Here is a 72,089-nt window from a genome sequence, read left to right as displayed (position 1 = left end):
ACGCTGAACAACGATTTTACATGTAATATTTTGCTCGTCAAAATTTGATTTATTTTTCAATTTTTGTTCTCGTAATTTTGCATTATCTCTGTTCTTTTATCTAGAGTAACTATGTTGGTAGGTCGTGATGAGTGTACATCATGTTAATTCAAAAGCATTAAGTTATGCAAGAATAAGGGTAATGAATCAGACAGTAATTCCCTTTGAAATTCAAATAGCTTCAGAACTCGAAAATCACAAGGTGAACTTGATAGTCATACTAATTTCACCGACCTATTAAGTAGAACTCTTTTTTACTTTTAACAATAATATTTTTTGTGTGAAATATATAATTTACTATAATAAGGTTTAATATTGATATTGTTCTTGATTTGTTGATGTTGTTGTACTAGTAAAAGATTAGTCAGTGTTCATTATATTCAGAATGCTGTGAGTCTGTTTGAAACCATCCTTGGACTAAATAATCAAAAATTTCATTGAGTATTTTCATCATCAATCATAATGGTTAATGAGTTCCAGATAGCTACCAATTCACCGTTATCCTGATTATGCTGTGTCTGTTTATCCATTTGTGTGCGTGTTTTTTTTTGGTGGATACTTGTTTGCATCAATTTAGGCTATATATCAACTAATTTATTGAGAGGATGAAGACACGTGACAATATCTCAATGTAAAAAAGGGATCACAATGCTTATACACGCCCGTTAATCACGAGGTGTCATTTCGATTGTTTAATTACCTGCATGCATGTGGTTGGGTGGACTGTGAGCCAGGCGTGTACAAAGGGGGAGGGGGGGGGTTAACCCCCCTTAATATTTTTAATGTGTATGTTTTGGAAGAAAAAAAAAGTGTGCTGTTACCCCCTCCCCCCCCCCCCCCCCTCTGCTTATTCAGCGGCTGGCTGGCGAAATTTTCGGCGTGATTTTCAAATTTTAACCCCCCCGCCCCCCCTGGAAAAAATCCTGCGTAAGCGCCTGCTGTGAGCCACAATGTATGGGGTTAGAATCCCTGTCGCAGTATAATAGGAATTTTTATCAGTCATAATGGTTGATGAATTCCCAGACCTTTGTAGCTACCAACTCACCGTTATCCTGGTTATGCTGTGTTTGCTTATCTATTAGTCTGCGTTTTTTGTTTTGTTTTATATTGGAGACTTGTTTGCATCATTTGCAAGGCTTAATAAACTAATTTAGGCTATATATAAAATAATTTATGCGGACTTTTATGTGAGGGAAATAAGTGGCCCTTTTTTATTGAAAGGATGAAGACACGTGGCAATATCTTAAATGTCAAAGGGGATCACAATGCTTATGTACGTTCGTTTGGATTGTATTATTACCTGCATGTGGTTAAGTGGACGGTGAGCCACAAGGTACAGGGTTCGAATCCCTGACGAGGTACAATATGTATTTTCATCAGGCATAATGGTTATTAGCTCCCAGATCTTTATGGCTACCAACTCACCGTTATTTTGATTTTGCGATGTTTGTTTGTTTGTTTGCATAATATGATGCTTAAAAAACCAATGCATATACTATCGTCAAAATAATTTTCGTGGACTTTAATTTGGAGAAAACATGTGTCTCTTTGTTAATAAGAGGATGAAGACACGTGACAATATCTCAATGTCAAAATGATTCACAATGCTTATACGCCCGTTGCATGGACACAGGGTGTCATTTCGATTGTGTTATTACCTTCAGCTGGTTAGCGGGTAAGTCTCAGGACCACGAACCACAAGGTACGGGATTCGAATCCCCGCCGCAATACTAACATCCTGTATCTGGAATATATTGTTGTGTGCCTGGAAATTAAAAAAATCATAATAAGCAAAATCATAACAAAATGTAGGACCCTGTCCTAAATAGGTTATAACGACTTGTTCATTGTTCAGGCACATATAGTGAGCGATCAAATTGATTAAATCAATTATGCATAAATTAAAATGAAAACTGTGAAAAGTGGAATTAGTTCTTGCAGATAAATTGGTGCCAATTTATAAATACATTTATAAGTTAGAACCCTGTCCTAAATATGTTATAACGACATGTCCATTGTTCAGGCAAATATAGAAAGCGATCAAATTGATTAAATCAATTATGCATAAATAAAAATGAAAACTGTGAAAAGTGCAATTAGTTCTTGCAGATAAATTGGTGCCAATTTATAAATACATTTATAAGTTAGAACCCTGTCCTAAATATGTTATAACGACATGTCCATTGTTCAGGCAAATATAGAAAGCGATCAAATTGATTAAATCAATTATGCATAAATAAAAATGAAAACTGTGAAAAGTGCAATTAGTTCTTGCAGATAAATTGGTGCCAATTTATGAGTACATTTTTAACTTAAAACCAAGAGTTGTACATAACAAGGGCGGCGATTTCTTTTCATGACCGGGGGGGGCGAAATACGCGGGAAGAGGGAGCAGTGGCGTAATGAGCTAAAAGTCTGGGGACAGTAAAAAAAAAAATAAAAAAAAAAAAAAAAATCCGCATCACTCCCACTCTTACATGTTACATGCAGGCCCCGCGGAAAGTTGTTCAAAGTGGGGGTGGGGAGACTAAAATATTTACGATCAGGAAGAGCAAAGCAAGCAAGGCAAGTGGACCGTACATTGGCGTGGGGTCCAGGGGAAAAGCCCAGGCGGGGGTCAAGGGGCTAGGGCCCATGTAGCTCAGGGATTGTTATTTGATAACGATCAGATGAGCACATTTTGAATTTTGAACACTTATTTGTGACACTGGCATGCAGATCCCTAATTGGAGTGGGGTAAAGGGGTCGTAGCCCCTAAAACTGTAGGCATTAAGTTACGATCAGATGAGTGCCTAGAGGACTTGAGAAGATTTTTGCACTTTTATTTGTCTAAACACTGCACTCTCGGGCCCTCTAGAGCCTTAAAGTTTGTCTCTGGTCAGTAAAAAAATTGAGGAGGGGGGGGGGTGTCCCCCCGCCCTCCCGGGATCGCCGCCCCTGGTACATAATGCAGTACATCACTGGCAACCAATGCAATGTCCGGAGTACTGGAGCGAAGGTGCGCGTGTTACAAGCCTGGCAGCCGAATGTGGCATTTCCCTGATGATGATGATGATAATGATGATGATGAAGATTAAAATGATGACAATGATGATGATGATGATGATGATGATATGATGGCGGTAATGAATGTGTACCAAATGGAAAGATTGTCAGGGAAATGCCACCTAAACATTCCGCGATCTTGATAAAAATCAATGCTTAATCAGAAAAGGGGAAATTATGAAACAATTGTTACCGTGTGTGTTGTGTGTGTGTGTGTGTATTGTGTGTGTGTGTGTGTGTGCGTGCGCGTGTCTGCGTGTGTGTCTGTCTGTCTGACTGTCTCTGTTCAATGCACTGTTTTATTCCTCACCCAGTAACTTGGCGCAAGTGAGATCTGGCAGTCTTGTAAAGATTGTCTGATGTTCAGTCATGCATGCAGAGATTCAAATGAAAATGGTACCTAAATTAATGTACTGGGAGGATAACTCTATCAAGCAATATCATGAAACCCATGATTAAACATTCATAATGCAAACAATACAACTTTTAAAACATGGGACATTTTTTCTGACTCACTCTATATATATATATATATATGAACAAATAAACATCCTGATCAACACGACTACAATTATTTCAATCTATTGATATCACATTTCATACATACTGACTCGTGGGGGTGGTGGGGGTGCAACACATCCTACCCAATGGTGATCCACAGTCTCAAAATAACCTCCATGGCCCTAAGTTTATGAGGTTTCAAGAGCAATATAATTATATAATTTGATTTTTTTTTTCATAGCGATTGAAATGTGAGCTTTTTTGTAATGGTTGAGCACCTTTTGGGGCAGGGGCGATTCCCCTATTGCCCCTTGAAATGCGCTAGTGTTCATCTGTTTGATATAAAATTGTTCTATTTTGTAACTTTGTTCCACGATCAGACCTTTTTTAATTAAATCAACACAATGTTTGATTTTATTTAATAAGGTGATATTCGAATATTCAACAATGCAGCTGGAAGCTGATGCAAGTGAATTTACAGGGTAAAAATAATTACATAGACATATAAATATCATAATATAAGATTTAAACAATACATAGTACATAAATCATAAACAATGAAAACAAGAATAATATTGAGTTTGGTTTGCATACTTGGATATGAAATAATAGAAAATCAAAGGGTATAAGATCAGATATACAGATTGAGAGTCGGTGCAGGACATCTTGATAATTTTTTAAGAGAAAAATTATTATTGATCATTACAAAATTGAACCTAAATGATTAAAATGTAACATTTACATGAAGTATATATAAGAAATAAATCGATAAAATACAATTATTAAATATTGTTATGTATGATCTTTATGAATACGTGATGTAAAACCCGACTTGAAAACATAAAATGACATGTTAAGGATTTCATTTCCAATTCAAAAAAAGCAATGTGGTTCTAGAGCCATAAAATATGCAGCTTCACAAAACTCATTAATTTTGGTGAAAATTAATATGGAAACACGACACAAAAATGAGGCCGTAACACATCGAAGTCATCGAACTCCCGTATCCTACGCGTATACGAACCGCTCGGTTTAATCATAGGTCCACGGTCTAATAAACTCAATTGTGTTTATACAATTTTAAGGTAAAGTTGAGTTCTGGGCATAAAAGGTTATCGTGGAGAAAAAACTTTCTAGAAGCTTTGAGGGAATGATTACGAAGAGAATTAAAAAGATTGTGTATTGTGAGGTTGTAGAATCGTCAAGACGGTGACAGATTTACTCAACAACCTTCCTGTCATTCACGAACACAATGAAAGCAATGGAAACTCACTGCTCATGAGTACTATGGGACTATACACATTCATGTGGCATTACAATTGTCGCAAAGTTCATGAGGGCATTACTAAAGTACACTGTAGTCCTATTATGTGACTTTACTACGGTGATAATCTTCAACATTTCAATCGAATCCAATCCAGTCTTGGATTTTCTAGAGCGACAGTGTAAAGTTGCCTGATCAAAATATGTCTAACGAAATACCTTTCATGATTCAACTTGGAAAGACTGGAGTAGTGGCTAATCAGTGTAAGCCGTGTAGAATAGGTATGTCTTGAGCTGGGTCTTGAAAGTGGATAGCAGACCACAAGGATGATGGCACTGAGAAAGACTGTTCCAAAAACCTAGGTCCAGAAGCAGTGAAGAAAGAGAATAAAAAAGCTCGCAAGTGATTTCTCACCTTTATCCAAAACGCGACTTCTTCTTTAACCGCCCTGGATTGGAAATAGTGTTTTTCTCCGTATCCAGGCATGACACGGATGCATTTTAATGATGTTTTTTCCTTCATATTTGGCAAATGTCGAAGTATCACAATTATATTTCACGTTTGAAATTGGCTATATATTTTACGCATATCGAGAGTATCTGTTCAGATCTTGTGCATCATTTGGGATCGAGGGCTTTTCGACAAATTTTGTTCCTCTGATTAGGGTGTCATTTCGATAAGTGTGACGTCGTGTGATCCAAGAATGTTGGTCTTTCTTATCATGTTGCTTGTTTCTTTAACCATTCAACGCACAGGTAATTACTATTTTCAAACATAAATGCACTGTTTCATCTTTTGACATGGTTGTTTTAGGGTGTAGGAATACACCCCTGAAGATAGTACGAGTAAAGAAAGAAATCGGAAATAAAATAAAAATGCATCGTAGGGTAAATTTTGAATAAATATGATGATTTAATCATTTTTTTCTCGATAAAAATAACTGTAAAATCGTAAAAATATCAATCAAAGTGATGTTGAATTTAACGAGATTGTTACCTTCCATATGATCTTGCTGCTCACAACTATTTTTAAAATATTTTGCAACATTTATTTTTAAAGTTGAATCGTACTTTTAATCTTATCATTATTATCATTAGTAGTAGTAGTAGTATAGTAGTGGCAGAAGTATCATCCTCATCATTATTCTCATCATTATCTTCATTATTATCATCACATATATTATTATCATTGTTGTTGTTGCTCTTGCTGTTGTTATTGTTGTTTTTTTTAGTAATAATTAAAAAAAATCATCTAATTTTCTTCCTAAAGATGCAGTATGTCCCGGTGGCTGGGAGAGCATTGGTCACGGGTGCTATAAGTTCTTGGGCTATTGGCCATTCACATACTCCGAAGCGGTTTCACGATGTAACTCGATTGGTGGGACACTCTTCGTTCCCAACAGTAATGATGAGCTTTATGCTGTCACCAGTACATACCCATCCGATTACACCTGGGTTGGATGTACGTATGATGCCATGGAGGGTACCTTCCCATGTGAAGACGGGACACAGTTAGATACCAATAGTTGTAAGTGTAACGCCAACTTGTTATGTTCACTTGAAGACTTAAGAAATCAAACCAAATAGCAGCTGTTTTAACTGATTAACTGATTTGAACGATGAGACGTCAAAGAAATGTTGGTTTATTCAAAAGCCTAGAATGTGAGAAAATGAGATGGGGGTGAATTTTGTTTACGTCATTTTTTTTGCCCGGGAAAAAGAAAAGAAATCTTGACAGCCCTCTCTTAGTCCTATCAATGAAGCGTTTTTTTGTTTGTTGGGGGGGGGGGGGGGGGGGGTGGGGGTAGAAGCACAAGAGCAACAAATTCGAAATCCACGGGTCAGCCCAACTCTTTACAAAATGTAAAAATTGATCAACATGATTGTGAGTAATGACGTGTCTGTCTAAATTTTGGGCAATATCATAACCAAACTGATAATGTTTTGTCGAATCACAATCGCCTTTAACTAAATAAAAATAAGCAAATATCTAAAATATTACTTCACAATCGATAGTCGCACAGTTTTTCATGGACCTACTAGACCATGATTTTTTTTAAATACAGGGGTAACCCCTCCTCCGAAACGGAAAGTTGGGGTAGATTACCCCTACTTATGTTTTTTTTTTTTTCAACTTGGGTGTATGCATGGTTACCACTTTTGAGGGTGGGTTATGGATAAGAACAGTACGGTGCAAAATGTCAGAGGTCAGCTGAAAATGTTTACTTCTCCCTCGTATTTTGTTTGATGGCTTGCGTTCTTACAGGTTGGTGGGCAACCAACCCCGATCCCGCCAGAAGCACCTACATCTGCGTCGCCTATTTTCGCTCCGACCATGTAGGTCCATGCTCCCAGTCTGGTTTGTTACGTGTTCGATGTTATTCCGCTTGGGAGCGGACCACTATTTGCGAAGGTAAGGTCATGTTTTATTCGGTATTTTTCTCTTTATTTTTCAACTAATTATTTTTGGATGGATTAGATAATAATAAAATGTATAAGAATGAGAATGAGAATGGGAGTGGGAGTGAGAGTGAGAGTGTGAGTGAGAGTGAGAGTGAGAGTGGGAGTGGGAGTGATCGAGAGTGAGAGTGGGAATGGGAGTGGGAGTGATCGAGAGTGAGAGTGAGAGTGGGAGTGGGAGTGAGAGTGTAAGTGTGAGTGGGAGCGTTAGTGGTAGTTGGAGTGGGAATGGGATTCAAGAGTGGGAGAGGGAGTGAGAGTGGAGTGGGAGTGAGATCAGTCAGGCGCAAGATTGGAACCTCAATCTTGACAAAAATATTTGACATTGGATCATTTTAAGCCTTATCCATAATGTATGAGACACACTCCAACAATGCATTGCGATGGTTCGTACGTTAAACCTATGTAGTTAGTACTTCGATTTAAAAGTATAATTTTAAAAAAATCATAACGTCAATTGTCATGGCTATATATTTGTAAGCCTCTCCCCGATTCAAGACAAGTAATTGAAGTTTCCTCTCGATGAAAAAGAAAGAAAATTCACCCATGACATTTTGATAAATCTTCATCGGAATACGTAATTAGGCCTCACATTTTCAAATAACGAACGAAACGAGCTATTTTGGACTCGTTAAACAGGCGTCGTCGATAGCTAGCTAGTGCATACGGCTATACGGTACTATACTATATTATTTCATATACGTGGGCGCCGGGAAGGGGGGCGGGGGGGGGGGGGTGTGGGCCGTCGACTTAAGATTTTGGCGCCCCTTCTTCCCCACCGACCACCGATTCTATGTTGTTTTTAGCGCATTAATTATTGGTGGACTCTGGGGGGGGGGGGGACATGGGTCCATGCACCCCCCCCCCCACACACACACACGCACCTGTATTATTGTTGATATCAGCTTTAATATAGATGATATTCAAATGTATTAATGTGACCAAGTCCTCCTTGGTGTTGACGTGTCATCAAATTTAGAACTTTAATTTTAGGCATATAGGCCTACATTATAGGCGCTACGTACCTGAAATAAAATATAATATCATTTTATTCTTTAAATATCCTTTCCTGCCCGAGACATTACACAAGCACAAGCACAGTCCAGGGCACGGGTTTCTGCTTGTACATTCCCTAATACGAATTCACTATGTATATGCATAAATATATAGAGAGAGGCAGATGGGTCTGGCTATTATTATGCACAATAACGTAAAACGACTGCGTAGCGTCTATTTTAGGGTAAAATTCTGTCACAAAGTACCAATGTTACCCTTTTCCATCAAGTCAAAGTTATTATTTCCCTCCTACCTGATACGTATAATATGTTGTACCAATTCGCATAAAACGCCTGTAATGCGTCTATACGACACAAGTGTTGATTTCACGCCCTCATTTGGCGGTCACCTTATAACAGCCGAACGAAGATCTTTTCTGTAAGATTGCGGTTCCAATCTTGCGCCTGACTGGAGATTGAGAGTGGGAGTGGGAGTGGAAGTCGTAATGGTTGTGGGAATGGGAGTGGAAATGGGAATGGGAATGGAAGTGGGAGTGGGAGTGGGAGTGGGAGTGGGAGTAGGGATGGGAGTGGGAATGGTAGTGAGAATGGGAATGGGAGTAAGAGTGAGAGTGAGAGTGGCGTGAGAGTGAGAGTTGGAGTGGGATTAGGGATATATACATTTATATGGGGTATTTTAACCCCCGCTCTATGAGATTCTTTGAGACCACTCAAGATAGATGACACTTTGTCCCCACCCCCTGATTTAGAATGACTAAGAAAATTTGTGCTTTTCATTTTTTTTTTAAATTCTTTATTATTATTTTGTTTATTTTGTCCATGCCAATGCCTAGGATAAATATGACATATTCTTTAACATATGTCACAATTATATACATACATATAATATGTATGTATACAGTAAGTTGACAACTAAAATTGTTTATACCTTTACCAGGTTTCGTAATTTTTCAAGTATGTGACAAATTCATTTCTCCTGATTTATCTTTCTTGAAAATTAAAGCTTTCATCTAAAATTATTTCACCAAAGGCCTTACTCATTCCACCTTCCATCTTTAGTTACGAAAATTATTTTTTTAATTTTAAATCAAGGTTACAAGCGGCATGAATAATTTACTTGTTAACTGTGGTTTTATATGTATTTATATCTGTTATGTTCATTTATTTCTCTATCGTCATTTCACAATCTTCAAAATCTAGCTAAACCGAAGACGACCCCTACCAAGTCTGCAGGCTTCTTCTCCGTTGCTAAGGACAACGAGGGACGCCCTCTCATTGGCCACTGTCTAACTGATCACGTGATGAAGACAGTGCCAGCGAGAACCAAGCTGCGTTGCGCCGCAGAATGCATTCACGAAGTTGGTTGCAAGTCCATCAATTACAAAGACGGAGTATGCGAGCTGAATGAAGAAACAAGAGCGAGCGTTCTTTCTAGCTACTTCTCCCAAAATGATGGATGCAGTTACTATGAGTTGATCTGAAAAGAAATAGAGAGCTAGCACTGTGTGACGAAGTCGGAGTTCTAATCTCTTTCGTTTGATGTTTTGTTTTGCTTTTATGAGACTATTTTAAGAATAAAAACGCTTATACTACAGAAATTAGGCCTACTTTCATTTCTTGATTTTTTTTTTTAAGGTGTATTTAAAACATGAAAATGTAATGTATACTTATACTAATAGCACTGCGTAATAATTTACCCGTTTCGGTTAATAGTTATTCTTAAAATGTCACGTGATCGACATTAAATTATAAACTTTGTGTATCCTCTTTTATATTCGCGTTTTAATGAGCCCATGGTACTTTATAGAAAACGTTGAACAATAATTTTTCTCGTCTTGATTTGATAATATTTTCAAATCGACTTTTGTAATTTGTTAATGTCTTTCTTCTCTTATCTAAAGTGTGTTGGTTGGTCTTGATATGTTTAAATCATTTTAATTCAACGAATTGATGCAAGAGACAGAACAATTAATCAGACAATAATTCCGTATACAAAATTTATAGAGTCAGTTCTAAAAAATCAAGAGGTGAACTTAATAATCATACGAATTCATGTGACCTATTAAGTAAAACTCTTCTTTACTTTGAAGTTTTAACAATTTTGTGTGTGATATACAATTCATTATAATTGTTATGGTCTGATATTGATATTGCTCTGGATTTGTTGATGTTGTTGCACTAGTCACATTGTAATCAATGTTCCGTAATATTTACTAAGAGTGCTGTGAGAGTGTTTGAAAATATCCTTGGACTAAATCATCAATAATTTTGATAGGTCTTTTCATCAATCGTAATGGTTTATGAGTTCCCAGACCTTTTTTTAGCTACCAATTCAACTTTCCTGGTTATACCGTGTTTGTTTACCCATAATTTGTGTGTGGTATTTTTTAAAATACTTGTTTGCATCATTTGCAAAGCTTAATACCCCCAATTTAGTCTACATAGAAAACTATGCGGACTTTAATTGGAGGAAAATAAATGTCGCTTTGTTATTTAGAAGATGAAGACACGTGACAATATCTATTTGTCAAAAGGGATCACAATGCTTATATTATATACGCACGTTGAACACGAGATGTCATTTCGATTTCATTATTACCTGCATGTGGTTAAGTGGACTGTTAGCCACAAGGTACGGGGTTCGAATCCCAAACGCAGTACATGAGGTATCTGTATCAGTCATGATGGTCTATGAGTTGGTAGGCCTTTGTAGCTACCAACTCACCGTTATTCTGGTTATGTTGTGTTTGTTTATCTATTTGTGTGCGTTTTTGTTAATAACATACTTGTTTGCATCATTGGCAAGGCTTGCTAAACCAATTTAGGCTATATTAGTTATGCGGACTTAAAGCCATTCTGCACTAGTTTGGCATGGAGGGATTAGACCCCCTGCAAGGTCACTGGCAGGTGGTTAAATCATCAAATCAGCTCCCAATTAACATAAGAAAAAGGGCATCACGGGGCATTGTTGGCTGTATAGAGGGCGCAAGTAGTTATAAGTAATGCAGTGGGGCTATACATGTGAGGAAAATAAATGTCGCTTTGTTATTGAGGAGATAAAGACACGTGACAATATTTGAAAGTCAAAAGGGATCACAATGTTTATATACGTTCGTTTGGATTGTATTATTACCTGCATGTGGTTAAGTGGACGGTGAGCCACAAGGTACAGGGTTCGAATCCCTGACGAGGTACAATATGTATTTTCATCAGGCATAATGGTTATTAGCTCCCAGATCTTTATGGCTACCAACTCACCGTTATTTTAATTTTGCGACGTTTGTTTGTTTGTTTGCATAATATGATGCTTAATAAACCAATGCATATACTATCGTCAAAATAATTTTTGTGGACTTTAATTTGGAGAAAGCATGTGTCTCTTTGTTATTAAGAGGATGAAGACACGTGACAATATCTCAATGTCAAAATGAATCACAATGCTTATACGCCCGTTGCATGGACACAGGGTGTCATTCCGATTTTGTTATTACCTTCAGCTGGTTAGCGGGTAAGTCTCAGGACCATGAACCACAAGGTACGGGATTCGAATCCCCGCCGCAATACTAACATCCTGTATCTGGAATATATTGTTGTGTGCCTGGAAATTAAAAAAATCATAATAAGCAAAATCATAACAAAATGTAGAACCCTGTCCTAAATAGGTTATAACGACTTGTTCATTGTTCAGGCACATATAGTGAGCGATCAAATTGATTAAATCAATTATGCATAAATGAAAATGAAAACTGTGAAAAGTGCAATTAGTTCTTGCAGATAAATTGGTGCCAATTTATAAATACATTTATAAGTTAGAACCCTGTCCTAAATATGTTATAACGACATGTCCATTGTTCAGGCAAATATAGAAAGCGATCAAATTGATTAAATCAATTATGCATGAATAAAAATGAAAACTGTGAAAAGTGCAATTAGTTCTTGCAGATAAATTGGTGCCAATTTATGAGTACATTTATAATTTAAACCAAGAGTTGTACATAACAAGGGCGGCGATTTCTTTTCATGACCAGGGGGGGGGGGGGGGGGCGAAATACGCGGGAAGAGGGAACAGTGGCGTAATGAGCTAAAAGTCTGGGGGCAGTAAAAAAAAAATTAAAAATCCGCATCACCCCCCCCCCCTCTTACATTTTACATGCAGGCCTCATACATGTTACATGCAGGCCCCGCGGAAAGTTGTTCAAAGTGGGGGTGGGGAGACTAAAATATTTACGATCAGGAAGAGCAAAGCAAGCAAGGCGAGTGGACCGTACATTGGCGTGGGGTCCAGGGAAAAAGCCCAGGCGGGGGTCAAGGGGCTAGGGCCCATGTAGCTCAGGGATTGTTATTTGATAACGATCAGATGAGCACATTTTGAATTTTGAACACTTATTTGTGACACTGTAGGCATTGAATTACGATCAGATGAGTGCCTAGAGGACTTGAGAAGATTTTTGCACTTTTATTTGTCTAAACACTGCACTCTCGGGCCCTCTAGAGCCTTAAAGTTTGTCTCTGGTCAGTAAAAAAATTGAGGAGGAGGGTGTCCCCCCGCCCTCCCGGGATCGCCGCCCCTGGTACATAATGCAGTACATCACTGGCAACCAATGCAATGTCCGGAGTACTGGAGCGAAGGTGCGCGTGTTACAAGCCTGGCAGCCGAATGTGGCATTTCCCTGATGATGATGATGATGATGATGATGATGATAATGATGATGATGAAGATTAAAATGATGACAATGATGATGATGATATGATGGTGGTAATGAATGTGTACCAAATGGAAAGATTGTCAGGGAAATGCCACTTAAACATTCCGCGATCTTGATAAAAATCAATGCTTAATCAGAAAAGGGGGAATTATGAAACAATTGTTACCGTGTGTGTTGTGTGTGTGCGTGTGTATGTGCGTGTGTCTGCGTGTGTCTGCGTGTGTGTCTGTCTGTCTGACTGTCTCTGTTTAATGCACTGTTCTATTCCTCACCCAGTAACTTGGCGCAAGTGAGATCTGGCAGTCTTGTAAAGATTGTCTGATGTTCAGTCATGCATGCAGAGATTCAAATGAAAATGGTACCTAAATTAATGTACTGGGAGGATAACTCTATCAAGCAATATCATGACACCCATGATTAAACATTCATAATGCAAACAATACAACTTTTAAAACATGGGACATTTTTTCTGACTCTCTCTCTCTCTCTCTCTCTCTCTATATATATATATATATATGAACAAATAAACATCCTGATCAACACGACTACAATTATTTCAATCTATTGAAATCACATTTCATAGATACTGACTCGTGGGGGTGGTGGGGGTGCAACACATCCTACCCAATGGTGATCCACAGTCTCAATATAACCTCCATGGCCCTAAGTTTATGAGGTTTCAAGAGCAATATAATTATATAATTTGATTTTTTTTTCTTCATAGCGATTGAAATGTGAGCTTTTTTGTAATGGTTGAGCACCTTTTGGGGCGGGGGCAATTCCCCTATTGCCCCTTGAAATGCGCTAGTGTTCATCTGTTTGATATAAAGTTGTTCTATTTTGTGACTTTGTTCCACGATCAGACCTTTTTTAATTGAATCAACACAATGTTTGATTTTATTTGATAAGGTGATATTCGAATATTCAACAATGCCGCTGGAAGCTGATGCAAGTGAATTTACAGGGTAAAAATAATTACATAGGCATGTAAATATCATTACATAAGATTTAAACAATACATAGTACATAACTCATAAACAATGGGAACAAGAATAATATTGAGTTTGGTTTGCATACTTGGATATGAAATAATAGAAAATCAAAGGGTATAAGATCAGATATACAGTTTGAGAGTCGGTGCAGGACATCTTGATAATGTTTTAAGAGAAAAAATTATTATTGATCATTACAAAATTGAACCTAAATGATTAAAATGTAACATTTACATTGAGTATATATAAGAAATAAATCGATAAAATACAATTATTAAATATTGTTATGTATGATCTTTATGAATACGTGATGTAAAACCTGACTTGAAAAAATAAAATGACATGTTCAGGATTTCATTTCCAGTTCAAAAAAAGCAATGTGGTTCTAGAGCCATAAAATATGCAGCTTCACACAACTCATTAATTTTGGTGAAAATTAATATGGAAACACGACACAAAAATGAGGCCGTAACACATCGAAGTCATCGAACTCCCGTATCCTACGCGTATACGAACCGCTCGGTTTAATCATAGGTCCATGGTCTAATGACCTCAATTGTGTTTATACAATTTTAAGGTAAAGTTGAGTTCTGGGCATAAAAGGTTATCGTGGAGAAAAAACTTTCTAGAAGCTTTGAGGGAATGATTACGAAGAGAGTTAAAAAGATTGTGTATTGTGAGGTTGTAGAATCGTCAAGACGGTGACAGATTTACTCAACAACCTTCCTGTCATTCACGAACACAATGAAAGCAATGGAAACTCACTGCTCATGAGTACTATGGGACTATACACATTCATGTGGCATTACAATTGTCGCAAAGTTCATGAGGGCATTACTAAAGTACACTGTAGTCCTATTATGTGACTTTACTACGGTGATAATCTTCAACATTTTAATCGAATCCAATCCAGTCTTGGATTTTGTAGAGCGACAGTGTAGAGTTGCCTGATCAAAATATGTCTAACGAAATACCTTTCATGATTCAACTTGGAAAGACTGGAGTAGTGGCTAATCAGTGTAAGCCGTGTAGAATAGGTATGTCTTGAGCTGGGTCTTGAAAGTGGATAGCAGACCACAAGGATGGCACTGAGAAAGACTGTTCCAAAAACCTAGGTCCAGAAGCAGTGAACAAAGAGAATGAAAAAGCTCGCAAGTTATTTTCCACCTTTATCCGAAAAGCGACTTCTTCTTTAACCGCCCTGGATTGGGAATAGTGGTTTTCTCCGTATCCAGGCATGACACGGATGCATTGTTAATGATGTTTTTCATATTTGTCAAACGTCGAATAATCACATGATCAGTACATATTTGACGTTTGAATTCAGATGTATATCTGACGCATATCGAGAGTATCTGATCAGATCTTGTATCATCTGGGATCGAAGGCTTTTCGACAAATTTTGTTCCTCTGATTAGGGTGTTATTTTGATAATTGTGACGTCGTGTGATCCAAGAATGCTGGTCTTTCTAATTATTCTGCTTGGTTCTTCAACCATTCAACGCACAGGTAATTACAATTTCAACTCAATAAATGCACTATTTATCGTTTTGACATGGTTGTCTTAGGGTGTAGGAATATACCTCCCTAAAAGTAATAAAAAGAAATCAGAAGGAAATTAAAATGTATCGTAGGGTAAATTTTGATTAAATATGATGATTTTAATCATTCTTATTTTCGATCAGAATTACTCTAAAATCGTTAAATATAGGCCTATCAATCATAGAGATAACGAATTTAACGAGATTGTTACCATCCGTATGATCTTGCTGCCGACAACCACATTTTACACGTTTAATCTTCTTAAAACTATAGGTTTTCCCGGCCAATTTCGTCAAAGCAGCGATCAATTTCACTAACGTGCATTCATGTTCGAGCAAATTTTCTCCACTCGTTGCTCCCCTGTTTCATTTTTAAACTTGTTGCATTCAATTTCGTTTCGAGTCACCGAATGTTTGAAACATGCACATTCAAATTAACGTTTGGTTCAGTCAATTTGGAAACTGTGTAAGGGTCATTCAATTTCGCCAATGTTGAGTGGGAGGACAATTCTTTGGCGAATTGCGGTTTCATTTTCGTCTATGGGCAACCTCTTTCGCAATCGGGTCATTCAAGTTAAAACAAGACCTCTTCATTATTGTATGAGGCTCGATGTTTATTCGGATATTCACGTTTCATGTTCATTTATTTTTTTTTCTCTATGATCTTTTCTGACATGATTTCACATTATACAAGCTCCTTATTTGTCTGATATATTTATACTGCATTCAATATTTTCTCTTTCTTTCGATCTTTATTTTTTAATGAAACATTTCTTTAAACAGTCATGTCTTCATATTTTAAAAAATTATAAATGAAGTTATTTGTAAATGTTTTTTTTTTAATCAATCTTGATTGAGTATGTCATCTATCTTTCTTTTCATTTTTATATCTTTTTCTTTATTTATCATTGTATTTTGTTTCCATCATGTCCATGTCTAAAGCTCAACTCTACCGCTGTCCAGGATCTGTGTATGTATAGATTGTGCTTAGAAGAGAAGTCACAACTTGTGCACCTTCTCTGGGGACAATTACCTGTGTAATGGCAGATATCTGCTAACGAATGCGCATAATCATTCCTACAAGTAAACTTCGCATTAAATTATTCAAACAGAAGTATATTAAGTGACAAATTAACATCAAATAAAAAGCAATGCACAAATGTTACATATGGATGCCTAATCACGAATTTGAATGCACGAGTACATACCACCGCCTGTCCGGCACGAATTTGAATGCTCTTTGCATGCTTTTCTAAATTGAATGCTCATTTTGCACGTCTCCGTGACAAGATTATGAAATCGCATGCTACTAAATCAAATCGAACGACGCAATTAGCTTTTTGAATGTTGATCTACATAGTCATTCAATTTCGCACGAACTTGAATGAACGTAACGCTAATTCGGATGCTAAGTTTACGAAGTTGGGCGGGAAAACCTATATTATTATTATTATTATTAGTAGTAGTAGTAGTAGTAGTAGTAGTAGTAGTAGTAGTAGTAATAGTAGTAGTAGTAGTAGTAGTAGTAGTAGTAGTAGTAGTAGTAGTAGTAGTAGTAGTAGTAGTATCAATATCATCATCATTATCATCGTCGTCGTCATCATTATCATCATTAATATTATTATTGTTTTTGTTGCTGTTGGTGTTGTTATTGATGTTGTTTATTAATAATAGTTATTAAACAATTCTTTAATTTTCTTCCTAAAGATGCATTATGTCCCAGTGGATGGGAGAGCATTGGTCACGGGTGCTACAAGTACTTGGGGGATGCAAAGTTCACATATTCCGAAGCGGTTTCACGATGTAGCTCGATTGGTGGGACACTCTTCGTTCCCAATAGTAACGATGAGCTTCATGCTGTCACCAGGGCTAGGAACCCATACCCTTACTGGGTTGGATGTACGTATGAAGCTATGGAGGGTACCTTCCCATGTGAAGACGGCACACAGTTAGATGTTAATAGTAGTAAGTAGGCCTATATAATGCCAGCTGGTTACGTTCTCTTGAAGACTAAAGTAGCTGTGCGGCGAAGATATAAAAAACTAACTTTATTTTCATTATTGCAAAGGTGAAACTTTGATTGGACAATTTTATCAAAATTCAATGCTTGGAGATATACCAAGTAATGATTATTATCAATATTATTACAAAACGCTTAAATACAGCCCCGGCATAGAACCTGAAGAGCTCGCCAAACACTGCTGAGATGTGTGACATCACAGATTGGGCTTGATTTGCACAAGCAGACGATCTCCCGTATAATCTCACACATTTTTAGTGCCTGTTTTTTCATCTTTTCTTCAGTCAATTATCTTACTTTACTACCGACAGCTAAATGTTAAATCTACTGCCTCACATTAAATCCCACGGATGGTATTATTTTGATGAAAAATGCAGCGATGAAAAAATAAAGGAATCTATCGCTTGTAAACAAAATAAGACGTCATTGTATTTTCAGCTGCATACACCGCGGTATGTTCGGCGTTTCAAGAGTGAACAAATGCCGTCCATGCTATCATTCCGGAGATTTTCAATTTGAAAGTGTGGTTTCTTTGATTGTTCATTCACTTCTACCCTGTGTATTTACAAACCACTTTTGAATGGTGTTAAATGCCATCACATCGATATACACTAAACTCATTGTAATTAAAGAAATAATAACATTGCAATCATGTTCATCCTTTACGGGATGTCGTCTGCTCGTGCAAATCATGCCCAACCTGTGATGTCACATATCTCAGCGGCGTTTGGAGAGCTCTTCAGGTGATATGCCGGGGCTTTATTTAAGCATCTTTTAATCAACTGGGGGTATGCATGGCTATTACTTTTTGGAGTGGGTTAAGGTCAGTTCCGTGCAAACATAATGTCGGTGCAAGCCCCGGAAACCTGAAAATGTTCACTTCTCCCTCGTATTTTGTTTGATGTCTCACTTTCCTTACAGCTTGGTGGGCAACCTCGTGGGCACCCAACACCCGTCCCCCCAATACCACTAATAGCTGCCTCTTCTATTCCTACAACTACTCTGGCTTGGTTAAAGTTCATTGTCATTTAACTGGGGAAACACTTTGTGAAGGTAATGGCATGTTTCATCCAGTATTTTTCTCTTTATTTTTCAATTAATAGATTTTGTTTGGATTAAATAAAAAGAATAAGAATGAGAATAAGACATTGAGAATTACAATAAGTATAAGAATAAGTACAAGAATAAGAATAATAATCAATAATTGGGATGTATTAGAGCGTGATACGGTGTGTCGTCTCTAAGCGCTTTACAAGAATACGAATGAGAATTAGAATTAGAATAAGAATAAGAATAAGAATAAGAATAAGAATAAGAATAAGAAGAAGAATAAGAAGAAGAAGAAGAATAAGAATAAGAATAAGAATAAGAATAAGAATAAGAATAAGAATAAGAATAAGAATAAGAATAAGAATTAGAATTAGAATTAGAATAAGAATTAGAATAAGAATAAGAAGAAGAAGAAGAAGAAGAAGAAGAAGAAGAAGAAGAAGAATAAGAAGAAGAAGAAGAATAAGAATAAGAGTAAGAATAAGGATAAGAATAAGATTGAAAATAATAATAAGAATAAGAATAAGAATAAAAAGAAGAAGAAGAAGAAGAAGAAGAAGAAGAAGAAGAAGAAGAAGAAGAAGAAGAAGAAGAATTAGAATTAGAATTAGAACAAGAATAAGAATAAGATTAAGAATAGGAATAGGAATAGGAATAAGTACAAGAATCGAATAAGAATAAGAATAAGAATTAGAATAAAAGTAAAATTGAGAGTAAGAGTAAGAGTAAAGGAAAAATGAATATAATAATAATTGTAGTAAAAAATAATGATAAGAACAATGACAATGGTAAAGGTGAAATAATTTGGTAAGTAGTTGGAATACCTTTTGTAGGGAAGTGGAGATGTATACATATTTGTGGGGTATTATATCCCCCATTCCCCAGATTCTAAGACGGGTTTCCATTATTGCTTAGATTTGTCCAGGGACAGTCATGAATGGGTTGGATTTGAGACCAATCAAGATAACCGACACTTCACCACCACCCCTCCCACCTCCCAACAAATTAATGTAGGATAAATAAGGAAATTTGCGATTTTCCTTCATTATTTATTTTGTTTATTGTTTATTTCTTTTTATTTTGTCCATGCCTATCCTTAAGATTGATATGACATTGTCTTTATAAAAAATCCCCCCCCCCAAAAAAAAATCCATTATATACATATAAATGTATGTACATATACATATTTATACATATATAAATACTCCATAATAAGGACATTACCCCTAGACAATCACTGTATGTACATATATATATATATATATATATATATATATATAACAACTAAATTATTAATAGCCTTACCAAGTTTTTTAATTTTTTAAGTATGTGAAAATGTATTTGTTCTGATTTATCTTTATTTTTATATCAAAGGTGTCATCTAAAATTATTTCAATTCTTCCATTCTTTAGTTATGAAAAACATATTTTTAAACATCAAATTTAAATTTAGATATGTATTCATATCTGTTATTTTTTCTCTATCTTCACTTCACAATCTAGCTAAACCGAAGACGACCCCCAACAAGTCTGCCGGCTTCTTCTCCATTGCTAAGGACAACGACGGACGCCCTCTGATTGGCCACTGTCTAACTGATCACGTGATAAAGACAGTGCCAGCCAAAACCAAGCTGCGTTGCGCCGCAGAATGCATCCACGAAGCTGGTTGCAAGTCCATCAATTACAAAGACGGAGTATGCGAGCTGAATGAAGAAACAAGAGCGAGCGTTCTTTCTAGCTACTTCTCCCAATATGATGGATGCAGTTACTATGAGCTTATCTAAAAAAAGCATATATAAAGCACTGTGTGACAAAAGCCGGAGTTCTAATCTCTTTCGTTTGATGTTTTGTTTTGCTTTTATGAGACTATTTTAAGAATAAAAACGCTTATACTACAGAAATTTAGGCCTACTTTCATTTCTTGATTATTTTTTTTAAAGGTGTATTTAAAACATGAAAATGTAATGTATACTTATACTAATAGCACTGCGTAATAATTTACCCGTTTCGGTTAATATTTATTCTTAAAATGTCACGTGATCGACATTAAATTATAAACTTTGTGTATCCTCTTTTATATTCGCGTTTTAATGAGCCCATGGTACTTTATAGAAAACGTTGAACAATAATTTTTCTCGTCTTGATTTGATAATATTTTCAAATTGACTTTTGTAATTTGTTAATGTCTTTCTTCTCTTATCTAAAGTGTGTTGGTTGGTCTTGATATGTTTAAATCATTTTAATTCAACGAATTGATGCAAGAGACAGAATAATTAATCAGACAATAATTCCGTATACAAAATTTATAGAGTCAGTTCTAAAAAATCAAGAGGTGAACTTAATAATCGTACGAATTCATGTGACCTATTAAGTAAAACTCTTCTTTACTTTGAAGTTTTAACAATTTGTTTGCGTGATATACAATTCATTATAATTGTTATGGTCTGATATTGATATTGCTCTGGATTTGTTGATGTTGTTGTACTAGTCAAATTGTAATCAATGTTCCGTAATATATACTAAGAGTGCTGTGAGAGTGTTTGAAAATATCCTTGGACTAAATCATCAATAATTTTGATAGGTCTTTTCATCAATCGTAATGGTTTATGAGTTCCCAGACCTTTTTTAGCTACCAATTCAACTTTCCTGGTTATACCGTGTTTGTTTACCCATAATTTGTGTGTGGTATTTTTTTAAATACTTGTTTGCATCATTTGCAAAGCTTAATACCCCAATTTAGTCTATATATAAGAAAACTATGCGGACTTTAATTGGAGGAAAATAAATGTCGCTTTGTTATTGAGAAGATGAAGACACGTGACAATATCTATATGTCAAAAGAGATCACAATGCTTATATTATATACGCACGTTGAACACGAGATGTCATTTCGATTTCATTATTACCTGCATGTGGTTAAGTGGACTGTTAGCCACAAGGTACGGGGTTCGAATCCCAAACGCAGTACATAAGGTATTTGTATCAGTCATGATGGTCTATGAGTTGGTAGGCCTTTGTACCTACCAACTCACCGTTTTTCTGGTTATGTTGTGTTTGTTTATGTATCTTTGTGCGTTTTTGTTAATAACATACTTGTTTGCATCATTGGCAAGGCTTGATAAACCAATTTAGGCTATATTATTTATGCGGACTTAAAGCCCCTCTGCACTAGTTTGGCATGGAGGGATTAGACCCCCTGCAAGGTCACTGGCAGGTGGTTAAATCATCAAATCAGCTCCCAATTAACATAAGAAAAAGGGCATCACGGGGCATTGTTGGCTGTATAGAGGGCGCAAGTAGTTATAAGTAATGCAGTGGGGCTATACATGTGAGGAAAATAAATGTCGCTTTGTTATTGAGGAGATGAAGACACGTGACAATATCTAAATTTCAAAAGGGATCACAATGTTTATATACGTTCGTTTGGATTGTATTATTACCTGCATGTGGTTAAGTGGATGGTGAGCCACAAGGTACAGGGTTCGAATCCCTGACGAGGTACAATATGTATTTTCATCAGGCATAAAGGTTTATGAGCTCCCAGATCTTTATAGCTACCAACTCACCGTTATCCTGATTTTACGATGTTTGTTTGTTTGTTTGCATAATGATGCTTAATAAACCAATGCATATACTATCGTCAAAATAATTTGCGTGGACTTTAATTGGAGAAAGCATGTGTCTCTTTGTTATTAAGAGGATGAAGACACGTGACAATATCTCAATGTCAAAATGAATCACAATGCTTATACGCCCGTTGCATGGACACAGGGTGTCATTCCGATTGTGTTATTACCTTCAGCTGGTTAGCGGGTAAGTCTCAGGACCACGAACCACAAGGTACGGGATTCGAATCCCCGCCGCAATACTAACATCCTGTATCTGGAATATATTGTTGTATGCCTGGAAATTAAAAAAATCATAATAAGCAAAATCATAACAAAATGTAGAACCCTGTCCTAAATAGGTTATAACGACTTGTTCATTGTTCAGGCACATATAGTGAGCGATCGAATTGATTAAATCAATTATGCATAAATGAAAATGAAAACTGTGAAAAGTGCAATTAGTTCTTGCAGATAGATTGGTGCCAATTTATAAATACATTTATAAGTTAGAACCCTGTCCTAAATATGTCATAACGACATGTCCATTGTTCAGGCAAATATAGAAAGCGATCAAATTGATTAAATCAATTATGCATAAATAAAAATGAAAACTGTGAAAAGTGCAATAGGTTCTTGCAGATAAATTGGTGCCAATTTATGAGTACATTTATAACTTAAAACCAAGAGTTGTACATAACAAGGGCGGCGATTTCTTTTCATGACCGGGGGGGGGGGGCGAAATACGCGGGAAGAGGGAGCAGTGGCGTAATGAGCTAAAAGTCTGGGGGCAGTAAAAAAAAAATTAAAAATCCGCATCACCCCCCCCCCCTCTTACATGTTACATGCAGGCCCCGCGGAAAGTTGTTCAAAGTGGGGGTGGGGAGGCTAAAATATTTACGATCAGGAAGAGCAAAGCAAGCAAGGCAAGTGGACCGTACATTGGCGTGGGGTCCAGGGGAAAAGCCCAGACGGGGGTCAAGGGGCTAGGGCCCATGTAGCTCAGGGATTGTTATTTGATAACGATCAGATGAGCACATTTTGAATTTTGAACACTTATTTGTGACACTGGCATGCAGGTCACTAATTGGAGTGGGGGTAAAGGGGTAGCCCCTAAAACTGTAGGCATTAAATTACGATCAGATGAGTGCCTAGAGGACTTGAGAAGATTTTTGCACTTTTATTTGTCTAAACACTGCACTCTCGGGGCCCACTAGAGCCTTAAAGTTTGTCTCTGGTCAGTAAAAAAATTGAGGAGGGGGGTGTCCCCCCGCCCTCCCGGGAGGGCCGCCCCTGGTACATAATGCAGTACATCACTGGCAACCAATGCAATGTCCGGAGTACTGGAGCGAAGGTGCGCGTGTTACAAGCCTGGCAGCCGAATGTGGCATTTCCCTGATGATGATGATGATGATGATGATGATGATGATAATGATGATGATGAAGATTAAAATGATGACAATGATGATGATGATGATGATATGATGGTGGTAATGAATGTGTACCAAATGGAAAGATTGTCAGGGAAATGCCACTTAAACATTCCGCGATCTTGATAAAAATCAATGCTTAGTCAGAAAAGGGGAAATTATGAAACAATTGTTACCGTGTGTGTTGTGTGTGTGTGTGTGTGTGTGTGTGTGTGCGTGTGTCTGCGTGTGTGTCTGTCTGTCTGACTGTCTCTGTTCAATGCACTGTTTTATTCCTCACCCAGTAACTTGGCGCAAGTGAGATCTGGCAGTCTTGTAAAGATTGTCTGATGTTCAGTCATGCATGCAGAGATTCAAATGAAAATGGTACCTAAATTAATGTACTGGAAGGATAACTCTATCAAGCAATATCATGAAACCCATGATTAAACATTCATAATGCAAACAATACAACTTTTAAAACATGGGACATTTTTTCTGACTCACTCTATATATATATATATATGAACAAATAAACATCCTGATCAACACGACGACAATTATTTCAATCTATTGATATCACATTTCATAGATACTGACTCGTGGGGGTGGTGGGGGTGCAACACATCCTACCCAATGGTGATCCACAGTCTCAAAATAACCTCCATGGCCCTAAGTTTATGAGGTTTCAAGAGCAATATAATTATATAATTTGATTTTTTTTTTCATAGCGATTGAAATGTGAGCTTTTCTTTTAATGGTTGAGCACCTTTTGGGACGGGGGCAATTCCCCTATTGCCCCTTGAAATGCGCTAGTGTTCATCTGTTTGATATAGAATTGTTCTATTTTGTAACTTTGTTCCACGATCAGACCTTTTTTAATTGAATCAACACAATGTTTGATTTTATTTGATAAGGTGATATTCGAATATTCAACAATGCAGCTGGAAGCTGATGCAAGTGAATTTACAGGGTAAAAATAATTACATAGACATGTAAATATCATTATATAAGATTTAAACAATACATAGTACATAAATCATAAATAATGGGAACAAGAATAATATTGAGTTTGGTTTGCATACTTGGATATGAAATAATAGAAAATCAAAGGGTATAAGATCAGATATACAGTTTGAGAGTCGGTGCAGGACATCTTGATAATGTTTTAAGAGAAAAAATTATTATTGATCATTACAAAATTGAACCTAAATGATTAAAATGTAACATTTACATGAAGTATATATAAGAAATAAATCGATAAAATACAATTATTAAATATTGTTATGTATGATCTTTATGAATACGTGATGTAAAACCCGACTTGAAAACATAAAATGACATGTTCAGGATTTCATTTCCAGTTCAAAAAAAGCAATGTGGTTCTAGAGCCATAAAATATGCAGCTTCACACAACTCATTAATTTTGGTGAAAATTAATATGGAAACACGACACAAAAATGAGGCCGTAACACATCGAAGTCATCGAACTCCCGTATCCTACGCGTATACGAACCGCTCGGTTTAATCATAGGTCCATGGTCCAATGACCTCAATCGTGTTTATACAATTTTAAGGTAAAGTTGAGTTCTGGGCATAAAAGGTTATCGTGGAGAAAAAATTTCTAGAAGCTTTGAGGGAATGATTACGAAGAGAATTAAAAAGATTGTGTATTGTGAGGTTGTAGAATCGTCAAGACGGTGACAGATTTACTCAACAACCTTCCTGTCATTCACGATCACAATGAAAGCAATAGAAACTCACTGCTCATGAGTACTATGGGACTATACACATTCATGTGGCATTACAATTGTCGCAAAGTTCATGAGGGCATTACTAAAGTACACTGTAGTCCTATTATGTGACTTTCCTACGGTGATAATCTTCAACATTTCAATCGAATCCAATCCAGTCTTGGATTTTGTAGAGCGACAGTATATAGTTGCCTGATCAAAATATGTCTAACGAAATACCTTTCATGATTCAACTTGGAAAGACTGGAGTAGTGGCTAATCATTGTAAGCCGTGTAGAATAGGTATGTCTTGAGCTGGGTCTTGAAAGTGGATAGCAGACCACAAGGATGATGGCACTGAGAAAGACTGTTCCAAAAACTTTGGTCCAGAAGCAGTGAACAAAGAGAATTAAAAAAATAGCAAGTTATTTTCCACCTTTATGCGAAAAGCGACTTCTTCTTTAACCGCCCTGGATTGGAAATATTTTTTTTCTCCGTATCCAGGCATGACACGGATGCATTGTTAATGATGTTTTTCATATTTGTCAAACGTCGAATAATCACACGATCAGTACATATTTGACGTTTGAATTCAGATGTATATCTGACGCATATCGAGAGTATCTGATCAGATCTTGTATCATCTGGGATCGAAGGCTTTTCGACAAATTTTGTTCCTCTGATTAGGGTGTTATTTTGATAAGTGTGACGTCGTGTGATTCAAGAATGTTGGTCTTTCTTATCATGCTACTTGGTTCTTCAACCATTCAACGCACAGGTAATTACAATTTCAACACAATAAATGCACTATTTATCGTTTTGACATGGTTGTTTTAGGGTGTAGGAATACACCCCTGAAGATAGTACGAGTAAAGAAAGAAATCGGAAATAAAATAAAAATGCATCGTAGGGTAAATTTTGAATAAATATGATGATTTAATCATTTTTTTCTCGATAAAAATAACTGTAAAATCGTAAAAATATCAATCAAAGTGATGTTGAATTCAACGAGATTGTTACCTTCCATATGATCTTGCTGCTCACAACTTTTTTAAAAGATTTTGCAACATTTATTTTTAAAGTTGAATCGTACTTTTAATCTTATCATTATTATCATAAGTAGTAGTAGTAGTATAGTAGTGGCAGAAGTATCATCCTCATCATTATTCTCATCATTATCTTTATTATTATCATCACATATATTATTATCATTGTTGTTGTTGCTCTTGCTGTTGTTATTGTTGTTTTTTTAGTAATAATTTAAAAAAAATCATCTAATTTTCTTCCTAAAGATGCAGTATGTCCCAGTGGGTGGGAAAGCATTGGTCACGGGTGCTATAAGTTCTTGGGCTATTTGCCATCCACATATTCCGAAGCGGTTTCACGATGTAACTCGATTGGTGGGACACTCTTCGTTCCCAACAGTAATGATGAGCTTTATGCTGTCACCAGTACATACCCATCCGATTACACCTGGGTTGGATGTACGTATGATGCCATGGAGGGTACCTTCCCATGTGAAGACGGGACACAGTTAGATACCAATAGTTGTAAGTGTAACGCCAACTTGTTATGTTCACTTGAAGACTTAAGAAATCAAACCAAATAGCAGCTGTTGTAACTGATTAACTGATTTGAACGATGAGACGTCAAAGAAATGTTGGTTTATTCAAAAGCCTAGAATGTGAGAAAATGAGATGGGGGTGAATTTTGTTTACGTCATTTTTTTTGCCCGGGAAAAAGAAAAGAAATCTTGACAGCCCTCTCTTAGTCCTATCAATGAAGCGTTTTTTGTTTGTTGGGGGGGGGGGGGGGTAGAAGCACAAGAGCAACAAATTCGAAATCCACGGGTCAGCCCAACTCTTTACAAAATGTAAAAATTGATCAACATGATTGTGAGTAATGACGTGTCTGTCTAACTTTTGGGCAATATCATAACCAAACTGATAATGTTTTGTCGAATCACAATCGCCTTTAACTAAATAAAAATAAGCAAATATCTAAAATATTACTTCACAATCGATAGTCGCACAGTTTTTCATGGACCTACTAGACCATGATTTTTTTTAAATACAGGGGTAACCCCTCCTCCGAAACGGAAAGTTGGGGTAGATTACCCCTACTTATGTTTTTTTTTTTTTCAACTGGGGTGTATGCATGGTTACCACTTTTGAGGGTGGGTTATGGATAAGAACAGTACGGTGCAAAATGTCAGAGGTCAGCTGAAAATGTTTACTTCTCCCTCGTATTTTGTTTGATGGCTTGCGTTCTTACAGGTTGGTGGGCAACCAACCCCGATCCCGCCAGAAGCACCTACATCTGCGTCGCCTATTTTCGCTCCGACCATGTAGGTCCATGCTCCCAGTCTGGTTTGTTACGTGTTCGATGTTATTCCGCTTGGGAGCGGACCACTATTTGCGAAGGTAATGTCATGTTTTATTCGGTATTTTTCTCTTTATTTTTCAACTAATTATTTTTGAATGGATTAGATAATAATAAAATGTATAAGAATGAGAATGAGAATGGGAGTGGGAGTGAGAGTGAGAGTGTGAGTGAGAGTGAGAGTGAGAGTGGGAATGGGAGTGGGAGTGATCGAGAGTGAGAGTGAGAGTGGGAGTGGGAGTGAGAGTGTAAGTGTGAGTGGGAGTGGGAGTGGGAGTGGGAGTGTAAGTGTGAGTGGGAGCGTTAGTGGTAGTTGGAATGGGAATGGGATTCAAGAGTGGGAGAGGGAGTGAGAGTGGAGTGGGAGTGAGATTGAGAGTGGGAGTGGGAGTGGAAGTCGTAATGGTTGTGGGAATGGGAGTGGAAATGGGAATGGGAATGGAAGTGGGAGTGGGAGTGGGAGTGGGAGTGGGGATGGGAGTGGGAATGGGAGTGAGAATGGGAATGGGAGTAAGAGTGAGAGTGAGAGTGGCGTGAGAGTGAGAGTTGGAGTGGGATTAGGGATATATACATTTATGTGGGGTATTTTAACCCCCGCTCTATGAGATTCTTTGAGACCACTCAAGATAGATGACACTTTGTCCCCACCCCCTGATTTAGAATGACTAAGAAAATTTGTGCTTTTCATTTTTTTTTTAAATTCTTTATTATTATTTTGTTTATTTTGTCCATGCCAATGCCTAGGATAAATATGACATATTCTTTAACATATGTCACAATTATATACATACATATAATATGTATGTATACAGTAAGTTGACAACTAAATTTTTTTATACCTTTACCAGGTTTCGTAATTTTTCAAGTATGTGACAAATTCATTTCTCCTGATTTATCTTTCTTGAAAATTAAAGCTTTCATCTAAAATTATTTCACCAAAGGCCTTACTCATTCCACCTTCCATCTTTAGTTACGAAAATTATTTTTTTAATTCTAAATCAAGGTTACAAGCGGCATGAATAATTTACTTGTTAACTGTGGTTTTATATGTATTTATATCTGTTATGTTCATTTATTTCTCTATCGTCATTTCACAATCTTCAAAATCTAGCTAAACCGAAGACGACCCCTACCAAGTCTGCAGGATTCTTCTCCGTTGCTAAGGACAACGAGGGACGCCCTCTCATTGGCCACTGTCTAACTGATCACGTGATGAAGACAGTGCCAGCGAGAACCAAGCTGCGTTGCGCCGCAGAATGCATTCACGAAGTTGGTTGCAAGTCCATCAATTACAAAGACGGAGTATGCGAGCTGAATGAAGAAACAAGAGCAAGCGTTCTTTCTAGTTACTTCTCACAATATGATGGATGCAGTTACTATGAGCTTATCTGAAAAAGCATATATAAAGCACTGTGTGACAAAAGCCGGAGTTCTAATCTCTTTCGTTTGATGTTTTGTTTTGCTTTTATGAGACTATTTTAAGAATAAAAACGCTTATACTACAGAAATTTAGGCCTACTTTCATTTCTTGATTATTTTTTTTAAAGGTGTATTTAAAACATGAAAATGTAATGTATACTTATACTAATAGCACTGCGTAATAATTCACCCGTTTCGGTTAATAGTTATTCTTAAAATGTCACGTGATCGACATTAAATTATAAACTTTGTGTATCCTCTTTTATATTCGCGTTTTAATGAGCCCATGGTACCATGTAGAAAACGTTGAACAATGATTTTTCTCGTCTTGATTTGATAATATTTTCAAATTGACTTTTGTCAATGTCTTTCTTCTCTTATCTAAAGTGTGTTGGTTGGTCTTGATATGTTTAAATCATTTTAATTCAACGAATTGATGCAAGAGACAGAATAATTAATCAGACAATAATTCCGTATACAAAATTTATAGAGTCAGTTCTAAAAAATCAAGAGGTGAACTTAATAATCATACTAATTCATGTGACCTATTAAGTAAAACTCTTCTTTACTTTGAAGTTTTAACAATTTGTTTGCGTGATAAACAATTCATTATAATTGTTATGGTCTGATATTGATATTGCTCTGGATTTGTTGATGTTGTTGTACTAGTCAAATTGTAATCAATGTTCCGTAATATATACTAAGAGTACTGTGAGAGTGTTTGAAAATATCCTTGGACTAAATCATCAATAATTTTGATAGGTCTTTTCATCAATCGTAATGGTTTATGAGTTCCCAGACCTTTTTTAGCTACCAATTCAACTTTCCTGGTTATACCGTGTTTGTTAACCCATAATTTGTGTGTGGTATTTTTTAAAATACTTGTTTGCATCACTTGCAAAGCTTAATACTCCAATTTAGTCTATATATAAGAAAACTATGCGGACTTTAATTGGAGGAAAATAAATGTCGCTTTGTTATTGAGAAGTTGAAGACACGTGACAATATCTATATGTCAAAAGGGATCACAATGCTTATATTATATACGCACGTTGAACACGAGATGTCATTTCGATTTCATTATTACCTGCATGTGGTTAAGTGGACTGTTAGCCACAAGGTACAGGGTTCGAATCCCAAACGCAGTACATAAGGTATTTGTATCAGTCATGATGGTCTATGAGTTGGTAGGCCTTTGGAGCTACCAACTCACGGTTATTCTGGTTATGCTGTGTTTGTTTATCTATTTGTGTGCGTTTTTGTTAATAACATACTTGTTTGCATCATTGGCAAGGCTTGATAAACCAATTTGGGCTATATTATTTATGCGGACTTAAAGCCCCTCTGCACTAGTTTGGCATGGAGGGATTAGACCCCCTGCAAGGTCACTGGCAGGTGGTTAAATCATCAAATCAGCTCCCAATTAACATAAGAAAAAGGGCATCACGGGGCATTGTTGGCTGTATAGAGGGCGCAAGTAGTTATAAGTAATGCAGTGGGGCTATACATGTGAGGAAAATAAATGTCGCTTTGTTATTGAGGAGATGAAGACACGTGACAATATCTAAATTTCAAAAGGGATCACAATGTGGTTAAGTGGACGGTGAGCCACAAGGTACAGGGTTCGAATCCCTGACGAGGTACAATATGTATTTTCATCAGGCATAATGGTTATTAGCTCCCAGATCTTTATGGCTCCCAACTCACCGTTATTTTGATTTTGCGATGTTTGTTTGTTTGTTTGCATAATATGATGCTTAATAAACCAATGCATATACTATCGTCAAAATAATTTTTGTGGACTTTAATTTGGAGAAAGCATGTGTCTCTTTGTTATTAAGAGGATGAAGACACGTGACAATATCTCAATGTCAAAATGAATCACAATGCTTATACGCCCGTTGCATGGACACAGGGTGTCATTCCGATTGTGTTATTACCTTCAGCTGGTTAGCGGGTAAGTCTCAGGACCACGAACCACAAGGTACGGGATTCGAATCCCCGCCGCAATACTAACATCCTGTATCTGGAATATATTGTTGTGTGCCTGGAAATTAAAAAAATCATAATAAGCAAAATCATAACAAAATGTAGAACCCTGTCCTAAATAGGTTATAACGACTTGTTCATTGTTCAGGCACATATAGTAAGCGATCAAATTGATTAAATCAATTATGCATCAATGAAAATGAAAACTGTGAAAAGTGCAATTAGTTCTTGCAGATAAATTGGTGCCAATTTATAAATACATTTATAAGTTAGAACCCTGTCGTAAATATGTTATAACGACATGTCCATTGTTCAGGCAAATATAGAAAGCGATCAAATTGATTAAATCAATTATGCATAAATAAAAATGAAAACTGTGAAAAGTGCAATTAGTTCTTGCAGATAAATTGGTGCCAATTTATAAATACATTTATAAGTTAGAACCCTGTCGTAAATATGTTATAACGACATGTCCATTGTTCAGGCAAATATAGAAAGCGATCAAATTGATTAAATCAATTATGTATAAATAAAAATGAAAACTGTGAAAAGTGCAATTAGTTCTTGCAGATAAATTGGTGCCAATTTATGAGTACATTTATAACTTAAAACCAAGAGTTTGTACATAACAGGGGCGGCGATTTCTTTTCATGACCGGGGGGGGGGGCGAAATACGCGGGAAGAGGGAGCAGTGGCGTAATGAGCTAAAAGTCTGGGGCAGTCAGAAAAAAAAAATCCGCATCACTCCCACTCTTACATGTTACATGCAGGCCCCGCGGAAAGATGTTCAAAGTGGGGGTGGGGAGACTAAAATATTTACGATCAGGAAGAGCAAAGCAAGCAAGGCAAGTGGACCGTACATTGGCGTGGGGTCCAGGGGAAAAGCCCAGGCAGGGGTCAAGGGGCTAGGACCCATGTAGCTCAGGGATTGTTATTTGATAACGATCAGATGAGCACATTTTGAATTTTGAACACTTATTTGTGACACTGGCATGCAGATCACTAATTGGAGTGGGGTAAAGGGGTCGTAGCCCCTAAAACTGTAGGCATTAAATTACGATCAGATGAGTGCCTAGAGGACTTGAGAAGATTTTTGCACTTTTATTTGTCTAAACACTGCACTCTCGGGCCCTCTAGAGCCTTAAAGTATGTCTCTGGTCAGTAAAAAAATTGAGGAGGGGGGTGTCCCCCGCCCTCCCGGGATCGCCGCCCCTGGTACATAATGCAGTACATCACTGGCAACCAATGCAATGTCCGGAGTACTGGAGCGAAGGTGCGCGTGTTACAAGCCTGGCAGCCGAATGTGGCATTTCCCTGATGATGATGATGATAATGATGATGATGAAGATTAAAATGATGACAATTATGATGATGATATGATGGTGGTAATGAATGTGTACCAAATGGAAAGATTGTCAGGGAAATGCCACTTAAACATTCCGCGATCTTGATAAAAATCAATGCTTAATCAGAAAAGGGGAAATTATGAAACAATTGTTACCGTGTGTGTGTGTGTGTGTGTGTGTGTGTGTGTGTGGGTGTGTGCGTGTGTGTGTGTGTGTGTGTGTGTGTGTGTGTGTGTGTGTGTCTGCGTGTGTGTCTGTCTGTCTGACTGTCTCTGTTCAATGCACTTTTATTCCTCACCCAGTAACTTGGCGCAAGTGAGATCTGGCAGTCTTGTAAAGATTGTCTGATGTTCAGTCATGCATGCAGAGATTCAAATGAAAATGGTACCTAAATTAATGTAATTGGAGGATAACTCTATCAAGCAATATCATGAAACCCATGATTAAACATTCATAATGCAAACAATACAACTTTTAAAACATGGGACATTTTTTCTGACTCACTCTATATATATATATATATATATGAACAAATAAACATCCTGATCAACACGACTACAATTATTTCAATCTATTGATATCACATTTCATAGATACTGACTCGTGGGGGTGGTGGGGGTGCAACACATCCTACCCAATGGTGATCCACAGTCTCAAAATAACCTCCATGGCCCTAAGTTTATGAGGTTTCAAGAGCAATATAATTATATAATTTGATTTTTTTTTTCTTCATAGCGATTGAAATGTGAGCTTTTTTGTAATGGTTGAGAACCTTTTGGGGCGAGGGCAATTCCCCTATTGCCCCTTGAAATGCGCTAGTGTTCATCTGTTTGATATAAAGTTGTTCTATTTTGTAACTTTGTTCCACGATCAGACCTTTTTTAATTGAATCAACACAATGTTTGATTTTATTTAATAAGGTGATATTCGAATATTCAACAATGCAGCTGGAAGCTGATGCAAGTGAATTTACAGGGTAAAAATAATTACATAGACATGTAAATATCATTATATAAGATTTAAACAATACATAGTACATAAATCATAAACAATGAAAACAAGAATAATATTGAGTTTGGTTTGCATACTTGGATATGAAATAATAGAAAATCAAAGAGTATAAGATCAGATATACAGTTTGAGAGTCGGTGCAGGACATCTTGATAATGTTTTAAGAGAAAAATTATTATTGATCATTACAAAATTGAACCTAAATGATTAAAATGTAACATTTACATGAAGTATATATATAAGAAATAAATCGATAAAATATAATTATTAAATATTGTTATGTATGATCTTTATGAATACGTGATGTAAAACCCGACTTGAAAACATAAAATGACATGTTCAGGATTTCATTTCCAATTCAAAAATAGCAATGTGGTTCTAGAGCCATAAAATATGCAGCTTCACACAACTCATTAATTTTGGTGAAAATTAATATGGAAACACGACACAAAAATGAGGCCGTAACACATCGAAGTCATCGAACTCCCGTATCCTACGCGTATACGAACCGCTCGGTTTAATCATAGGTCCATGGTCTAATGACCTCAATCGTATACCCTTTTAAGGTAAAGTTGAGTTCTGGGCATAAAAGTTTATCGTGGAGAAAAAGAAGCTTTGAGGGAATGATTACGAAGAGAATTAAAAATATTGTGTATTGTGAGGTTGTAGAATCGTCAAGACGGTGACAGATTTACTCAACAACCTTCCTGTCATTCACGAACACAATGAAAGCAATGGAAACTCACTGCTCGTGAGTACTATGGGACTATACACATTCATGTGGCATTATAATTGTCGCAAAGTTCATGAGGGCATTACTAAAGTAAATTGTAGTCCTATTATGTGACTTTACTAGAGCGACAATATATAGTTGCCTAATCAAATGACTCAAAATGTCTTTCATGATTCATCTAGGAAAGACTGGAAAAGTGGCTAATTGTAAGCAATTTGGAATAGGTATGTCTTTAGCTGGGCCTTGAAAGTGGATAGCAGTCAACAAAGGATGAATGTACTGAGGTAGACTGTTCCACAACCTAGCGGCTCTGAAGCAGTGAACAAAGAGAATGCTAAACCTCTCTTTATCCAAAACGCGACTTCTTCTTTAACTGCCCTGAAATGGAAAAAGTGTTTTTCTCCGTACCCAGGCATGACACGGATGCATTTTTAATGATGTTTTTCATATTTGTCAAACGTCGAATAATCACATGATCAGTACATATTTGACGTTTGAATTCAGATGTATATCTGACACATATCGAGAGTATCTGATCAGATCTTGTATCATCTGGGATCGAAGGCTTTTCGACAAATTTTGTTCCTCTGATTAGGGTGTTATTTTGATAAGCGTGACGTCGTGTGATCCAAGAATGCTGGTCTTTCTAATTATTCTGCTTGGTTCTTCAACCATTCAACGCACAGGTAATTGCAATTCCAACACAATAAATGCACTATTTATCGTTTTGACATGGTTGTCTTAGGGTGTAGGAATATACCTCCCTAAAAGTAATAAAAAGAAATCAGAAGTAAATTAGAATGTATCGTAGGGTAAATTTTGCCAATTGGTATTGAATTGGGATTCAATGGGGGCATTCAATGGGGATTCAATTGGTAAATGTGATGATTTTAATCATTCTTATTTTCGATCAGAATTACTCTAAAATCGTTAAATATAGGCCTATCAATCATGGGTGTCGATCCGTAACTGATACCTATTCATCAGGGGGGATGATCTATTCATTCATCCCCCCTGATGAATAGGTATTACGTAAGGATCGACACCCATGCTATCAATCATAGAGATAACGAATTTAACGAGATTGTTACCATCCGTATGATCTTGCTGCCGACAACCACATTTTACATGTTTAATCTTCTTAAAACTATTATTATTATTAGTAGTAGTAGTAGTAGTAGTAGTAGTAATAGTAGTAGTAGTAGTAGTAGTAGTAGTAGTAGTAGTAGTAGTAGTAGTAGTAGTAGAAGAAGTAGTAGTAGTAGTAGTAGTAGTAGTAGTATCAATATCATCATCATTATCATCATCGTCGTCATCATTATCATCATTAATATTATTATTGTTTTTGTTGCTGTTGGTGTTGTTATTGATGTTGTTTATTAATAATAGTTATTAAACAATTCTTTAATTTTCTTCCTAAAGATGCATTATGTCCCAGTGGATGGGAGAGCATTGGTCACGGGTGCTACAAGTACTTGGGGGATGCAAAGTTCACATATTCCGAAGCGGTTTCACGATGTAGCTCGATTGGTGGGACACTCTTCGTTCCCAATAGTAACGATGAGCTTCATGCTGTCACCAGGGCTAGGAACCCATACCCTTACTGGGTTGGATGTACGTATGAAGCTATGGAGGGTACCTTCCCATGTGAAGACGGCACACAGTTAGATGTTAATAGTAGTAAGTATATAATGCCAGCTGGTTACGTTCTCTTGAAGACTAAAGTAGCTGTGCGGCGAAGATATAAAAAACTAACTTTATTTTCATTATTGCAAAGGTGAAACTTTGATTGGACAATTTTATCAAAATTCAATGCTTGGAGATATACCAAGTAATGATTATTATCAATATTATTACAAAACGCTTAAATACAGCCCCGGCATAGCACCTGAAGAGCTCGCCAAACACTGCTGAGATGTGTGACATCACAGGTTGGGCTTGATTTGCACAAGCAGACGATCTCCCGTATAATCTCACACATTTTTAGTGCCAGTTGTTTCATCTTTTCTTCAGTCAATTATCTTACTTTACTACCGACAGCTAAATGTTAAATCTACTGCCTCACATTAAATCCCACGGATGGTATTATTTTGATGAAAAATGCAGCGATGAAAAAATAAAGGAATCTATCGCTTGTAAACAAAATAAGACGCCATTGTATTTTCAGCTGCATACACCGCGGTATGTTCGGCGTTTCAAGAGTGAACAAATGCCGTCCATGCTATCATTCCGGAGATTTTCAATTTGAAAGTGTGGTTTCTTTGATTGTTCATTCACTTCTACCCTGTGTATTTACAAACCACTTTTGAATGGTGTTAAATGCCATCACATCGATATACACTAAACTCATTGTAATTAAAGAAATAATAACATTGCAATCATGTTCATCCTTTACGGGATGTCGTCTGCTCGTGCAAATCATGCCCAACCTGTGATGTCACACATCTCAGCGGCGTTTGGAGAGCTCTTCAGGTGATATGCCGGGGCTTTATTTAAGCATCTTTTAATCAACTGGGGGTATGCATGGCTATTACTTTTTGGAGTGGGTTAAGGTCAGTTCCGTGCAAACATAATGTCGGTGCAAGCCCCGGAAACCTGAAAATGTTCACTTCTCCCTCGTATTTTGTTTGATGTCTCACTTTCCTTACAGCTTGGTGGGCAACCTCGTGGGCACCCATCACCCGTCCCCCCAATACCACTAATAGCTGCCTCTTCTATTCCTACAACTACTCTGGCTTGGTTAAAGTTCATTGTCATTTAACTGGGGAAACACTTTGTGAAGGTAATGGCATGTTTCATCCAGTATTTTTCTCTTTATTTTTCAATTAATAGATTTTGTTTGGATTAAATAAAAAGAATAAGAATGAGAATAAGACATTGAGAATTACAATAAGTATAAGAATAAGTACAAGAATAAGAATAATAATCAATAATTGGGATGTATTAGAGCGTGATACGGTGTGTCGTCTCTAAGCGCTTTACAAGAATACGAATGAGAATTAGAATTAGAATAAGAATAAGAATAAGAATAAGAATAAGAATAAGAATAAGAAGAAGAAGAAGAAGAAGAAGAAGAAGAAGAAGAAGAAGAAGAAGAAGAATAAGAATAAGAATAAGAATAAGAATAAGAATAAGAATTCGAATTAGAATAAGAATTAGAATAAGAATAAGAAGAAGAAGAAGAAGAAGAAGAAGAAGAAGAAGAAGAAGAAGAAGAAGAATAAGAATAAGAATAAGAGTAAGAATAAGGATAAGAATAAGATTGAAAATAATAATAAGAATAAGAATAAGAATAAAAAGAAGAAAAAGAAGAAGAAGAAGAAGAAGAAGAAGAAGAAGAAGAAGAAGAAGAAGAAGAAGAAGAAGAAGAATTAGAATTAGAATTAGAACAAGAATAAGAATAAGATTAAGAATAGGAATAGGAATAGGAATAAGTACAAGAATCGAATAAGAATAAGAATAAGAATTAGAATAAAAGTAAAATTGAGAGTAAGAGTAAGAGTAAAGGAAAAATGAATATAATAATAATTGTAGTAAAAAATAATGATAAGAACAATGACAATGGTAAAGGTGAAATAATTTGGTAAGTAGTTGGAATACCTTTTGTAGGGAAGTGGAGATGTATACATATTTGTGGGGTATTATATCCCCCATTCCCCAGATTCTAAGACGGGTTTCCATTATTGCTTAGATTTGTCCAGGGACAGTCATGAATGGGTTGGATTTGAGACCAATCAAGATAACCGACACTTCACCACCACCCCTCCCACCTCCCAACAAATTAATGTAGGATAAATAAGAAAATTTGCGATTTTCCTTCATTATTTATTTTGTTTATTGTTTATTTCTTTTTATTTTGTCCATGCCTATCCTTAAGATTGATATGACATTGTCTTTATAAAAAATCCCCCCCCCAAAAAAAAATCCATTATATACATATAAATGTATGTACATATACATATTTATACATATATAAATACTCCATAATAAGGACATTACCCCTAGACAATCACTGTATGTACATATATATATATACGTATATATATATATATATATATATATATATATAACAACTAAATTATTAATACCCTTACCAAGTTTTTTAATTTTTTAAGTATGTGAAAATGTATTTGTTCTGATTTATCTTTATTTTTATATCAAAGGTTTCATCTAAAATTATTTCAATTCTTCCATTCTTCAGTTATGAAAAACATATTTTTAAACATCAAATTTAAATTTAGATATGTATTCATATCTGTTATTTTTTCTCTATCTTCACTTCACAATCTAGCTAAACCGAAGACGACCCCCAACAAGTCTGCCGGCTTCTTCTCCATTGCTAAGGACAACGACGGACGCCCTCTGATTGGCCACTGTCTAACTGATCACGTGATAAAGACAGTGCCAGCCAAAACCAAGCTGCGTTGCGCCGCAGAATGCATCCACGAAGCTGGTTGCAAGTCCATCAATTACAAAGACGGAGTATGCGAGCTGAATGAAGAAACAAGAGCGAGCGTTCTTTCTAGCTACTTCTCCCAATATGATGGATGCAGTTACTATGAGCTTATCTAAAAAAAGCATATATAAAGCACTGTGTGAGAAAAGCCGGAGTTCTAATCTCTTTCGTTTGATGTTTTGTTTTGCTTTTATGAGACTATTTTAAGAATAAAAACGCTTATACTACAGAAATTTAGGCCTACTTTCATTTCTTGATTATTTTTTTTTAAAGGTGTATTTAAAACATGAAAATGTAATGTATACTTATACTAATAGCACTGCGTAATAATTTACCCGTTTCGGTTAATAGTTATTCTTAAAATGTCACGTGATCGACATTAAATTATAAACTTTGTGTATCCTCTTTTATATTCGCGTTTTAATGAGCCCATGGTACTTTATAGAAAACGTTGAACAATAATTTTTCTCGTCTTGATTTGATAATATTTTCAAATTGACTTTTGTAATTTGTTAATGTCAAATTCAAATTCAAATTCACATTTATAAGGCAAAAGATAAAAACATCAAAATGAAATCATTACAAATGAAATCATTATAAATAAATTATAAATGTCTTTCTTCTCTTATCTAAAGTGTGTTGGTTGGTCTTGATATGTTTAAATCATTTTAATTCAACGAATTGATGCAAGAGACAGAATAATTAATCAGACAATAATTCCGTATACAAAATTTATAGAGTCAGTTCTAAAAAATCAAGAGGTGAACTTTATAATCATACGAATTCATGTGACCTATTAAGTAAAACTCTTCTTTAACAATTTTGTGTGTGATATACAATTCATTATAATTTTTATGGTCTGATATTGATATTGCTCTGGATTTGTTAATGTTGTTGTACTAGTCAAATTGTAATCAATGTTCCGTAATATATACTAAGAGTGCTGTGAGAGTGTTTGAAAATATCCTTGGACTAAATCATCAATAATTTTGATAGGGCTTTTCATCAATCGTAATGGTTTATGAGTTCCCAGACCTTTTTAGCTACCAATTCAACTTTCCTGGTTATACCGTGTTTGTTTACCCATAATTTGTGTGTGGTATTTGTTTAAATACTTGTTTGCATCATTTGCAAAGCTTAATACCCCAATTTAGTCTGTATATAAGAAAACTATGCGGACATTAATTGGAGGAAACTAAATGTCGCTTTGTTATTGAGAAGATGAAGACACGTGACAATATCTATATGTCAAAAGGGATCACAATGCTTATATTATATACGCACGTTGAACACGAGATGTCATTTCGATTTCATTATTACCTGCATGTGGTTAAGTGGACTGTTAGCCACAAGGTACGGGGTTCGAATCCCAAACGCAGTACATAAGGTATTTGTATCAGTCATGATGGTCTATGAGTTGGTAGGCCTTTGTAGCTACCAACTCACCGTTATTCTGGTTATGTTGTGTTTGTTTATCTATTTGTGTGCGTTTTTGTTAATAACGTACTTGTTTGCATCATTGGCAAGGCTTGATAAACCAATTTAGGCTATATTATTTATGCGGACTTAAAGCCCCTCTGCACTAGTTTGGCATGGAGGGATTAGACCCCCTGCAAGGTCACTGGCAGGTGGTTAAATCATCAAATCAGCTCCCAATTAACATAAGAAAAAGGGCATCACGAGGCATTGTTGGCTGTAAAGAGGGCGCAAGTAGTTATAAGTAATGCAGTGGGGCTATATATATGTGAGGAAAATAAATGTCGCTTTGTTATTGAGGAGATGAAGACACGTGACAATATCTAAATTTCAAAAGGGATCACAATGTTTATATACGTTCGTTTGGATTGTATTATTACCTGCATGTGGTTAAGTGGATGGTGAGCCACAAGGTACAGGGTTCGAATCCCTGACGAGGTACAATATGTATTTTCATCAGGCATAAAGGTTTATGAGCTCCCAGATCTTTATAGCTACCAACTCACCGTTATCCTGATTTTACGATGTTTGTTTGTTTGTTTGCATAATGATGCTTAATAAACCAATGCATATACTATCGTCAAAATAATTTGCGTGGACTTTAATTGGAGGAAAATAGGTGTCTCTTTGTTATTAAGAGGATGAAGACACGTCACAATATCTTAATGTCAAAATGAATCACAATGTTTATATGTCAGTTGCACAGACACGATTTGTCATTTCGATTGTGTTATTACCTTTAACAGTAAGTTTCAGGACTCTGAACCCCATGGTTCGGGATTCGAATCCATGCCGCAACACTAACGTCCTGTCAGGCCAGGCGCGGATCCAGGCGAGAGAGAGAGAGAGAGAGAGAGAGAGAGAAGGAAGAAAAGGGGAAAGAAAGAAGCGGAAGAAGAAAAAAAGGGGAAAGGAGGTTGGGGCCGAAAGGGCCTTGCCTCCCCCTCATAAAAAAAAATAAGAGAGAAGGAAGGAAAGGGAAAGAAAATAGGAAAAGAGGTTAGCTGGTTAGCGGGTAAGTCTCAGGACCATGAACCACAAGGTACGGGATTCGAATCCCCGCCGCAATACTAACATCCTGTATCTGGAATATATTGTTGTGTGCCTGGAAATTAAAAAAATCATAATAAGCAAAATCATAAAAAAATGTAGAACTCTGTCCTAAATAGGTTAGTACGACTTGTCCATTGTTCAGGCACATATAGTGAGCGATCAAATTGATTAAATCAATTATGCGTAAATGAAAATGAAACCTGAAAAAAGTGCAAATAGTTCTTGCAGATAAATTGGTGCCAATTCGTAAATACATTTATAAGTTAGAACCCTGTCCTAAATATGTTATAACGACATGTCCATTGTTCAGGCAAACATAGAAAGCGATCAAATTGATTAAATCAACTATGCATAAAATGTAAATGAAAACTGAAAAAGTGCAATTAGTTCTTGCAGATAAATTGGTGCCCATTCATAAATACATTTATAAGTTAAGTTATTTGCTAAGTACCGAAGTGGTGTTTTCACAAGGACGTGCGTGTGTTATAAGCCTGGCAGCAGAAATCTTGCCCTTCTCTCATAATTAACATATAGAACCCCAAAGATACCCCAAAAAGCTAGAAGCCCGCCCCCCCCCCCACTCCGGGGTCGGAGGGACCGCATGCGTGTTCCCAAAATATCCGGTAAAGGGGTACTTTTCACGCACCAAAGTCCGGCTCGTAGTACACAAAAATCCGGCCCGGGGGGGGGGGGGTGTTTCATAAAGCTGTTCGTAAAGTTACGCATGACTTTACGAACGACTTGTAAAAAGCCAAATGGGATGCTCAATCATTATTTACTGAATCAATTAAAGTTTAACTGTGCAGATGTAGATTAACATTCTTATCTTAACAAACATTTTTAATACAAAGTATATTTTTTGCCATAATTTAATTGAGGTTATATGAAATATCAGAAAAAACTTTGGGCATCCTATCTGGCACTTCATTATACAAGTCGTTCGTAAAGTCATGCGTAACTTTACGAACAACTTTATGAAACATCTCCCCGTATTGTCTTTACACACCGGGCTTAGGAGGTGTTTTCAAAAGGAGGGAACATGCATACGCGTACCCTTAATAACACTGAGTGGGGGGAGGGGGCTAGTAGAGGACTTACATTTAGATAGGGAGGGGGTCTTGCCCCCCCCCCCCCCCACCAAAAAAAACAAGAGAGAGAGAGAGAGAAAGAGAAGGAAAACAGGTAAAGGGAAAGAGGAGAGAAAGGAAAGAAAGAATAGGAAGAAGAAGAGAAAGGGGGAGATGAAAGAGATCGGGGACGAAAAGGCCTTGCCTCCCCTCTCCAAAAAGAGAGAAGGAAGGAAAGGGAAATAAAAAGGGAAAAGAGGAGATAAAGGGAAGAAGAAAAAAAGGAAGACGAAAAGTAAAGAAGGGGGATATCAATTGCGATTTTCCCGTCAACAATTCGCTGATAGGGGGTAAAAGGCTCTTGCCACCCCTCCCCCACCCCCGCCAAAAATGAAGAGAGAATGAAGGGAACGGGGAAAAAGAGAGCTAAAAATGGAACAAAAAAGAGGAAGAAGAAAAGAAACGGGTGACATTAAGGAGAGATCAGTTGCAATTAATCCAGCCAACAACGTGTGGATCGGGGGGAAGGCCCGTGCCTCCCCCAGCAAACTTAAAAGAGAGAGAAGGAAGGGAGGGAAAGGGAAAGAGGGGAGAAAAGAAAAGAGGAGAGAAAGGGAAAGAAAAAAAGTGGAAAAAGATGCTTTTGCGCCCCTCTCGCCCCCCCCCCAAATAAAAAAAACGAGACCAAGCGCCAGATACGCCACTGGACACCACTGTGGTACTGATGGGGGGGGGGGGGCAAAACCGTGGTTTATTTCTAATTCGATTTCAGTGATTTACAAATGTTGTGAAATGACCTCACATTTTAGTAAATCATACTTTCGTATGCGTTTGTTGGAAAATGACAAATTCCAAAATTTAAGTCAAGCAAGAAATATGCTTATTTAGAGGCTTACATGTCAGGGCCTGTGGAACGGCGGGACTCGGGGGCTCGAGCCCCCCCCCCCCCCCCCCCCACCCTCCCACAAAACAATGACCTGCCAGTCTCACAAAATAATGAGTTATCAAAATATGCTCCTCTGACGGTTATTGTGTGCCTCAAATCCCTGAGTTTCTTGGGGATCTGGCCCCTGGACCCCACGCCATTATTATTAGTGACTTCCCAGTGTCATTAATAAGGTATCAAAATATGCTCGTCTGACCGTAATGCCCATACCCCCTGAGCTTCGGGGGCTCCGCCTCTTGACCCCCGCCGGGGCCTTGCCCCTAGACCCCACACCAATTTATGCTATGTTCTACCTGATCATAAATACTTTAGCCCCCACCCCCCTCCCCCGAACCAATTTGAAAAACGTTCAGCCGGGCCTGCATGCATGTAAGAGTGGTGGTGATGCGGATTTTTCTCCCCCCCCCCCCCTCAAACGTGTTTGCTCATTACGCCACTGCTGGTAACCACTACGTACTAATATTTGGCATGCATGATTTTAAATTTGGGGCCCCCCTAAGAAATCCTGGATCCGCGCCTGGGACATATACGCAGCGTGTGTCCTGGGCCCCATTTCACAAAACTTGTCATTAGTGACAAATTACAGTTTTTGTTATAAGCTACTGAAATTCTCGCAGCTGATTGGTTATCAGCAGATTCGTCACTGATTATTGTCAATTGTCATCGAAAAGGGCTTTGTGAAACACTCCCCAAGTTGAGGGCCTTCGATCTGTCTTACTCGTTGAAATTAATAAGGTCATTATGATTACGATTTATTATGAGACACGTGTCCATTGGCCTCTTTGTCACTACGCCACTGGTATTGAAACACTGCGGACACCTTTTAACGGTCTGAAGATTTCAGTTGGGAACATGGTATTTTGATTTAATCAGAAAAAACAGTCACGGTCCTAAACCTGTTGGCTGACTCAAACGCCTCACCGGGCCGGTCAAGAAAGACTAACAATGGCGCACACCAGACCCAAATTAAAATCGATTTCTGATCTCTTTTGGTCCCATTTGCCTACGTGCACCATACTGCCCTTCTTATACTAAACAATATCGATTTGGTGTGGTCTCCGTTGTGTTATGTCGCACGGGGAAGGCCAAAGAAATGTCAAGACAGTCATATACATGTACACAGAGATGCGTATCGACTTAGTATTGAACTAATGAGTTTAATTGATGCATCATCATCACTATCATCTTTTTTCTCAAGATAATCAAGATAAATATGCTACCATGGATTAAGTCATGGTATTTTTACTGCTGACCTCGGGACGAGTGAATCTTGATGGTATTATTTCGGGGTAGATGCCGGGAGTACTGGAATCCGCGAAACAGTGATCGAAAGTATTGTAGTTTTGTTGTTGAAGCAACCGCTTGACGTTTTCGTGCATGGAATTTGATCGAATAATATGGATGTCCCCAAAGTGATTTGAAGCGACGAAGAAGTTATATATTATCTTCTGATTTGGAGAGCTAAAGGCAAGACATTTTGTCGTAAAAGGAAATTCAAAGGGTCCCTTTTTCGCGTAGGACAGTAAGGCGCTCAGCTGATCTAAAGCAAGTGGTAAGAATGAATAATTCATTGTCTATCATGAGAAATTATTTGTAAATATATAAATATATGCAGGAGGCTAATTTGTCATTATTCTTCATGCGTATTTTGATCAAATCGTCCTATGATAAAACAAAAACATGTCTCAGTTGAGGACTGTCACTTATAACGCTGAGCATTATAAATAGATGTTTTGACAAGGAAAGCGTAAAGGCGTTAATTGGTGTGGAGAAATTGTCTTGTTACAAAATGTGTCATGCTAATTTGGATTGCAATGTTCATAGACAATCATATTGTCAGGAAAAAGGTGTATGCGTTGACCAACTCGGACAGCGGGATATGGATGAGACTTTTACAAAATTGAAATCGGAATCGAAATATTGCTGATTTTTTTTTCTTCTTCGTGGAAACGCCCCCCCCTCTCCAATTGAAAAGGAAGATCATGAGTGCAATCTCTAGATTGTAGGATTAATTTTCATAGCCCCATTATCTTTACCCCCCCTCCCTTTCCGGCTGCTATCGACTCGAGCATCCTTGCTTAATATGATAGTTGGCCTCTGCATTTATCTTGATTATTTTTACTTACCTCCATACTTTCAAGCTTTCAATAATGCATTTTTATTGGTGTGTATTTAAGTTGTCACTCTTTATGTAAATCAATTATATTATATACTATTATTGTTATTTTAATGTTATATATTTGTTTCATCAATAAATGCAGAAACATCTGCTAAAAAAAATAAAATAAATTATACGGCATAGGATGTTTGTTTTATGAACCCTCCAAGTCTAAGTGAATATAATCCTGAGAGTTTATAAAAATGTTGACTTTCGTATTTGGTTTGTTAACCGGTTACTTTATAACTACAATCTCTTATTTCTTAATTATTGGTTACAGACTTCCTCGATGGCGTGAATACCAAACCACGCCCTGAAAAAAACGTAGACATTCGATGCGACGATGTCGTCATTTGCATCGATCAAGGAGTTGCCAGCCGAGTCGGTCCAACTCCCGGCCGAATACGTGGTCGATGGCGATAAATGGTTGAAGTTCAATGTCGGTGGCACCATGCTGGAGACGACGAGGGCCAGCATCGAGAAACTTCGTTCGTTATTCTTTGCCCAGCTTCTCGACCGGGGAATCGACGACGTTCACGCCCCCGTCGCCGGGATATACCGTATTGACCGAGACCCACAAGCTCTCCAGGTAATATTGTATTACTAATTTAGCCCCGTAGCCATACCTGTTGCCTAGGGTTTATTAATTCTTTAAGAAATTTCGTCTTCGTCTTCGCTGGATGATAAGAAACAAAACGTACATTCCCTTTATAGAAGCATCGAACAATCATGTCCTTCTTCCGCAAATAATTGTATAAAGTTTTTCTAGGGTCCAGGGGCAGAGCCCCATGACGCTCAGGGGTTTTAGGCATTTAATTACGGTCAGATGAGCATCCCGGGGTCTGCCTTAAGGCCCCTGGTAATATAGTGATAATGTCATGTATATTAATTTTGCTTATATAAATTGTAAGAAAGAACCTTATGGTGTTTTATGTTTGTTATCCTACCAAAAAATTCGTATATTTATATGGAATGCAAAAAAAATCAAATCAAGTCAAATTTTCTATTCTGAATGTGAAAATATCAAACAATATTATCATGAATGTGGACATTGCTTTTTGATAATTATGTAGTTCTATTCTCTGTACGTTTAATTGACATTCTACAAGCATGCACAACACGACTGCACATCTTCCGAGAAATTTAATAATAATAATTACAGTGCTTATATAGCGCCTAACACTTACTTTGTCAGAAGTCTCTAAGCGCCATGTTGGGCATCTTGAAATTACCTTAGGTCGATTTTTGTTCAAGTCTAGTATGAGGTCGTTTGGCACGAAGTTATAGGTGGCATTTTCTGTTATGCTCGTTTCTTCTCAGAATGATTCATTAATCTAATGTATTGGCATGAATCCTTGTTTCGCATACATGATAGGTCTTTTTCAACTACGGGCGGTACGGGAAATTTGTGGCTGTTCCCGAGCACATCGGCGAGAGCTTTCTTCTTCATGAACACAAATTCTACGGAATGCAAAACACGAGCGCCGACGCCATCAGATCGTACTTCGTCGAGCGGAGTAAAGGTCCGACGTCGATCCAACTGGAAAAAGTGACGATCACGGAATTGGCCATGGATAAGAAATACCTTCACCACAACGTCTACGGTATCATTAGGGGAACGCAGCTGTGTTGCTTCACCAATGTTCTAGGGAAGGGAGTCTGCTACAAGGATGTCGGAAGATTCTTCATTTATGAGAAACCTCATGAAAAACGTAAGATGAGATTAGTGTTCGTGAGTATATTAAAGATCCTAATGATTTACTTACATTTTACATTTTTCAGAAAGAGAAATCATCAAGTTTCCAATCACTAATAGTGGCTTAGACTAGAGGGGATACACACATTGACATGGAATGGGGGGGGGGGGGGAGCACACCAGTCTTATTCGATAAATGAAATTCGAATTAACAAGTCCATCGATAAGGCATGTATAAGGAGGAAGGGTGCATAAGAGTTTCAACTGTCTTCTTTCCTGTCTCCCCCTTACCCTTTCAATTTCTCTAGAGTCTCTTCTTCTTCTTTTTTCTTTCTCTCTCTCTCTCTCTCTCTCTCTCTTCCTCTCTCCTTTAAGTGTACTTGGAGCACATGCTTCTGTACTCCCTTCCCGTTGATACGCCATCGGTCTTCATCATTAGGCATCCTGGCCTACTGATATTATTTTCTTACTGTCCAACAAAAGTCCTCTTCAACTTATGAAGAATTATGACTTTAGCGCTTAGAGACTTCGGTGGTAAGCGCTTTATAAGTAACGTTTTTATTATCATTATTATTATTATCATTATTATTATGAGTGTAGGTTTTCTTATTGAAGCTGATATAAATTATGGCGCCTTCTTAATTTCGAATACAGATACTGCCCTTTTCAGGACGAGCTGTTGGCGATGCAAGCACACCATCTGTCTGGCCGACGACGCCCTCATCGGTCTCGAAGGCTGGTGCCACAAGTGCTCACTGTGTCTTCGGTGTCAGGACATCCTCTGCGAATCCTCAAGCAAGAAGAGCAACGAAGACCACAACGATTCAGACAGTGATTCGAATGCATACACAGTCGTGCGAAAGACAGCTTCTGCCGTTTTCGTTTCTAACGTTGTTGCACCTACTGCGTTAACGCCAGAGCGCCCAGCACCGTCAAATGACGCCGAGGCGGTGAGTGATGAGGATGATCAGGAGGAGATCGACCTTCGAGCCATGATCAAGGACCCATTGGCGGAGGTGGCGTTGAGAAACAAACAAAAAGGGTTTTCCGGGATGTCCTCTAAGAAATTTTCGCTGATACCGCCCGAAGATGACGGAAACAAGTTGATTGAGTCACCCGGTAATAGGTTGAGATTACCTAAGATCCATGTACCGAAAGCCGAAGGGGCGTCTGAAAGTTCTATAGCTAAAGGGATGAGGCATTTGAGACGAAAGACGGAACCAGCCGCTTTGAATCTTGATCAGTTTGCAAACTTTTTAGATCGTGGGGAATGGTGACGGTTGTGTGCAGGGCCCTGTTTCATGAAACTTGATATCAATAACAAGTTAAAAGCTACTGTTACAGGCTACTGAAATCATGGCATCTGATTGGCTGAGAGCAAATTTGTCATAGAAATTTAGCAGTTCTAATAGATAACAAGTTTTATGAAACGGGCCCCAGGTTTTCTGATGGTGCGGTAGTTATTTGTTATGAGTGAAATTTGTGATGTGATGTAACCACTTTTTACCATCAGTTTGTCATATTAAATTGTTATTTCTTTTGCCTTCTCAACAAATGTTATTTAAAGGTAATTATTCACAATTCAAATTCATGGCACAAATTCAGAGCAAAATATAATTTGAATTTCGAAGACGGCCGGAGACGAAAACCATCAGAACATTTTTGTTAAACTAATACATTGAGATATTTGCCACAAGCTATGCCTTACCGACGTGAGGGCACATGAGCACAGAAATAAAGATACGTATTTTTAATTTTGGTGCGCCGGGGCACAGCATAGGCGTACAAGCATAATTTCACCCGGGGAGGGGTTAATTTTTGCCCAAATGTAGGCCTACCAATTATAATAATTTTCACATAGGCGGTAGGCCTACAACCAGCGAGGTATTAAAAGCGACAAAGGAATAAAATAATTCTTCATTATATAGTGGCAATATTATTTTTTTTTTGTCTTAAGAATATACCAGGTAGGATATAAATAACAAATATAGGCCTATCCCCAAACCCGATAATGAGGTGATGGTATACTTGCCCGAATGCGATGATGTCAAAATGCAAAATTTGCTGCACCAAAAGTTGTTGATATTAATAATAGGTCTATATGTAAGCAAACGTCACAGCTCTCCTCATCGAATTATATACATAAGTATAGGGTCCTATAGCATTTGGATGAACAATAACAGTTTCAGCATAATACATTTTCAACATGTTGACAGTTTTAAACCCCTTTTTTTTCTTCTAGAAAATAAACATTGCTTGAGTGACCGTCTGACAAAGGTGGCGTTGTTGTGTGAAACAGTAATGAGAGAGGCTGATCATGCAGATTATGTGGGCATGGACATATTATTTTGCTGTTTGTTATGCCCCACTAAGCAACAAACTCTATTCTTTTACCGACTGACACAATGAACTTGGTGTCCAGTAGCTGGCTGTAATAGGCAACATAAAACGGCTTTGTGGCGATGCAACTCAAAAGAGCCCTCCATCTGCCCCCTCTCTTTCTCCGATTTAAACCCCCCCCCCCCCCCCAAAAAAAAAAAAATAAATAAATAAATAAATAAATAAATAAATAAATATATAAAATAAATAAATAAATAAATAAATAAATAAAAAATTAAAAAAATAAAGAAAGAAGCTTTTTCAAGTCTATCCTTCTTTCTCCTTTCTCATCTCCTTTGCATTCAATTTTTCGTTAATATTCTTCACTTCCTTATTTATTCCCTGAAAATTCCTCTCCCTCTTTCTTTCACCCTCAATCTCTTACCCATTGCCTCTCTCTTTCAGTATCTAACATTATTTGTTTTCTAAATGAATGTATATACATAATATGTGTGTATGTATGTACGCTAATTGAAAGCTTACTCCATTTTGTCTGCTTGCTCATGTCATAGATATAAGTGAGATGAAAAATGTAAATATATGTGCAACATAGTTTGGATTTGTTTTAAAGAAATATCTTCTGAAATAAATAGGTAGGATATTGTTGTGTGGTGGGTGAGTTTTACACAATTTACTGAAATAATTATTTATGATGTAAAAATAATGAAAATAGTACATGCTCCTTTCCATGTTTATCGATTCTATAAAATGAAGTGAAAAGTTTACTATGTTTCTCAATACTGTGCAATTATAGTGGTGTGACATCGGTAAAATGGTGTAATAGTACAGAACTCTTTCTATTGCAGTGCAAATACATGTATTTGCTGTCCTTTCCGGCTCTTTTATACAAAGAAATTTTACAATTCGAAAGGTGGTGGAGTCTTATAGATTAAATGTATTAATAATCAATACTTTGTTTGCTTTGTGTTTGGTTTATCCTTTTCATGCATGAATATGTCATTTCCATGATACACAATTCAAAGTGGACACATGTAAAGAAAAAAAAATAGTACACAAAATAAATTTAAATTTATGATTAAACCCCATCCTCTCACTTTTTAAATATAAAATGGAATAACAGTATCATAAATTCAATATTTGCTGCAAATTCAAATGACTGTCTCAGATTCTTACTATCAATACCACCCTAGGATAGGAATCTCGGAATTGACTATGAAATCTGGGAATATCATTAACAGAAGTCAAGAATTTCAAGGAAATATGATGTCAATAAAGAATTTTGGAACAGGGAGGAATTTCAAAGTATTAATTTGAAACCAATATTGATCTAAAACTAATTAAATTGAGTTTTAAAATCTAAAATAATTCAAATCTAAGAACTCAAATCATTATTTATAGGTAATTTTTTATTGTACTGTAATTGACATTATGGCATTTTACATGTAATGTCTTCCAAATTAGACAGTGTTCATGTACATCATACACATAAATCTGAGGAACTTTAAATGGCAAGCAATGATTCACAATAGAGGTGTACTTGTCTATGTTCAAAACAATAGAATTATGCTTCCGTACTGGTTGTTGGAAAGTATTATGTCACTTACATAATTGTATTCATGCATAATTCATGAGTTACATGTATTTGATACACTTGTAGGAAATGACAAAGGACAGAACTTTGTATCTACATGTATACAGAAATACATTACACAAATGAATTTCATGTGCATACATGCAAGTAAGTGAAAAGCAGAACCATTTACATGTACATGTATACGCAACTGTTTTCCAACTGTTGCGCAATCATACAACAATATCTACAATGGCATGAGGAATGCCAGAGCTTATACACATATTATGTACATGGAATGCAATCATTATAACTACATGAGGTTGTACATGTACAAGCACCATTACTTTGTGCATTCATTCAATGCAAAACATTTGAAGCATTGATCTAGTTTACAGATTTTACATTTATTTTGCATGTGCAACAATAGTTTGAATCCATAAAACTGGTTTATCAATTTTCAATACTGAGATCTGAGAATTGCATTGAAAAAAGGGCCGGAAAGAAAAAAAGCGATGCTTATGAATTCTTATTAATGATTTACAATATATCAAGCAACACTGCCATAATATAGTACTTTTTTTAATGATTCAATGATCAATGGAAAAATTGAATATTTCTACTTGAAATAAGTGAAAATTAACTGAAAATATACTCTCAAGATTAGTTCTCTCAAAACCATTTACATGAACATAATTATGCGCATTAGAAATCAAATAATTCTCTATTATGTTTCAGCGAATTATATTTACCAACATTGCATGCATAATTTCTATGACATAGAACTTTTTAAACTTGTCATCACCTTTACCGAAACCTGTCTGCACTGCCCCCCCCCCCCCTTGAATGTAACTGAAGATCTACACCCCCCAAAAATATATATATATATATCAAATTAAAAGATTGAAATTGAAATTTTTCCGAAATTTCACCTTTTGTTAATGAAACTAGGAGTCATATATAGGACTGCAGTGGGTCCTCTTGAATATCATCTGATAAAATGATGACTAAATGGTCGTCATTAAAGAGAAATTGTGCCCAAATATTTGACAAAAGATGGCTGCATGTGTATTACCAGTACTAAAGAATACTTGGGCCATACTACATGTATATAGGAAAAAAGAAATCATGATGACCCACTCTCCATCAATATAAGATTACCTTATCACTCCATCTTTTCCCTCTTAAATCATTAACAAACAAAAAAATCAACTTAACAAACATACAAGAATCCAGAGACTGAGAGGAGTATTAAGTAAATTACATGAATTTAAGAACTTGAGACTACCATATTGCACAAAAGGGAGACATTATTTTCAAATTCACTGAAAAGACAAAGTCACATTAAAGGGCACTTGGGGCAGTCCAACTTTTGTAATAATTTCATTTTCATTTTCATTTTTAAGCAGAAAAATAAGAGAAACAGAATGGCGAGGGTTTGAATTACACAAATTGGCAAAACGGTGACTGAAATAGTGACATACTCATAGACAATTCTCCCATTTGGCATGTATACAAAATACCTATGCATTCTGTTTTTCTGCTAATCGCCTTCTCCTTTTGGGCATATTGTGGGTAGCATATTATCAAAGGTTCCTTAAAAGAAAAACTCTCCAGCGTCATACATTTTGAAAAATCGACATTTTAGTCAGTTTGTATGCTGGAATAAATGGGAAAGTTGTCTGGCACCTTCGTCACATTGACTCTGCCGATTCTGTTGAAGTGTCCACAGGTATCTACACACTTTCCAAAATTCATAACTTTCTAAATTTTTGTCCAATTTTGTTACAGGTCTACTTCTCTAATATCTCCCCTTTCTTTTAGAGTAGTTTAGTTTTAAGGTTGGTTTTTCCCTTTAAGCACTTGGATTACTCAACCAGAATCACTTGTTTTTTTAATTATAAATATATTAATTCAAAACAAGGAAGAAAAACAATCCTCTCTCGTTTCCTTGCTGTCCAACAATTAAGAGTAGAATAAATCAAGTTGGTCAAAACGGAAATAGATGCTGTTTTTGCTGTGACTAAAAGAGCAGTAACTGGGGGTAACACTGAAGTTCATGAATCTCAATTGCCTTCCAGCAGTTATATACAGTGTCTTTATGTCATCCATTTCTAAATGTCCCCCACACACTTTATCTCATGTAAAGAACATATCTTCGCAAAGTTTAATAAAAAATTAAAAAATATTCCTCAGATGGTCACGAAGACAGTCACATGGTATCCTTGTTGATGATAGATGACTTTGTAGTATATTTAGTGTCATTATTTTTTTTTAGAAAAGACTTAAAAATAAAACTAATCAGTTTTCACAGGTCTTGCTCTTTCCTCCTCCATGAATGCACTGTACACAAAGAGACCAAGAATCACATGGACTGCTGCTATTGCTGCAAAGGCCCCGTACAGGGTGGCACTATGTTCAGCTACTTGGAACATACCTGTAAATAAAATCAAAAGATAACACAAAAAAGAAAAGAAAGGGTGGATCCATAACATTTGATACAACATATAAATTTCTGATGCAATATTCCACAAGATCTTCAGCTTCACGCTAGCTAGAAACTAAAAGTAAAATCTTGGAGGAATTGTTAAAACTTTTTTGGAAAGGGATTTCCTGCAGCGACACATAGACAGTCTAGGCAGCGCACATCCCCAAACAAAATAAATTTTAGTCTATACTCAAGTAGAGTCCAGCCTGCTTCAAGGCAAATTAAAGTATCTCAGCTCTACATTTAATTTTGCTCAACTGTCTAACTCTTCATCAACTAATCTTTTCATCTGAATCTGCTCAAATTTGGCAACCCTACTCTTAGCTAAAAATGTTGTAAAATTAGGGCTTTCTACATTAAAACGAGGAAGTACTTATGATAAGCGTTTACTTCTAGGGTGGATAGCACATGCATTATTTGTATAAATCCATTTTTTCTCCTCAGGAATCATTGACCTTTTCAAAGTTTTACATGGCAGACTTTGGTGAAGTAAACTGTTTATTCATAGAGTTAATGAGTCATAAAAGTATCAGTCAGATGCAGTTACCGGTTTTCATGGACCAGTAGATCTGAGATTATATTATTAACAAAAAAAAGAAAGAAAAAAAAAGAGAAGAGTACGAATTTACAAATAGTAAAAATGAAAAGTGAAAGGCGTAAATATTCTAAAAATAAATGAAACGCTGATAACACCAAACGACAACAACAACAACAGTTACCGGTATCCATAGGCGCCGGAAGTGGGGGGGCAGGGGGGGCAGCTGCCCCCCCAATCACAAAAGTGGGGGGGGCAAAACGCATTTTTTGCCCCCCCCAAAACGCCCCCCCCCCCTCAAAAAAAAAAAAAGCAGTAAACGAGTAAAGATGGTTTGTATTTTTAACCCAAAAGAACATAACAATAATAAAAACCTGAATTAAATGACGTATGAAATTCCATTCAAAGAAAAGGAAAGTTAACAGGAATTAAATTTCCTGAACATTGCGCATGCTACCTATATTTATCAATGTAGGTTTTTATAATAGCGATACGCGCATATCGTGGACATATTGCGAGAGAATGGGAAAGCGTGTCTGTTTTTTGTTATAGGGGTGAGAAGCTTATGAGCCCCTGAACGATGGCGTACTGATGGGGGGGGGGGTATTTTTTTTATTCGATACCAGTGATGTACAAATGTTGCTGAAATGACATGATTTTCCGGTATATTTTCTCATTTTTTTTGTAAGTCATACCTTTTTATGCGTTTGATGGAAAATTAGAAATTCCCAAGTTTACAGTCGGGCGAAAAATATGCTTATTTAGAAGCATTTATGTTAGGGTCTGCAGAACGGCCAGGCTCGGGGACTCGTGCCACCCTCAATTGTTGAAAAAATTTGTTACAGAGAAAAAGAAAGAAAGAGAGAGAGAAAAAATAAGTGACCTGCCAATGTCACAAATGAGGTATCTAAATATTCTTATCTGACCATAATTGTAATGCCTAAAACCCCTAAACTTCTGGGGGCTCAGCCCCTTGACCCCCTACCGGGGCCCAGGCCCTGGACCCCACGCCAAAATATGCTCATCTGACCGTAATTAATGCCTAAAACCCCAGAGCTTACGGGGGCTCCGCCCCGGACCCCACCAAGGGCCCTAAGACGGTCCCCTGTATGCTCATCTGACCGTAATTAAATACCTAAAACCCCCGAGCTTCCGGGGGCTCTGCCCCCTGGAATCCCACCAAGGGCCCTAAGGCGGGACCCTGGATGCTAATCTGACCGTAATTAAATACCTAAAACCCCCGAGCTTCCGGGGGCTCTGCCCCCTGGAATCCCACCAAGGGCCCTAAGGCGGGGCCCTGGATGCTAATCTGACCGTAATTAAATACCTAAAACCCCCGAGCTTCCGGGGGCTCTGCCCCCTGGAATCCCACCAAGGGCCCTAAGGCGGGGCCCTGGATGCTAATCTGACCGTAATTAAATGCCTAAAACCCCAGAGCTTACGGGGGCTCTGCCCCCGGACCCACCAAGGGCCCTAAGGCGGTCCCCTGTATGCTCATCTGACCGTTATTAAATACCTAAAACCCCTGAGCTTCTGGGGGCTCTGCCCCCTGGACCCCACCAAGGGCCCTAAGGCGGGGTCCTGGATGCTCATCTGACCGTAATTAAATGTCTAAAACCCCAGAGCTTACGGGGGCTCCGCCCCCAGACCCCACCAAGGGCCCTAAGGTGGTCCCCTGTATGCTCATCTGACCGTTATTAAATACCTAAAACCCTGAGCTTCCGGGGGCTCTGCCCCCTGGACCCCACCAAGGGCCCTAAGGCGGGGTCCTGGATGCTCATCTGACCGTAATTAAATGTCTAAAACCCCAGAGCTTACGGGGGCTTCGCCCCCAGACCCCACCAAGGGCCCTAAGGTGGTCCCCTGTATGCTCATCTGACCGTTATTAAATACCTAAAACCCCTGAGCTTCCGGGGGCTCTGCCCCCTGGACCCCACCAAGGGCCCTAAGGCGGGGTCCTGGATGCTCATCTGACCGTAATTAAATGTCTAAAACCCCAGAGCTTACGGGGGCTCCGCCCCCAGACCCCACCAAGGGCCCTAAGGCGGTCCCCTGTATGCTCATCTGACCGTTATTAAAGACCTAAAACCCCTGAGCTTCCGGGGGCTCTGCTCCCTGGACTCTCCGCCAATTAGTGGCCTGCCAGTGTCACAAATAAGGTATCTAAATATGCTTATCTGACCATAATTTTAATGCCTAAAACCCCTAAACTTCTGGGGGCTCAGCCCCTTGACCCCCTACCGGGGTTGGGCCCAGGCCCTGGACCCCACGCCATTTTACGCTCTACCTGATTGTTAATAATCCACTTTGAAAAACGTTCCGCGGGGCCTGTCCTGCATGTAACGTGTAAGAGTGATGGTGATGCAGATTTTTCTTCTGCCCCCCCCCTTTCAAACGTTTTTGCTCGTTACGTCACTGCCCCTGGAAGGTGAGCCCCCTGGAATGTTTGCCCCCCCAATCCCAAACTGCTTCCGGCGCGCCTGCCGGTATCAAGTAATTTCACATGGAGTCTTTGAAGATGATCTCCTCCATTTTTTTTAACATCCATTTCCAGTTCCAATTTCAATCAAAATTACCTTCGACTTAAACTAGGAAAGGGCAAATGGTTTTCTTCAAACGATACACTAAAAGTTGAAGCATTCCATCAGCATTATCCTGATTCCTCCTGTATCAGCTACCAAAGTACATTTTTATTGAATTGAATGGGCATGTATCACATTAGATTTGTGTAAGCTTTTTTTTTTTTTTTGGGGGGGGGGTTTCCATGAGGTATAATTTTCCATCATAACAAGATCTCTTTTGTTACCATGGCAACAGATACTCACCTTCAAGAATCGTGTGCTTCAGGCAAAAGTAGAGGAAGATGGGTATCGTGAAGAGAAGAAAGGAATACAACAGGAGTTTCCTAAGAGTGGCGGAGTAGGCCGAGCTGTTTGGACTGTATTTAGGGTGAGGAAGGAAAAGACTGATGATAAATGACATTCCATACACAAAGTTCAATACTGTAAACCTAAAAGACTTTTCTGAGCATAAAATATTTGCAAATTTTGCAAGTAACTAATATTTATGAGAGTTTCATGCCATGAATTTGATTTAATTAAAGAATTAAATTACAATTGACACAACACTAAATTTGTCTAATTGCTGTGATCATGATCATCCTCAACAATTTGCACAACTTGACTTGTTTCATGTGACAACAATTTTTTGTTTACAGCGGGTATGAGGTTAAATGTTATTTACAATAAACAGTACATAACTGTGCTAAAATGATTATTTTGTTAACAGTATGGATTGATTTGATTAAAAAGGTAAAAGACAGGATAGATATCAGGCATTCACTTGTAAACAAAGAAAAACAGCAGGAACGGAACTTGGAAGGAAGCTCAGCAAATAAGTAGAAGGCAAAAATGTGGCCTTTAAAAATGAGGCTCTGGCACTGAACGGGGACAACGCCTGACCAGGCTGGCCTGCATAAATAGAAAGGCTCCAAAGGCTTTCTTACTACCCCTGCACCCCCCCCCCTTCCTATGCCAGAAAAATTGCAGGGCTCTGGGGAAAGCATTGGCTTTTTACTGCAACAAGATAGATAGATTGTATTTATTTATTCATTTCCATGTACGCATGTATTGCAGTTACAAGTAACTAAATATATATAGCACATGAATAAAGCATCAATGGAAAAGACAAGTAAACAGAAAACGAAGAAGAAGGAGAAGGAGGAGGAGGAGGAGGAGAAGAAGAAGAAGAAGAAGAAAAAGAAGAAGAAGAAGAAGAAGAAGAAGAAGAAGAAGAAGAAGAAGAAGATGATGATGATTGATAACAAAATACAACATTATTATATAAATTGCATGTTTGCAAGTTGTTTATTGTAACATCAAACAAATTCAAGCTAGCTAACTAAGGTGCAGGTGAGACTTGTTTCTCAAAATCTTCCCGATAGGGTGCACAGCCCTTGGATTTGGAAGATAAATACTAACAGAAGAAGAAGAAGAAGACTAGACCCTAGTTCCACTCCAGCAAAGCATAGAGAGTCAATGCTAATGCGTATTGGCCTCTAGCACTGCATACATGCTGTGAGCCAGGTACTTTTAGACCCATACACAAATACACACTAGTGCTGTAAGTCAGAGCTATGTTTGTGTTCGGTTCGGTTCGGCAGAGTTCGGCAATTTGTCACCCGAACTTGGTTCGGTTCGGGGTTCGGTAATATAATAGCAAGCATCGTTATAGGGCCCGACCAGCGCGGAGGATTCTTCCCACTCCTGATGAAAAACAGTGCTTCGGATCAGCACAAATTTCATATTAAAAAACTGCTCTAAACGTAATCATTTGTGAAGAAAAGTACTACTTACATTTGTATTTCCGTCTTGAATCGGATTTTATTTTCAATTTTTAAAGAATCATGTTTTCAATTTGTCAATACATGATATTTTTTAAAGATTTTCCGAGACGGTTGTTGTCTAATGTTAGAGTCATGAAAGCTGGCATCTTGAATAGCAAATCAGGCTCGTTGATTTTTTTTTTTTTTCATAAGTGTTTATTTTTAATAGGAAAAATATAAAATCCTTATTTTTCCTGAATAAATAAATTTCATACTAGATCTATAATATATATTTATTTCATTATTTATATTGTAAAATTTGTGCGATATTGTTAAATTAAAATAATTTTTTTGTTCTTGAATGGGTTTGAGCTGAACTTGTTTTGATCAGCGCCTAGATCACACACATGTATCCTTGTTTATGGCTTGCGATCGCGAGGTAGCAGAGGTCAGGATTTGGGATTTAAATGGCACCAGTGAAGTTGTGCCCACCACTGGATAGGCATAAATCACAAAATGGGAAAAAAGTCAACATAAAATGAGCAGACATGAAAATTAGGTAAAAAATGACAAGTTTATTAGCTTGCGAAAACGTTTACATTATTTCTGCTGAACATCCGAACCAGGCCTTTGTGTTCGGTTCGGTTCGGTCAGGTTCGGAAGTGCCATGTTCGGCGAACTTCCGTTCGGTTCGGCTACAGCACTAATACACACACCACACAATATTCCATAGACTGTACACAATCATGCTGATGCAGCTGTAACTAGCAAAGTTTGACACTAGACTGACAATTTTAATTTTTAAATTATTCTTTTTAAAATCAGTAGATTCTAGACTGAAAAAAATGTATTCTTCTTACTTTTTGAGTACAAACCTCTTAACAGAGTATTATCGTACTATACTGGGGGTGTGTGCAGGTGGACCACGTACACCGGGGTTTCCCCCTACTCTTATACGAATAGTGCAGTGGGTTCTTAACGTGCAAAGGTAGTAACTCTTCTCTACACGGGGCCTCCATTTAATGCCCTATCCGAGGGACGGAGTGTTTTCCACTTAACATAACCTGCGTCTATGAACAAGGGAAGGGGCACGTTAACACACAACGCAGGCTTCAGTCATCCGCCTAGGTGGGAGTCGAACCCGGGATCTTTGGTTCAACAGGCGGACGCTTTACCGAATGAGCAAACTCGCCACCTATTTTAGTTTTTACTGCTAGATCTAGACTAGATCTATTTAGGTGTCACTAGTAAAGTACCGATTTTGAGTGAAATCAGTTGAGTTTTGTACAGTGGTGTTTGAAATGTTGAGAATCAAAAGCACAGCTTTTACTACACAGCCAGGATAGTGACGCTCTTATGTGTGGACCCTACATGTAAATTTAGTTTTATATGAAGGGGTGACCAAAGTTCGCGGACATTTCAGAACATATTACAAAATGTGATATTCGATCTATGATTTCTCACATTCTACACAACTTTATTTCTTTCAATTATTACCAAATGGACGGCAAAGTTTTTTACTACAGATTGGTTCAACTAGAAAAATTTACCGTCGAATGATTTCGGAGATATCGCGATCTAAAAATTCGATGTCCGATCGTTCGTGCGGGCTGTATCTAAAAAAAGTCATAAAAACAATGAGACCTTACTTCACGCACGGTGGTTTACAGTTGATTTATCAAAAATGTGATTCATCAAAAATAAGGTAATATCATAATTTGCAAGGCAAGATATCGTACAATTAGTTAGTACCACTCTTTACTTACAATTTTGAGGATTTCTGATCTCAAAATGAAGATTTCCAGACCCTTATCGGTAAGTTGATAATTTTTCGGAACGGACGCAAATAACTGCAAAATTTGCCGATCTTTTGTCAATATTTGCACAATTTCGCACCCAATTCTAAAGAAAATTTGGTTTCTGGGTAATTTTATGACCTTCTTTTCATTGGTGATATCAGATTTTCAAAATCTTACCGATTTTTTGAGAAAGCGAACTTTGGTCACGCACGAACTTTGGTCACACTGGACACATTTGAGATGTTGTTTACCTACCTCTCCATGGGACCCTATGGGTGCCGTTTAAGGCTCCCTCGATCAATATCATAAAAAACATTTCGAGGGAGCCCTTAAGGCTAGGTCACACCACTCCAGCAAAGCATAGAGAGTCAATGCTAAAGCGTATCGACCTCTAGCACTGCATACATGCTGTGAGGCAGGGACCTAGAAGTCTATACACAAATACACACACCACACAATATCGCATAGACTGTTCACAATCATGTCGATGCAGCTGTAAGCAAAGTTTGACACTAGACTTAGACTAGAGTTAGATCTACAATTTAAATTTTTAAATTATTCTTTTTAACATCAGTAAGTTGAAATAAATGTATTTTACTGCTATTTAGGTGTCATCAATTGTCACTAAAGTACTGATTTTGAGTGAAATCAGTTGAGTTTTGTACAGTGGTGTTTGAAATGTCGAGAATCAAAAGCACAGCTTTTACTACACAGCCAGGATAGTGATGCTCCTATGGGTCACACCGCCATACTAGTTCTCAATTTGTACATCACCAAAATTAGCGAATGGGACTGTGGTGAACGTGAAGTCGTGAAAATGGGCTGCAAAAAACTCAAAATATCAAGTAGTGCACCTCATAATACAAACACTCGGAGGTTCTATAATAAATACAAGTAAGTTGATACCTGTTCACTCCCCGAATATCTTCTGGTCGTCTCATGTTTGGTAAATTCTTCTCTTCTTGGAGATTTTCGGAAATCAGATTTCAGCTGAATGACTCGTTCACTCCTGAACCTGGCAATCACATTTACGGTGTCATCAAAAAAATAAAAGAGAAAAGAAAGAAGAAAAAAAAAAAATAGCGCTCATTCTCTTTAGTGCTCCTCACTAGAAAATAATTATATTTGTCGTCTATTTCAAATGAAAATATTTAAATTTGTAGTCTATTTCAAAATAATATTATCAATGATATGATTAATAACTCTCTATATCCAAAAAATAATTGGAATTATCGGCACACTGCCAATACATCCGTGCACAATAGCTTCAAATCCCGTTCGAGCAATCCAAAATGAGGCAGTGGCGGATCCAGGGGGGGGGGGGGGCCGAAACGGCCGCGGCCCCCCCCCCCCCCTATTGGCGGCGCAAAAAAAAAGAGGAAAAAAGAAAGGAGAAGAGAAAAGAAAGGAGAAGAGAAAAGAAAGAAGAGAGAGAAAAAAAAGGAGAAAGAAAAAGAAGATACCCCCCCCCCCCCCCCCACCTCACTCCCACTCCGGGTCGGAGGGATCGAATTCGTGTTCCCAAAATCTCCGATAAAGGGTTACTTTTCACGCAACAAAGTCCGGCCCGTAATACACAAAAATCCGGCCCGCACTGACTTTACACACCGAAGATAAAGGGAGGGAACATACATGTACATGCGCGTACCCTAAACAACACTGAGTGGGTGGGGGGGGGGGGGGGGGGGGGGGGGGGGAGAGAAAAGGCGGGTGAGAAAGGGGGAAAGACAAGGAAATGGCGCTAGGTGACAGTCAGGCGCGTACGCAGGGGGGGTGTTTGGGGGTTAAACCCCCCCCCTTTGGTATTTTTATGTGTGTAGTGACCTTACCCCCCCCCCCCCCAACGGAGCAAAATGTCAAATTTTGAAATTTCGAGACCAAAAAAAAAAAAAAAAGTGTCCTCTTACCCCCCCCCCCCCCCCCCCCCCCCACTGAGCGACTTTTCGGCTGGCTGAGTCGTTGCGATTTTTTTTGGACTCCCCCCCCCCCCCCCAAAAAAGTGTCCGCTTACCCCCCCCCCCCCCCCCCCCCCCCCCCATGGTTGGTGTAATAATTTTTTTCCCCCTTTCATTTCTACTGACCTAATTGTGTGCTATCACAATCATAATTGTTTCATTTTCCCTTTAAAGCATGCGTAGCTAGGGCGGTAGGGGCATTAAAAGGACATAGGAGCAGACAAAGAAACAATTTTGAAAATTCTTACAAGTCGAGAACGGTACAACAAATCGTCTTCTTTCTCTAATAATTTAATGAAACGTTAAGCTTCTGCGCTTTCCGCTAGAGGGGGAAACTGAATTCAGAGAAGGATTAAGAGTCGAGAATGAAACAATGAATTATCTTCTTTCTCTAATAATTTCATTACACTATAAAAGGTCAAAGCTTCCGCGCCTCGCGCGGAAGGGGGAAAATGAATTCAAACAAGGATTAAGAATCGAGAATGGAACAACGAATCATCTTCTTTCTCTAATAATTCAATGAAACGTCAAAGCTTCTGCGCGGGGGGAAAAAAAACTCAATTCAGACAAGGATTAAGAGTCGAGAATGGTACAAAGAATCGTCTTCTTTCTCTAATAATTCAATGAAACGTCAAAGCTTCCGCGCGTCGCGCGGAGGGGGGGGGGAACTGAATTCAGACAATGATTAAGTATCGCGAACGGTACAACGCATCGTCTTCTTTCTCTAATAATTTAATGAAACTTCAAAGCTTCCGCGCTTCGCGCGGAGGGGGCTAACTTAATTCAGACAATATAAAGAATCAAGAACGGTACAACGAATCGTCTTCTTTCTCTAATGATTTAATAAAACGTCACAGCTTCTGAGCTTCGCGCGGGAGGGGTGGGGAAACTGAATTCAGACAATGATTAAAAATCGAGAACGGTACAACGAATCGTCTTCTTACTCTAATAATTTAATGAAACGTCAATCTTTGCGCGGGAGGGGGGGGGACTCAATTCAGACAATGATTAAGAATCGAGAACGGAACAACGAATCTTCTTCTTTCTCTAATAATTTAATGAAACGTCAAAGCTTCTGCGCGGGGGGAGGAATCTCAATTCAGACAAGGATTAAGAGTCGAGAATGGAACAAAGAATCGTCTTCTTTCTCTAATAATTTAATGAAACGTCAAAGCTTCCGCGCTTTGCGCGGGAGGGAGGAACTCAATTCAGACAAGGATTAAGAGTCGAGAACGGTACAACGAATCGTCTTCTTTCTCTAATGATTTGATAAAATGTTACAGCTTCCGCGCTTCGCGCGAGAGGGGGTGAGGAAACTGAATTCAGACAATGATTAAGAATCGAGAACGGTACAACGAATCGTCTTCTTTCTCTAATAATTTCATGAAACATCAAAGCTTCTGCGCTTCGCGCGTAAAGGGGGGAGGGGGGGGGCGAACAGCGACTTGCCCGAATATGATTTTTTTAATATCTTTTCTCGTATATTTTGGAGATAAATAACACTTTCACAAAATACATATTATCCTCAAATTTGTGCTCGCTCGCTTCGCTCACTAGCCGAATTGTGAAACCAGAAAATTACTTTTTTAGGAAAGAGGCTTCAGCCCCCCCCCCCCCCGATGAAAATGTAAAAAAATTGTACCGGTATGGTGCTTGTAATATGACCTTGTCAGTATTGGTATGTTGAGTTGAGAAACGGTCTGCGCAATTTTTCAAATCTCCGCCCCCCCCCCCCCCCCCCCCTATTGGAAAATCCTGGATCCGCGCCTGATGAGGTGCCTAACTCTCAAGGCGCCTTAATCTTTGGCCGACATTTTTTATTCTTAGCTGATAACATATTCGAATAGAGGAGATTTTCATCCTTCCGGTGGTATAGGTTACCTGCCAGGTGAAGATGTCTAGACCTTACTGTTAAACTTTAGAGTCGGCGTTTTATTCTGAATATGTTCGGTCATTCCGCACAACAGCTTCAAATCCCGTTCGAGCAATCCAATATGAGGTACCAAACTATCGAGGCGCCTAAATCTTTGGCCGACATTTTTTATTCTTAGCTGATAACATATTCAAATAGAGGAGATTTCAAGCTATCTGGTCGTATATGTCACCTGCCGGGGGAACATGTCTGGGCCTTACTGTTAAACTTTAGAGTCGGCGTTTTATTCTGAAAATGTTCGGTCATTCCGCACAACAGCTTCAAATCCCGTTCGAGCAATCCAATATGAGGTACCAAACTATCGAGGCGCCTAAATCTTTGGCCGACATTTTTTATTCTTAGCTGATAACATATTCAAATAGAGGAGATTTCAAGCTTTCTGGTCGTATATGTCACCTGCCGGGGAAACATGTCTGGGCCTTACTGTTAAACTTTAGAGTCGGCGTTTTATTCTGAAAATGTTCGGTCATTCCGGACAATAGCTTCAAATCCCGTTCGAGCAATCCAAAATGAGGTGCCAAACTCTCAAGCCACCTGAAACTTTGGCCGACATTTTTTATTCTTAGCTGATAACATATTCGAATAGTGGATTTTTTCAGCTTTTGGGTGGTATATGTTACCTGCCGGGGGAAGATGTCTGGACCTTACTGTTTAACTTTAGAGTCGGCTTTTTATTCTGAAAATGTTCGGTCATTCCGGACAATAGCTTCAAATCCCGTCCAAGCAATCCAAAATGAAGTGCCAAACTCTCAAGGCGCCCCAAATATGAGAAGATTCGCTGAAGTCTCGAGGTACATAAATGGGCAATGCAAGACGTTTTAAGTGGCGTAAGGTGCCTATGTAAAAGACATATTATAAGGTTTGTTTAAACGTCCCTTTCCTGCCCTCCTTCCCGATATGAAGACGATAAAAAATAAGAGCTACCCTGGGATTGAGTTTTGTGCTACTGTAAAAGTCAATGACGATCTTTTTAAAAATCTATCTGTCTTTACCTAGGCCTATCTATTGTTATTGAGTTATAAAAATTCCCAAAACAATGTCCAACCAAATGCTTAGATTTGGTAAAGTGTACATCCTGGCGCATCCTGGATTGGTTCATGAACATTTCACCCACCCCCAACTTGAAAGAAAAATTGAGATTAAAAACTACCAATATATCTGTGCAGAATGCAAAGTAGTTCTGAATGTTGAAATAAATTAAGACATAAGACATGAAGACAACTTTTATTCATGAGGTGGACAGTCATAATCACAATCATCATCGTCATTATCATTATCATCATTATCATCATCATCATCATCATCATCATAATCATCATCATCATCATCATCATCATTATCATCATCATCATCATTATCATCATCATCATCATCATCATCATCATCATCATAATCATCATCACCATCATCATCATCATCATCATCATCATAATCATCATCATCTCTGTCATTACCATTTTGTCAACGAAGCGGGTAACGTTTGTGATATATGTTTTAATTAATTCTTTATAGCAAATAAACTACATAAATTAAAGGTGTACATTTCCAAAAACTACTATAAATCTATTTTTCAAAGACATACAAACTGGACGGTAGTAATATCAGAATATTGTTTAGCAGATTTTTATTTAGTGAACATTGCATTATTATAAATTGCATCGTCTTTAATTGTTTACATAATACCCATTTCCTCCACTTTATCAAGTGATATCGCCATATAATGATGATAATAATAATAATAATAATAATAATAATAAAAGCAATTTTGTTAACTCAGGCTAGCAACATCAGTATTAATACTACTGTTTCTGCGGGCCCTGCAATTATCATTACCCAGCAATTGCCAGGTACCCATTTACACCTGGGTGGAGAGTGGCACATAATTATGGATTAATGCCTTGCCAAAGGATGTTAGTGCCGGGCTCTCAACTCTTGGATTGGTTTGGTTTCATTTTCCGTATAAACAAACATAATACATACACATGAACATAACAATAATTGTAATTACTTTAAGAAAAATACAGATGAATAGCTCTATAGGACCATTACATTGTTAAATGGCTCTAATCTTCCTAGAGTCCCAGATTGAAAGGTTTTCTTTTGGTCGTAATGTTTTATCTTATTAATTTTATCTTTGAATGTATTCTTGCAAGTGTTGTGTGATAGTTAATTAATTTAACAATGCTATTCATTACATGTGCTCTTAATTATTGTAAGAATGAATGTAATTCAGCCCTCATGCTGCCATTTTTAGTATGATCAATCAACCATTCAATTTAATTCAATGAATCAAGTGAATGGCCCACGACACCTCCAGATGAAAGGCCATTAAAATAATTTAAGATAAGTGCTTTTACCGCCTATCAAGAATTAAGAAAGTTAAATTCCTCTTCTCCCTTGTGTACCATGTCACTTTTCGGAAATGGATATTCTTTGGTGTTAGTCGACCTCCATCCTAACCACAATCACGATGACTATGATACAATTAAAAAACGAATAAACAAAATCATGATGTCAAAGGTATCATATAATGCAATACCAATAGTTGGCTTTCAGAAGAAATGGAAAAAACGCAACATTTATTCCTGGAAGGAGAACACAAACATTGTAAAGGCATCCTTGGTATAATGATTAAAATGTAAAGAAATAATGTGAAGTGAATTTCGAACCACTCTTTGAAAAAAGACAAACAATACAAACCATAATGTGACAACTCAAAAAGAAACCACCGGAACATAATAAAATCAAGATAAGAAAAATTATACGAGACGATTATGTCACCCTCTCCCGGAGATTCCTCAAAGAAAATAAGAAGGACAAGTTGTCGATGTTGAAGTAGAAGATAACGTTCATCATCTTCACCGAGTAGCTTAAGACGAGTGAATCAACTTCGTGAATTCTGAAAGGTAGAAAAGGAGAAAAAAATATGCAGTGAATGAAAAGAAACAAGACAACGCAAAGCATAGCATCCTCTCACCAAAAATGGCCTTCATGTATATACGTCGAAGCAAGTTACCTTTTTTTCATAACTTAATCACAATTATAATTAATGAACAGGGGCGGATCTAGCTTTTTGCTAAGGGGGGGTTTGACCCAATGGCGATGCGAAGCGGAGCATCGTCCACGAGCCGCGTAGCGGCGAGGCGATTTCTCTCCAGTGTGCGTTTTTTTTTGTTTTGTTTTTTTCTTTTTTGGCGGCCCAAGGGGGGGGGGGGGGTTTAAACCCCCTAACCCCCCCCCCCCCCGTAGATCCGCGCCTGATGAATGACACATTTTTTAAAACTTAGATCCTCTTCTTTCATGTAATGCAACTCATATGATCCATATTTCATGCATGAGTGATTAACAAACAATTTGAAGAAAAGGGATCCAAAAGTCATTTGGCGAACGGTATTTGAATTTTAAAAAGAGAAAATTACATTTCTAGAAAGTCATTTTCTGTCCTCTCATATGACCCTTCAATCAGGAAAAATGACCTTCAATCAGGAAAAATAAGCCAAGAATTACAAAGTTCTGTTTGTTTAAAGTAATGCTTGCGTTTCCATAATTCATTAAACGAATTCGTTTTCACTGGCTGCCTGCCGTAGCAACAAACAGAGTTGACAAAAGACTTAACTCCGTTTCGTTGACAATCAGCCATGCATCAAGTCTTTTTTCTAAATGTTTGGGACCAATTATCGAAGGCTCATTGTGTATTAAATGAGAATCTGTTTATACTGTCAGCTGACTGAGGTTTTGAAATTGGGGGAAAGGGACGAGAAAGAAAAAAAAACGCCTGGACCCCCTCCAAAACCCTTTCTCTAATCAGCAGCCTTTCAAATTCGTATTTCATTTTAAGAGTAAGATCGGTGCCCCTCCCAATATCATTCCAAAGTGCACTCACCTTCACGGCAGATTTTACCGTCCCCATTGCAGTCGGCTTTCTCGATGATTGCATCGATTTCCTTCTCCGTCATCGGTGGATCGGTGCATGCTGACATCGCTGTACGCAGCTCTTGAGGACTGCAAGCAAATAATTAACAAATAACAAATAGGCCTATATTGAGTTCACTTTCTCCAAATTTGGATTATTCCATTGAAGTCATTGACTTAATTATCGAATATTCTTTTAAATGTATTGAATATTGATCCAGCAGAGGTGCTAAATCTGATCTCGACCATACCATATAGAAAATAAAAATAAGGTCATTGATCTACTCTTACATAACAAGCACAATAATCATCTCCATCCGTCCGGACAATCACGACCCGGGCAAAGACTGAAAACACAAAACTATCCAGACAACTAACCCGTGATACAAATTTACTGATACCCGGATAACTGTCATCCCTAAAACAACAGCTGTTTGCACTATCCTATAGAATATATAGGGTATGTTCTCCCAGGTGGTAGATCGTACATCGCAAGTATTGGATAGTTTTAGAGAGAGAGAGAGAGAGAGAGAGGGGGAGGGGCGGGGGAGGGAGGGGAGCGGGAGGGTCATCATCAGGGATTTGGTATCCTATAACACGCTGTTTAACATTCGTCTTAAGCAAGAAATTGATCCCATAATTGTCCACATTTCTCCAGCAGCGGAAACTTGGTCGGACTATCCATTGGATATTTTTCTTCTTCTAATTTACCTAATACATCTATTGCCATCCTCATAAAAGACTCTGAAAGCACCCCTTTTTATACCCTTTCACTCCTTAAGACTACCCTATCACTATATCACTGTTCAGCTTACCTGAGGGATCCGTTGTGATCCTTGTCCAAGTCGTCGAAAGCTTTAATTAATTGTACTTCTCTTCCGCGCCACTGTTCTGCCTTCCTCATCAAAAACTCAGAAAAGTCCATATCTTTGCTACCTAGCCGAATAAAAAAAATAGACTTCTTAGTTCTCACACAAGTCCTTTTCGAATAGTGATTCATCTTGTATTCTTACAGCTCGATTCAATGTACGAAGATCAGATCCGATGATTCACTTAAATACTGAATGCCTAATGAGTTTAGACATCTTAAAAGTAGAGACCAGTTTTGGAAACGCCGTGTTCTCAAAAAATGAAATGGAAGCTCTAATGACCAATCATGTGAAATAATGTTTTGACTAATACGTGATGATACACAGCTTGCCGGGAAACACTGCCTACTAATTGATATATTTGGTAAGTTAATATATCTATCCGGACTGGATAGAGACCTCGTAGTCCCATACATCTTTTTTTTGTACAATGCTTGCAACTTTACCAAGACTGGGCTAAATTTCGTATCATTTTGATGATTCCAGAACCTTGCAGTACACACCAATACTCATATGCTAGATGATCAACCTTTTCTGATCGATTCCACAACGTTTCTTTCACAATGCAATCGCATGACCAGATCTGGTCACCTTTAAGGTGATAAAAAGTAAACACTCTTATGTTGAAATAAAAAGAGAGTAATCTCTGAGCTCGTTTCGTTAACAAGCAAAGAGTATGATTTGAGTGATACTGTATTGTGTAAAGTACGAACAATTGTGACCGATACAAATGTTGAAACAAAAACACTAATAAAGTTCAGCATAATATTCTGTTTTTTAAGTAAAGGCTTTTCAAAATGAAAATAAAGCCTTTTCCAGAATGACCGTTTGGCTGCAAAAATTCAGAAACTTTAAAACATGTGCAATGGCAATGTAGCTATGATCAGACGTTTTGGAATTAAACCAACGTTTTGTTGTCCATGTTTGACTTATCTTTCCTTGATGAAATATCACAGTCATAGTGGGACATTTAGAAAAGCACCCACACAGTATAACAATTAATTACATTTTAATATTAGCAAAGCGATGTATTTACCTGTGCATAAACAAGAAAAACAAGCCAATCATTGACTGTCCTAAAAGAATGCTTTTTACTTCGTATAAAGAAGAACAATGTATAGCAAATCAAAAAGGCAAGCTCTCGTTTCACCACAGAAAATAGAATTGTGTACTACACTTTATTTTATTTTAATTAATTTTACATTTTACTACAATATTGTTGACCTAATTACCTCTTTTTATAATCCGTCATGAACAGACGTTCAAGCTAGCTATTTATTTATTTATTTGACATCAATTATGTAAAAGATATAAAGTATTCTTGAGTCCAAGGTATATGTTTTGTGAACCGAAAAGTACCAATTAAACATCTTTGAAATATCATTTAAAATCACCTAAAGAAATCTTCTTTTCAGTTTATTTTCTGGCTGCTTCCTGTCGTGTGACGAACTCTAACACGGAATGAAAAACCAGCACTCCAATTGACTGTTTTAAAATCACAGAATTCATTGTTAACATGTTAAACTTCTTTTACAGATTTTGCAACCCATATCAAATAAAAAATTGTTTTATGCTTTAAGTCATAAATTATTAAAGTTCAATTTACGTGTTGTGGTCAGTTGTATCATCTATTTCGTTGTCATTTCCTAAGTCTTCACTATGAACTCACCATCTTTATCAACCATTCCCATCATTTCGTCAATCTTTTCCTGAGTCAAGTCTATTTCAATTGATTTAAACGCTGCTCTCAACTCTTCAGAAGTGATTTTGCCATCGCCATCCGTGTCTTCTGATTTGAAGGAGCTTTTGAATACTAAAAGATGTAAAATAACAAAATTAAAAATAAAGTGTAAATATGGTGTCAGTCAGACAGGGGAGGAAAGGAGTAGAAGATGTGTGTAGGAAACATCGAGTAATATACGTAATAACTAGCGAAAGACTGGCAATTACGAAATAAAATCAAATACTTCTACATGACTAGAAATTATTGGACTGCATAAGAATTTGATTTCATCATTAGGCGTTATTTTGCTTGATTTCTTCAGTATTGCAATCTTTAAGCTGCAAGCAGGCGTGATGGCTCAGTGGTAGAGCAGTGGTCTCATAACTGGGAGGTCCCGTGTTCGAAACCAAGTCAATGCGCTGGTGCATAATACTCATTAGGAGGGGATTGAAAGCCATCGGTCCCCTGGTTGCTATACTTACAAGCTTTTTGCTCTTCGGTAAATAATAATTGGACAGCCTGTAATGAAAAAAGAAATAAACGAAATTAAAAAAGCATTATTAGTGATGAGCGAATTATATTGTGAAATGCCGTATTTTGCTTCATTTAATTGTTATACACCAACGTAAAAGTGAAACCTTAAAGCGAAAAAAATACCGTTGGTAGGCCCTTATACCCTTACATTGTGATTAGATTATCAGGGATGATTTCGTTGCTTGTTTCCTTCTTTACATGGTCCAAGAAACTGCTTAAGCATAATACTATGCAGCTGGGTGTGATGGTCTGAATATTTATTTGGGAGCGAGCGAAGCGAGCTAGCAAAAAAAAAGAGTTGTGGGGTCGCAGTGCAAAAAATTACATTTTATAAAGAGGACAAAACAATCCTAATCATGAAAGACTGAAAAGATCTTTAATAAGAAACAACATTCATTAACATAAAATGCGAGCGAGCGTATCGAGCGAGCTTTGGGTACTAATTGAAGAAAAAGTTGCTCTTAGTCGCTTTAAATTAGGAGCGCATCTTATGGTAAAAGTAAAAGGGGTCACATATCCAAAGTTAAAAGGACACTTATTAGAAAAGAAAAGGAGCACGTGTCAAGGTAAATATAGGAATTAGCATAGTTAATAATGAGACACTACTCGCACCTCATAAGAGGCACTCACCAGAAATTTTAAAAGGCACTTATTACAAACTGAAGGAAAAGGGGCAATTATTAGGAGAGAAATGGCACTAATTTGAAATCATAGAAGCACGCGTCATGATAAAAGGGGCTCTTATTACAAAGTTAAAGGAGCACCTCTCAAATATTAATAAGGGCACTCACCGAAAATGAAAAGAAGCACTTTAAACTCTCAAAAATGTAAGGGACACCTCTCATAGGCAATTATAAGAGGTGAATGGGTACTTGTCAGAGATGGTAAGGGGAATTTCTTGTACCTGAAAAGGGGCGCTCACCTGAGATGAATGTGTAGTATAGGCAATGACGAGCTTGCAACCTATTTTGATCAAATTACGGTGGGTGAACTTTC

The 72,089-nt window shown here is 37.5% G+C and overlaps 6 protein-coding genes across 6 annotated transcripts in view; 4 read left to right on the top strand and 2 right to left on the bottom strand.

Moving 5' to 3' along the window:
- Positions 1-15,202: 15,202 nt before the first annotated feature.
- On the top strand, positions 15,203-20,421 carry LOC105438923. The gene is made up of 4 exons (XM_030980846.1): positions 15,203-15,531; positions 17,271-17,528; positions 18,505-18,636; positions 20,136-20,421. The coding sequence occupies exons 1-4, from the start codon at positions 15,480-15,482 to the stop codon at positions 20,414-20,416; spliced, it is 723 nt and encodes a 240-aa protein (XP_030836706.1). The 5' UTR covers positions 15,203-15,479; the 3' UTR covers positions 20,417-20,421.
- A 7,664-nt stretch (positions 20,422-28,085) lies between these two features.
- On the top strand, positions 28,086-29,153 carry LOC115922370. Its single transcript, XM_030981309.1, has 2 exons — positions 28,086-28,277; positions 28,884-29,153. Exons 1-2 carry the CDS (start codon positions 28,086-28,088, stop codon positions 29,151-29,153), a joined length of 462 nt encoding a protein of 153 aa, XP_030837169.1.
- Positions 29,154-34,529: 5,376 nt separating this feature from the next.
- Positions 34,530-38,836, top strand: LOC115922384. Its single transcript, XM_030981331.1, has 4 exons — positions 34,530-34,945; positions 35,682-35,939; positions 36,910-37,041; positions 38,551-38,836. Exons 1-4 carry the CDS (start codon positions 34,894-34,896, stop codon positions 38,829-38,831), a joined length of 723 nt encoding a protein of 240 aa, XP_030837191.1. The 5' UTR covers positions 34,530-34,893; the 3' UTR covers positions 38,832-38,836.
- Positions 38,837-44,339: 5,503 nt separating this feature from the next.
- On the top strand, positions 44,340-49,637 carry LOC100893875. The gene is made up of 4 exons (XM_003731228.3): positions 44,340-44,809; positions 45,696-46,004; positions 46,791-47,127; positions 47,766-49,637. Exons 2-4 carry the CDS (start codon positions 45,759-45,761, stop codon positions 48,386-48,388), a joined length of 1,206 nt encoding a protein of 401 aa, XP_003731276.2. The 5' UTR covers positions 44,340-44,809; positions 45,696-45,758; the 3' UTR covers positions 48,389-49,637.
- Positions 49,638-52,036: 2,399 nt separating this feature from the next.
- Positions 52,037-61,188, bottom strand: LOC105443175 (vacuolar ATPase assembly integral membrane protein VMA21-like). Its single transcript, XM_011676059.2, has 3 exons — positions 61,074-61,188; positions 56,870-56,982; positions 52,037-53,458 (listed from the first exon to the last, which is right to left on the bottom strand). The coding sequence occupies exons 1-3, from the start codon at positions 61,106-61,108 to the stop codon at positions 53,319-53,321; spliced, it is 288 nt and encodes a 95-aa protein (XP_011674361.2). The 5' UTR covers positions 61,109-61,188; the 3' UTR covers positions 52,037-53,318.
- Positions 61,189-65,662: 4,474 nt separating this feature from the next.
- LOC100888959 (calcium-binding protein SPEC 2C) overlaps positions 65,663-72,089 on the bottom strand; it is an 8,261-nt gene continuing 1,834 nt past the window's right edge. Inside the window, exons 2-6 of the mRNA XM_030980845.1 lie at positions 71,042-71,078; positions 70,506-70,649; positions 68,783-68,903; positions 67,939-68,057; positions 65,663-66,954 (exon numbers count right to left, since the gene is read on the bottom strand). Of these exons, the coding sequence (XP_030836705.1) occupies positions 66,926-66,954; positions 67,939-68,057; positions 68,783-68,903; positions 70,506-70,649; positions 71,042-71,078 (450 nt within the window). The 3' untranslated portion in view covers positions 65,663-66,925. The remainder of the gene's footprint in view (positions 66,955-67,938; positions 68,058-68,782; positions 68,904-70,505; positions 70,650-71,041; positions 71,079-72,089) is intronic.

This window comes from Strongylocentrotus purpuratus, unplaced genomic scaffold (assembly GCF_000002235.5).
Source record: "Strongylocentrotus purpuratus isolate Spur 01 unplaced genomic scaffold, Spur_5.0 spur5_scaffold_11, whole genome shotgun sequence".
Lineage (NCBI taxonomy): Eukaryota > Metazoa > Echinodermata > Echinoidea > Camarodonta > Strongylocentrotidae > Strongylocentrotus > Strongylocentrotus purpuratus.
Note: the sequence above shows the minus strand (reverse complement) of the source record. Positions and strands in the feature narration are given on the sequence as shown.

Coding starts and splice junctions, on each gene's coding strand:
- LOC115922384 (XM_030981331.1), top strand. CDS start 34,894: ATGCTGGTCTTTCTAATTATTCTGCTTGGTTCTTCAACCATTCAACGC. Junction 34,946..35,681: donor TTCAACCATTCAACGCACAG/GTAATTGCAATT, acceptor TTCTTCCTAAAG/ATGCATTATGTCCCAGTGGA. Junction 35,940..36,909: donor ACAGTTAGATGTTAATAGTA/GTAAGTATATAA, acceptor CTTTCCTTACAG/CTTGGTGGGCAACCTCGTGG.
- LOC105443175 (XM_011676059.2), bottom strand. CDS start 61,108: ATGAGACGACCAGAAGATATTCGGGGAGTGAACAG. Junction 56,983..61,073: donor GATATTCGGGGAGTGAACAG/GTATCAACTTAC, acceptor CCCTAAATACAG/TCCAAACAGCTCGGCCTACT. Junction 53,459..56,869: donor GAAGCACACGATTCTTGAAG/GTGAGTATCTGT, acceptor TTTTATTTACAG/GTATGTTCCAAGTAGCTGAA.
- LOC100893875 (XM_003731228.3), top strand. CDS start 45,759: ATGTCGTCATTTGCATCGATCAAGGAGTTGCCAGCCGAGTCGGTCCAA. Junction 46,005..46,790: donor GAGACCCACAAGCTCTCCAG/GTAATATTGTAT, acceptor CATACATGATAG/GTCTTTTTCAACTACGGGCG. Junction 47,128..47,765: donor TGAGAAACCTCATGAAAAAC/GTAAGATGAGAT, acceptor TTTCGAATACAG/ATACTGCCCTTTTCAGGACG.
- LOC105438923 (XM_030980846.1), top strand. CDS start 15,480: ATGCTGGTCTTTCTAATTATTCTGCTTGGTTCTTCAACCATTCAACGC. Junction 15,532..17,270: donor TTCAACCATTCAACGCACAG/GTAATTACAATT, acceptor TTCTTCCTAAAG/ATGCATTATGTCCCAGTGGA. Junction 18,637..20,135: donor TGGGGAAACACTTTGTGAAG/GTAATGGCATGT, acceptor TTCACAATCTAG/CTAAACCGAAGACGACCCCC.
- LOC115922370 (XM_030981309.1), top strand. CDS start 28,086: ATGGGATTCAAGAGTGGGAGAGGGAGTGAGAGTGGAGTGGGAGTGAGA. Junction 28,278..28,883: donor GAATGGGAATGGGAGTAAGA/GTGAGAGTGAGA, acceptor GCTAAACCGAAG/ACGACCCCTACCAAGTCTGC.